The sequence below is a fragment of the Jaculus jaculus genome, chromosome 5 (assembly GCF_020740685.1).
Source record: "Jaculus jaculus isolate mJacJac1 chromosome 5, mJacJac1.mat.Y.cur, whole genome shotgun sequence".
Taxonomy (NCBI): Eukaryota; Metazoa; Chordata; class Mammalia; order Rodentia; family Dipodidae; genus Jaculus; species Jaculus jaculus.
Genome location: NC_059106.1, coordinates 68361988 through 68416187, shown reverse-complemented (window position 1 = coordinate 68416187; position 54200 = coordinate 68361988). Strand labels below are relative to the sequence as shown.

Here is a 54200-nt window from a genome sequence, read left to right as displayed (position 1 = left end):
CCCAGGCCAGGCCTGACTTGGCTTGAGGCCCTCACGTCAGCTGGTACCGACCAGGAGGATGAGGGAACCCACTCAAGAGAGCTGGGAAGTACGGCTACTTTGCAGAGGGGAGTCAGGAGAGCCTTACAGTTCCTCAGGCTCAGGCCACAGGGGAGGAAAAGGCTTTTAGGACTTTGGGGGGGGGGGTCCTCGGATGGGAGCAGGGGAGTTTCATAGCCAGGACCACCCACTTTGTAGCTGGGAGGGCCTCTAGCAGATTAGAGACCTGGGCAACTTCACAGGGCTGTAATTACCCCAGAGCAGTAGGGAAGACACCAACTCTAGGATGCAGGAGGAAAGGCTGCCTTCCCAGCCACCACCAGAAAAGAGAAAACGTAGATCTCTGAAGGGGGGGGGGGGCTCTCCATGTGACCCTCCATCAGGCTGCCGGACATCCCTCGAGTCGATTTTGTTTAAGGCTGGCGTGGAAGAAAGAGAATCTAAGACTTCAAAGCTGCCCGCTCAGTTCCTACGGCAGAGCCTGTAGGATCGCAGGGTGGGGAATGGGGGGGGGGATTCCCAACCCCGATCTCCCCACTCCCGCAGTCCCAGTGGCGGGTGAGTCACCCGAAGAGAGAGAGAGAGAGAGGGAGAGAGAGGGAGAGAGAGAGGGAGAGAGAGAGGGAGAGAGAGAGGGAGAGCTCCCTACATAGTCTTCTCGCGCGCGGCGCGTACCAACGCGCGTCCGCAGGGGGACTCAGCGCGGCGGGCGTCGGTCCCGGAGCCTCGGCCACCCACTTCAGCGCGGCCGTGGGAGGGTCACGGGGACAGGGTGTCCCCGCAGCACCGCGGGCCGGGGGCGGGGCGCTCGGGGCGGGTCCCAGGGGAGGCTGCGTGCCCCCGCGCTGCGGAGGATCACCCCCCGCGCCGCACTTGGTACGCGCCGGCGGCGGGGCCAGACCCAGCCGCCAGGGCGGTACAATAGGGTTGGGCCGAGGCCGGGGCTGTGGGCCGGCGCCGGGCTCAGTGCGAGATCGCGGCCCAGAGCCGCCGACACTCGGGCAGCCCATCAACTGCAAGCCCCGGAGAACGCCAGCCTCGACTCCCCCGCAACCCCTCACCCCCCGCTGAACTCTTGCCCAAGCCTTTTGAATCCGTTGCCCACCGAGGTGGGGGAGGCGGGTGAGGGCCGGGCCGTGATGCGCCGCGGGACCCCTGTCTTGGCCTCGGGCCGCCGCCGCCGCCGCCGCTGAAAGCAACCTTCAGCCCTCCCCATCCCCAACCCTCCACCCCCCCCCCCAAACCCTCTAGTGACGCCGCAGCCATGGAGAGCGGCCCGCATGCGAAGCTGGGTCCCGGTGCACCCTCAGGTATGCCGCGAGCCTTTGCAAGGGCGAGGTAGGTGGGAGGGAGAGAGGGAGGTCGAGGAGGAGTCGGGGGGCAGGCTGAGCTTGAGGCCTGCGGCCGGGCGGGGACCCTCGCCTCGCCCCCCCCCCCACGCCGCGCCCGCTGACCACTTGGAAGTTTAAAAATAAAAGACTGTGGCTGCGGCGACGGCTCCGGGTCACAGACGCATCTTCTGACAGCTGCCCCCTCCCCCCACCCCGGTGCCGGGACGCGCTGGGCGGCGAGATTCGCGGGGACCGGGGCTGGGGATTTCGTTGGGGCTGACCCTTTCGGCCGCAGCCCAGTGCCATCTCCGCTTCCCCGCCCCCACTCCCCTTCCCGATCCACCCCTGTCCCTGAAGATCCTCTTTTACAGAGCTGGGACTTCTGTCCTTCTCTCTCCATCCCCCCCCCTCCAACCTCCATGGGCACGTGTGACCCCCCCCCCACCCTCTGATGTGTGTATTGGGGGGGGAACCAGATTCTTTAGGCCCTGGAGCCCTGCATACCGATGCTCAGGCCCTAGTGCCCCCCACGCCCGGGCCCTGGCCCAGACCTCGCCCCCACCCCATCCGTCCAGCTGCCGCGCAAAGGGCCTGTTGCTGTTGCGGGCCGGCGGGGAGGGAGGGAGAGGAGGGGGAGGTCTCTAGCAGTGGCTGCCAAGTAACCCGCCGGATAAAGGCGAGGGGGAGGGGGAGGCGGCATTGTTTGGGGCGAGGGCGGGAGCTGGGGAGTGGGCCGCCTTCCCTGCAGCCAGGCCTACTCTGGAGCCCACCCAGTCCGATTTGGGAAGGAGGGAAACCGCAGTAGATCAGCTGGTCCTGTCTGCCCTTCTTCCCGGCTTCTCTGGGCCGGAGTCTCACTGTAGAATGAAGCGAGGGCTCAAGGCCGGCTCTCCTGACCTGCCACCCCGTAACCCAGGATGAGGCTTTGGATATCTCCTTCCTTACACATCCAACACCCACACTCGAACTCACACCCTCACGCTTCCACTCTCCAGGCCCCAGACCACCAAAGCTCTCCTCCCCGCCCCTCACCCAACCAACCACCAGGGCTCTGGACTTATGCAAATCCCATTCGATCTGGGAGCAGCTGATGAGGGGGTGGGGACCGGTTTCTGGTTGGGCCTGGGGTTGGAGGGAGGGCTCTTTTCCTGGAAGGGGAGGGGAAAACATGACTACTGAGGACCTAAGTCAGTTCCCACTGAGTCAGGGGGGAGGTGGCCCCATCCCCACACCCCCAAGGAGTCCCCAGACTAATCCTGTCACCTCCCTGCCTTCTGGGGCTGTAGGCCCAGGATGAAACAGTGTCTGTGGGTGCGGAGAGAGCCCAAGACAAGGTGGGGCCTTTCCACTGTGGGTGGGCTCCACCCCGTGTCAGAGTGGATGCTTGGAGGGGATCGTGTGGGTGTGGGAGCTAGGAGGAGAGGGATTGGTAGGTTTCTGGAGGTTTGAAGGCTGTTTTGGAAGCAAGGGTACGTAGGTCTGTCTTGGCACAGCGTAGCCTGAGAGGGGACACCCAGGGAGGTCCAGCCTGGTCCATCCATCTGCTTACTGGCATTCTACACCTGAGCACCCCTGGCACTGGGGTATATAATGGGGGCAGTGACATACAGGTCCTGAGTAGTGGCTAGTTTATAATTAGGGCACTTGGGCAGGAGGCCCAGAACGAGTATGAGAACAGGGGTGGGGTGTTTGGCTGTACTGGGGGCCTAGATGAGGGGGTGAGCTGCATACAGGGTCCTGGGCTGGGAAGACTCTACTCACTAGATGGAGTTATATGAGAACCTGGGTCAGGATAGTGGCTTGTCCCTATACAGAATTTGAAGGTGATGGAGTCAGTCCCCTGTGAGGCAAGGGCTTCCTGGGAGTAAATGACATGCCTACAGCATGCATGTGCTTTGGGAGAGTTGGAAGCAAGAGTCCGAGCCTGTGAATGCATGTGACATGACCCTGCTCCTTTTGGACGCTTGCACACTGAACCCTAACAACAAAGCAGCATGGGATAGGGAACAAGGATGTCACCTTGGGTCAGAAGATCTAGATGGAAACCCCATTTAGCTGTTTCCTAGCTACTGAACTGGAGCAAATGATCACCCCCTGGTGCCACAGTTTCTGCCTCTGGAAAACAGGGATCATGGTATTTGCCTCATAGGTTGATGTCAAGGTAGGCGATGATGAACTTAAAGGAACCTGGCACACAGGCACCAAGCACCCACAATAAAGTGTGATTACCATTGTTGTGGTTAGACTCATTAGAATTGGTGCCAGTAGGGAGGTATGAACTATGGGGGAGGGCGGGGAAGAACTGGGGAGCAGTTTGTTTGTTTATAGTATAGATTCTGGAATCAGTTTAAGTTCCACTTCACAACTTACCAACACTCAGACCTCCTGTAAGTCACTGGACATGAACCTCATTTTTCCGTGTATAAAATGAAAATAATGCTAGAAATTTTCTCATGAAGACATCAGGATCTTGAGAATGAGATGAATATATACAGTCTTTGCATAGCCCTTTGACAGAAGTTAGAGCTCAGGAAATGCCAGCCTAGATTTGGGTTTTGTTGATATCATTTCTTTTCTTATTAAAGGATACCTTTCTTTTTTCTTTCTTTTCTCTTTCTCTCTCTTTCTTTCTTCTTTCTTTCTTTCTTTCTTTCTTTCTTTCTTTCTTTCTTTCTTTCTTTCTTTCTTTTTGAGGTAGAGTCTCACTCTAGTCCAGGCTGACCTGGAATTCACTATATAGGCTTAGGGTGGCCTCGAACTGAAAGTGAACCTCCTACTTCTGCCTCCCAAGTGCTGGGATTAAAGGTGTGTGCCACCATGTCTGGCTCTTTTACAAATATTTATTTGCAGGCTGGAGAGATTGCTTACTGGTTAAGGCACTTGCCTGCAAAGCCAAAGGACCTCAGTTCAGTTCCCCAAGACCCACGTAAGCCAGATGCACAAGGTGGCGTATGCGTCTAGAGTTCGTTTGCAGTGGCTGGAGGCCCTGGCGTGTCCATTCTCTCTCTCTTTGTCAAATAAATAAAATAAAATTTTGCCAGGCATAGTGGTGCATGCCTGTAATCCCAGCACTTGGGAGGCAGAGGTAGGAGGATCGGTGTGAGTTCAAGGCCACCCTGAGACTACATAGTGAATTCCAGGTTAGCTTGAGCTATAGTGAGCCCCTACCTCAAAAAAACATAAATAAATAAATAAATAAATAAATAAAAATAATAAACTATTTATTTTCAAGGGCGAGGGAGAGAATATGAATGAATGAGTGCACCGGGCCTCCTGCCGCTACAAACTCTAGATGTATGTGTCACTTTGTGTATCTAGCTTTATGTGGGTAGTAGGGAATGGGTCATCAGGCTTTGTATACAAGTGCCTTTAATCACTGAGCCATCTCCCCAGCCCCTTTATTGATAACATTTGTAATTCCCTCGGAGGTCTGAGTATCAGAGATATGACCAATTAGAACTTCAGAGGGTAAAACAGGACAGAGGGCCAGGGGAGAGGACGTCTAGACAGATGTGAGCCAGCTGGGATATACCTATGGAAGATGAGCTCCTGTACATGACCCAGAGGCAGTGGCAGTAGGAGACAGGGCCCAAGAGGTAGATGCAACAGGTGTCCCACACACTGCCGTTGCCTCACCATGTGACAGCTGGGTGCTGGCTGTGTTGACAGCAGTGAGGGCATCTGAGTCCTACTGTAACCCAGTGGGGGAAGCAGAGATGTTTGCCTGCCAGTATAGTGATGCAGTGGGCGGCAAGTGGGCTCTGCTGGGGAAGGCCCCACTAAGGAGAAGGAGACATTTAAGGGGGATCTGAAAAGATGGGAAATTGGTGAGACTGGCACAGTGGACCACAGGTACACATACAGCAGTGGCTGACGCCTCCCACTGACAGCCCCAAGCCCCTGGGTTGGTATGCCCAGTAATGAGGCCTCTAATGAGCCCCTAATGTGCACTCACACATATGCAAATGAGGAGGAAGGGCACTAGGCCAGCTTAGCCCATCTTCCAGTAGTATGAGCTGCTGCTCTTGGTGTAGTAGAGGTGGGAGAAAGAGCAAGAAGCTGAAAGCATGGGTCTCAAACTAGCGTGGTGGCACCTAAGAGCTGTCAGAGCAGGTCTCTGGGTCTGATTGAGCTTGGAAGGGAGACCTTACAGCTAGAAACCATGTCCTTGGGTCCCCGCTGGGCCTCTGGGCCAGGGCGGGAGTCAAAGAGCCAGGCTTAGATAATGCAGCTTTGTTGGCTGGTGGTAGCTCTGCCTGGCACCCCGGAGCACAGCCTCTCAGCTGCAGCTCTGCCCTGATGGGAGCCGAGAGCCTGGTAGGGAACACAGTGTTGCTGGCCTTCGTTGGAGTTCCTTCCCAGATGTCAGAGGAAGAGATGTGGATCTGGGAAGGAAGTGGTTCTGTGGCTCGCCAAGCTTCTCCCAGTTACTGTCCCTCATTCCTATTTGAAAAGGGCCCTCACTGTTCCAGGCACTATGCCATGTGCATTGTCTCATTTGTTCCTTGTGACTGTCTCATGAGTAGAGAATAGCACTCTCCCCATTTTACAGATGAGATCCAGAACAGTGAAGTCACCAGCCTAAAGCCACACAGCTTGGAACTGGCAGAGGCAGGATTTAAATTCTAAAGTCTCAGTACCAAACCTCCATATTGAATAATCATGCCAAGCTAACCAGTGACAGACTTGGGTCCACTTCTATTCCATCATTGGTTTCGTGTGGACATCTTGGTCTTGGGGATCCCCTGATCTTTTCTCTTTGCAAGCACAGGTAGGGTCCCCTTTGAATCTTACCCGGGTGGAGACTGAATAACTTGGGCTAGAAGGAGGTTCAGGACCAAGGGGATGCATAGAGTCTAGGTAGCAGGCTATGCCCAGGGCTTGTCCTGGAGGTGAGAATCAGCCAGCAGCATCTGGACTCCAGTCTGGGTACCCTGCTGGGGCTGAGGCAGGGATGTGTGGTGGAGCTGGGGTCATTTCCTGCCGCCTAAAATAACAGGAAGTGGGTGCTCCTGATTGGAGGCCACAAACAATGGCCGCCAGCAGTGCCAGAGAGCTCCTTAAGATCCTCATTCTCAGTAGGGCTACAGACTTTTAAGTTTTCCCATTCATAGAAGCTTCAGGGTCCTGTACCCTATGGCCTTTTCCTTCTGACCTTCTGAACTTGGAAGACCAGGAGTAATGCTGCCCCTAAGAGTCCACTGTCCTGGGCCAGCAATCAGGTTATCTCCCAGGCTTTTTCCTTCCTACCCATCCCCCATTCTCAGCTCAGATCTCCCCAGAAGGAAGGGAACCCTAGGAGTCTTGTCTGTCTGGTAGCAGGCCAGTGGTAGATAGAGACAGCCACCCTGACTCTGCAAGTTCTACCCACCTTCACTCTACACCAGTGTGTGACTTAAGCAAGTGTCTTCATCTCTCTGAATCTGTTTCCTGATTTGCAAAGTGGGGTACTAATTAATATCTCCCTCATAGGGCTGTAGCAAAGATTCAATGAACTACTGAGTTTAAAATACTTAGCTAGGTCTGCTGCAAGTCTTAGCTTTTGCTGTTGTTACCCGGCTTTATCTGGCCCCAGGGAAAGAATGCCCTGAAGGGAGAGGGCAGAAGTGACCTGGACAAGTGTGGAGAAATACACTGGGCTCTGTGCTTGTGGGTTTCTGAGGCTTCACTTGTGTTTCAGAGGGAATGCCTGGCTCATGTGTGATCTCTCAGGATATGCGTGTGTGTAAAGAGAATTATAAATCCCAGTATGTCTGTTTCCTGTGTGTGAGAGCAAGACACAAAAGAATGTGTCTTGTCTCTCGCCATTCTGTGAGCCGGGGTGTCTCTGTTGTCTGGGGACTGGCCCTCACTAGGATGGGCGTACCTGTTCATCTCCCTGTCTTTGCGCTCAGCTTGCCTGCCTGTCTTTATCCTTCTGATCTAGTGTTGGCATCCTGGGGGCCACTGCAAGGGCCGCGGCGCTCTTGCAGGAAGTGCACATCTGTCGGTGCCCTGTGCCCTCTCCACAGCATGCCTCTGCCTCCCCCATGCTCCCGTGCTCACTCTGTCCACACACTGCTGCCCTCAGCTCTCACTTGGACACACCCTTGCACTGCCCTCCGCCTCCTGCTCTGGGACCTCACTTCCTGCCTCCTGGTGGCCAGCCTGGGCAGGAGCATGCCTTCCCTGCATTCCTGCCCTCTTAGCTCAGTGCCTGTTTGCTCCACCTGCACCCTTTGCTTTTGTGGGGGAATCACCGAGAATTACTTCCTTCTTCAGGGAACAGGCCGGAGCCTCAGGGAGGAATGACATGATTCCTGCCGGAAACAGTGTGACATACGATTTTGTCATCAGGCAACACTGGGTTCAAATCCTATCTTGACACTGACATGAACAATCCTTAATCTTTCGTCTGAGTAACAACACCTGTGAAGTGGGGGGCAGTGCGTGTGCTGTGGTACTTTCCTTCTAGGATAGTCATGAGAATCAAATGAGATAAGGCAAGTGGCTGGTCTACAACAGGACTTCCTAACTTAGCTTGTTTCCATTTTGGGGCTTAGGACCTGGCAGGGGACATACAGGATTCTGATATGATCATGACATTTAGGGTTTAGAGAGACATTTAGGTGTTGGAACACGTGGAGGTCTGACTGTGCACTATCTTTTGTTATTGTTTTGAGATAGGGTTTCATGTAGTCCAAGCTATCCTTGAACTTGTTATGTAGCCACAGATGACCTGGAACTCCAGATGTTCCTTCCTCTACTTCTCAAGTGCTAGGATTACAGGTGTGCAACGTCATACCTGGCTTGGCTATGCACTGCCTAGGTAGTTTTGCATATACCTCCACCCACCCATCTGTCCATCCATCTGTCCAAATGTTCACTAAGAAAACACAGGGCTTCTGTTCTGTGCCAGGCTTGTCCTATATGAGCTGAAGAAAGGACTAAGACCTGGTCTCTTAGTGAGCTCTCATACAGATGGTGAGAGGCAGAAAAAGAGACTGAATTATCAGTGTTGTGAAGGACTATTTGGCCTAGCAAGAGTTAGTTGTTGGCCAGGAAGAAAGGAGGGAGGGAAAAGAGAAGAAAAGAAAAGCTCCAGAGGGTGGAGTGAGGAGGTAGCACCCTGAGACATGCGACATGTAACAGACCCTCTTGAAGGACTTGGCCCCAATCTGTTTGTAGCCCCCAGGTACAGTCCTTCTGGGGGCTCTTGGAAAGACGGGGCCTTTTTAAAAAAATAAATTTTTTTAAAATTTTTTTTCGAGGTAGGGTCTCACTCTGACCTGGTTGACCTGGAATTCACTATGGAGTCTCAGGGTGGCCTCGAACTCACAGGGATCCTCCTACCTCTGCCTCCCAGTGCTGGTATTAAAGGCATGTGCCACCATGCCCGGCTTTATGTTTTATTTTTATTTATTTGTTAGACAAAGAGAGAGAGAAAAGGGGCATACCAGGGCCTGTAGCCACTGCAAAGGAACTCCAGACACATGCGCCACCTTTTGCATCTGGCTTATGTGGCTTCTGGGGTGTTAAACTTGGGTCCTTAGGCTTCTCAGGCAAGCGCCTTAACTACTAAGCCATCTCTTTGGCCCAAGACAGGGCCTTTTGACCACACCATGCATCCAGCTCCTGTCCTTTGCCCTGAAAATACTCTTTGTGCCAAGAAATAAATACAGGCTATCTGCCTTTTATCCAGTCCTTAGCAAATGCTTCTGGCGGCTATCAATATAGCAGAAGAAAGCTGGCAGAGGCCTCATAATCTGGCATAGTCCAAAATTAAAATCAGATTAAGTAACAAAAGGGTTACATCTGATGTGGTGGAATCAGGAGATCAACCATGCTGTATAGGTAACTAACCAGGAAATTAATTTGGCTTAATACCCGTTGTTCCAGATAACACTGTCCTGATGACATTTGACAGGGTTGGCATAATTCTGAGGGAATATTTGTATTCAGGGTCAATGGTCTTCCAGGGCACAAGAGGAGTTTCAAGAGTCCTGTTTGCCTCTTGAGAAGTTTTTCTTGTTTAGCTGCTGGAGTAAATATTTGTTATTATTTGTGTTAACTTCTACCTGAGTGCCTCTGTCCAGTGAGCTACCCAAACTCTACTGAGACGGTGTTCTGCTTCCCTTTAAGTGTTTAACCCATCATAATAAATCGTAATAAACCAGGTCTACTCTAGAGTAAAGATTTCCCTTCATGTACACCTGCTTTAGGCTAGGGTGTAGCACTTGATTGTCCTTCAAAATATATATATATATTGCTTTTTCGAGGTAGGGTTTCACTCTAGCCCAGGCTGACCTGGAATTCACTATGGAGTCTCAGGGTGGCCTCAAACTCAGGCAGTCCTCCTACCTTCCAAGTGCTGGGATTAAAGGTGTGTACCACCATGCCAAGCTACATTTAAAAATATTTTTACTGGGCTAGAGAATGACTTAGCAGTTAAGGCACTTGCTTGCCAAGCCAAAGGACCCAGGTTTGATTCCCCAGCCGGATGTACAAGGTGGCACATGTGCCTGGAGCTTGTTTGCAGCAGCTGGGTGCCATGGTGTGCCCATTCTCTCTCTTCCTCTCTCAAATAAAAATAAAACATTACAAATATTTTTATTTATTTATTTGAGAGAGAATGTGTGTGTATGGGTACACCAGGCCCTCTTGCTGCAGCAAATAGACTCCAGGTGCATGTGCCACTTTGTTATGTCTGCTTTATATGGGTACTGGAGAATTGAACACCCTGGTCAGCAAGCGCCTGTAACCGCTAAGCCATCTTCCCAGCCCTCAAAGCATTTTTGGACTGTCACTGGACTTGGTATGTGGTAGCTGTTTGTGATGCGGGGCTCAGCAATGCAGATGTGGCCTGGCCTGTGTTGCCCCCCTCACTGTCTGGGAGGAGACTGACAAGGAGAGAATCACATAAAGAAGCTTAAACAATTAGTAGTGACAGTGACCATGCTCTGGAAAGACACTCATAAAGCCACAACTGGGTATAATGGAGGAATTGTGCTGATCAGAGAAGCCAGGGAATGCCTCCCTGAGCAGATGATGACTAAACTAAGATCTGAAGGGTCCATAGGAGTTCATTAAGAGGGGAAAGAGCTTGCACAAAGGGCCCATGGCAGCAAGGAGCTTGGATAGTTATCAACATTTAAAGGAAGGTCGGTATAGCTAGAGGTCAGAAAGCAAGTGGGGAAGGTAAAGGGTAGAGATTTAAGCTGTATGGTGGTGGTTGGCAAGGATTTTAGACCATGCCAGACTGGTAGATTGAGTTCAGGCATCTTGCCTTCCTCTTCAGAGCAGTGAGTTTCAGGTGATGTGTAGAGAGCAGGATGCATGTGGTACAGCAGGACTTTGTGAAGTCCTCTGGGTAAGAGATGACAATGCTACCTGTCAGGGTAGGGTTCCTTCATTTCTTCATTCTCCAGATATTTACAGAATACCTATGGGCCAGGCTTTGTTGGTCCTAGACATAAAACTAACAAGATAGACAAAAAGTTATGCCCTCTTGGGGGTTACAGTCTAGCCATGGGAGACAGTTTAAAATGGGATTTATAAGCCAAGTGTGGTGGTGCACATCTACCAGCCTAGTTATTCAGGAGCCTGAGGTAGGAAGATGGCTGAAGCTCAGGAGGTTGAGACCAGCCTAGACAACATATCAAGACCTAAAAAAGAAAATGGACTTTCAGGGCTGAAGGACTGACTTAGTGGTTAAGGCATTTGCCTGCAAAGCCAAAGGACCCAGGTTCGATTCCCCAGGACCCACGTTAGCCAGATGCACAAGGGGGTGCACGCGTCTGGAGTTTATTTCCAGTGGCTGGAGGCCCTGGCACACCCATTCTCTCTCTCTCTCTCTCTCTCTCTCTCTCCCTCTTTCTGTCTCAAATAAATAAATAAATAAAAATAAAATATTTTTTTTTTAAAAGAAAGAAAATAGACCTTCAGTGACAACAGGCTTAGGAGGTCTTGCTCTGTCGTGGACATCAGATTGCATTGGTCTCTTCAGCCCCTCTCCACCCACAAGCCTCTGAATAAAATGATTTGACACCAGAATGGTTAAGCAATAAACAAACAAAGGAAAAAAGAAAACAGCCAAGTTTAGGGAGGCTAGGGCAGGAGGATCAAAAGTTCAAGGCAAGCCTAGGCTACAGGGTGAGTTCAGAGTCAGGCTTAGTGTGTCCCTCTTGAAATAAAAAGTGAACAAGGGAGCCGGCCACTTAGGAGTCAGAGATAGGAGGATTGCCGTGAGTTCGAGGTCAGCCTGAGACTCCATAGTAAATTCCAGGTCACTCTGGGCTAGAGTGAGACCCTACCTTGGAAAGCCAAAAAAAAAAAAAAAAAGAACAAGGGCTGGAGATATAAGTGGAAGAGTGTTTGCCTAGCATGTGAGAGGCACTCAGTTCAATCTGTAATACTTAAAAAAAATGAATACGCAAACAAAATATGAAGTTAATGGTTAAGGAGAAAGAGTGGGAAAGAAAAAATGAAGATGTGGGAGAGGAAAGGGAGACTTTCATTGCAGTCTGTAGTTTAAAATCAGGGGTCAGAGCAAGCTTCATTGAGAAGTGATGCTGGAGTAGAGACTTGAAAGAGGTGAGGGAATGAAGGACAGCAGAATTCGGGTACCAAGAGTTCCCCACCGAGAGGGCTACAAGTGTCCTGCCAAAGGCAGAACTGCATAAGGCACAGTAGTTGGAGGAAAATGCCCAAGAAGGCTACATGTCGGAGCCAGTAGAAGGATCCTGTAGAGCCTTGTAGGCCACTGCGGCTACTTTGAATCCTCAGTCCCTCCCCACCCCCTGCCAGATGGGGCCTCTCTGAAAGATCTGACTTAAACAGAATCACTCTGCTGCTATGTTGAGAAAAGACCAAAGGGGAACAAGTAATACAGGTGGAGAGTCTGTCATAAAGATGATAGTGGCTAGGTCAAGGTGATGCTTGTTAAAGTGAAGATGGTAAAAAGTGATTGGATTTGGGGTACATTTTGAAGATTCAGCGCAAAGGAATTGCTAAATGTAGACATGGGGCTTAAGGTCAGAAAAGGAGTCTAACATGACTCCAAGGCTGGGAGGATCAGGTTGTCATTAGCTGAGCTGTGGAGAGCTGGAGGAGTTAAACTTGGGGTGTCTGTGAGACATCAAGGTGTCAAGCAGGGAGTTGCATGAGCGAAACTGGTCATCCAGGGAGAGGCTTGGGCTGGTTGCTGTCAGCAGAGGGATGGTTTTTAAAGCCCAGTGTCTGGGTGAGATCACCAGGAAAGCGTGGGGACAGAGAGGAGGTAAGCTGACAGCCTTGGGGCACGCAGCAGCATGGAGAGGTTAGGAAGTCAGGGAGTGGCCTGCAGACGAGATGCAAGTCACAGCCAGCGAGGGCAGGAGGGAAGCCCAACCCAGAGTGTCTGAAGCCGAGCGTGGCAAGTGTTTCTAGAAGCACCACAGGCCCCGCTGTGTCAGATGTGGCTGACAGGCCACGTAAGACAAGGCCAAATAGCCAGCTACTTTGTTTAGCAGCTCAGAGGTCACTGGTGACCTTGAAAGCAATGGGGTGAAGGCCTGACTAAGAAGTATTTTTAATGGCCCAACGTGGTGGCACACTTTTAATCCCAGCACTTGGGAGGTAGAGGTAGAAGGATTGTTATGAGTTCCAAGTCAGCCTGGACTAAAACGAGACCCTACCTCAAAAACCCCAAAAATTAAATGTAAAAAAAAAGAGTATTTTTAACAGAGGTGAGAAGCAGATAGATTCTTCAAGGTGGGTGCTACTTAATAAGGCCAGCGATGATGTCCCTACTCACCATCTGTACAAATAACTGGGTGAGGAAACTGAGGCTCAGGCAGGCTCAGAGTTTCCATACACAGCCAGGATTCCCTACTTGGACTTGTCAACTCCCCCGCGTGACATCCGATGCCTCCCAGCTTCCCTTTACCTCACTGGCTAGTAGGTCCCTGCTTAGGGACTGTCATACCTGGTGGGTGTGACTTGCCTGGGTGTAGACAAGCAGCTGCCTACCAGTTTTCCTTGCAACACCTGTACTATGCAAAGGTGCTTGGGGAAGGTCAACACCCCAGCCTTTAAGCTAAGATTTACACACCCAGACTTTGGCCCCAGGTAGTACTGGGTTCAAATACTGACTCCATCACTTAGCCATTTTATGAGCTCTGGCAAATCTCCTTGTAGGGCAAGCAGTGCTTGCCTCATCTGTGAATGGGGTAAGTCTCTGCATCCCTCAGTCAATAGTAAACCCTCACTAATGGTTGCCACTAGTTTTGTTGCCTAATGGAGTTAGTTAAGGGATTTGCCTGTCTGGGAAGTAAATTGACAGTGACTATGCAAATGTCTGTAATTGGATTGAAGAGCTGAGTGGCCTGTCATGGAGCATGGGTTTGGCAGAGTTGAGGGGGTCACTAGGGAGACAGGGCCATTTTCAGGGCTCTTGCCTAGAACCCAGGAAACTGAAAGGGAAAGAATGAGGGGGAAAGTGGGAGCTACAAGTAGTGTCCCTAACATTTTGTCCCTCCCAGTGCCTTACACAGATGCAGAAGGTTGTGGAGAAGGGCCTGGGTTCTGCTGACAACATTGTATTCAAGTCCAGGCTGCACTGCTTACCAGCCAGGTGATCTCAGTACTGTACCTAAGCAGGGCATGGCGGCACACACCTGGAATCCCCACACTAGAGAGGAGGCAAGGGGATCATGAGGTGGAGACCCTGTCTCAACAAAAACAAAAGGGGGCTGGATGGGCTGGAGAGATGGTTTAGCGGTTACGGTGCATGCCTATGAAGCTTAAGGACCCAGGTTTGATTCTCTAGGTCCCACATAAGCCAGTTGCACATGGTGGCTCATGCATCTGGAGTTCATTTGCAGTGCCTAGAGGCCCTGGCGTGCCATTCTCACACTCTATCTCTTTCTCCCTCTCTCTGTGTCTCTAATAAATAAATAAAAATAAGTCTTTTTTTTTTAAAGGGGGAGCTGGAGAGATGGCTTAGCAGTTAAGGTGCTGGCTTGCAAAGCCAAAGGATGGGTTTGATTTCCCAGAATCCATGTAAGCCAGATGCACAAGGTGGTACATGAGTCTGGAGTTCATTTGCAGCCACTAAAGGACCTGGCATGCCCATTCTCTCTGTGCCTCTTTCTCTCAAATAAATAAAATTTAAAAAGAGGGCTGTCCCTACCCTCTCTGTTTAAAAGAGATGGTCAGTGTCAACTTTAAAAATAGTTACTGGGGGCCTGGAAAGATGGCTTTAGCAGTTAAGGCGCTTGCCTGCAAAGCCAAAGGACCCAGGGTCAACTCCCCAGGACCCTTGTGCCAGATGCACAAGGGATCGCATGCATCTGGAGTTTGTTTGCAGTGACTAGAGACCGTGGCACACTCATTTTCTCTGTCCCACATATTTCTGAATCTCTCTCTCCCTCTCAAATTATTAAATAAGAATAAAGTATTAAAAAAAGAGTTCTAGTCAGGTGTGGTAGTACACACCTTTAATCCCAGCACTTGGGATGCAGAGGTAGAAGGATTGCCAAGAGTTTAAAGCCACCCTGAGACTATGTAGTGAATTCCAGGTCAGCCTGAACTAGTGTGAGACCCTACCTCAGAAAACCAAAAAAAAAAAAAAGAAAGAAAGAAAGAAAAAGAGTTCTAGCAGTTTAAAAAATAGTACGGACTGAAGAGATGGCTCAGTGGTTAAGGCATTTGGCTGCAAAGCCTAACTGACCTAGGTTTGATTCTCCACTACCTATGTAAAGCCAGATGCACAAAGTAGCAAATGCATCTGGAGTTTGCAGCTAGAGGCCCTGGCATTCTCATTCTTTCTCTCTTTTTCTCTCCCTCCCTCTTTCTCTCTGCTCATAACTATAAGTAAAGTTAAAAACTTAAAAAATAAGTTTAATGCCAGGTATGGTGGGGCAGGCCTTTAATCCCAGCACTTAAGAGGCAGAGGTAGGAGGATTGCCATGAGTTTGAGGCCACCCTGAGACTACATAGTGAATTCCAGGTCAGCCTGGGCTAGAGTGAGACCCTACCTTGAAAAATCAAAAACAAAAATGAATAAGTAAAAATAAGTTTAAACAATAGTGAGGATTAGAACCAGCATGCGCATAATGCTTTGCACATGAGAAGCAAAAATATAAACGTCAGTTGCCATGATAACCAATGCTTGCTAAGGTACTGAGATGTAGGTACTATCTGTGTACAGAAGAGAGGCTGTGATGCAGAGTGGTCTGCATCTGTCCAAGATCACGACATAAGTGGGGAAACCAGAACCCACATCACATGGTCTGCCTTCGGGGCCAACCCAGCCATTTGATTCCTCCCTCCCAGAAGAAGACATCTAGAATACCAAAACTAACTCTTTAGGGGTGTCCCCTCCTTGCACATTGTATCACACACATACACCTCCCCCCACTCCAGATGAGGAGTTTTTCATACCCTGAGAGAGCCAGAGTTCCCAGAACAGAGCACTTAGTATGGCAGAGACCTGCAGTGAAAGTGAAAACAGCTTCCAACAGACAGTGCCTGCTTCCAAAGCCCATGTCAGCGCTCTGTCCCCATGAATCCCCTCAGTGGCCAGAGGGTAGCTGCAAAGAGCACAAGGACTCAGCATACAGAGAACTCTCTGGGAGGCCTGGAGTTGTCATAAGACCTACAGGGAAAGGGAAGTGTTAAAGAACCGTACAGGCATCCCTACATAGGCTGAATGGCATGCCTCCCTTCCTGTCTTGAGGTGGCCAAATAAGAATTGAGCCCTCAACTCACTGCCTCTGAAGCCTGTCTTTCACCTGTCCTTTGGAGTATATGTGTACACGTGTTTGCATACATGTGTATTTAACAAGCTATGTGCTCTACTTACTTGGTATTTTAACATCTTTTGGTTTTCATATTTTCAAAAATATTTTATTAATTTATTTGAGCAAGAGAGAGAGAGGGGCAGAGGCAGATGGAGAGAGAATGGATGCTCCAGGGCCTCCTAGTCACTGCAAACTAACTCCAGATGCATGTGTCACCTTGTGCATCTGGCTTTACATGGGCACTGGGGAATTGAACCTGGGTCCTTTGGCTTTGCCAGCAAGCACCTTAAATGCTAAGCCATCTCTCTAACCCTGCTTTGTTTTGTTCTGAGATAGAGTCTTGTTCTAGCTCAGGCTGACCTGGAATTTACTATGTAGTCTCAGGATGGCCTTGAACTCATGGCAATCCTCCTACCTCTGCCTCCCAAGTGCTGGGATTAAAGGCATGAAGCAACATGCCTGACCTGGTTTTTACATTTTATTTATTTATTTGCAGAAAAAGAGGGAGGGAAAAAGAGAATGAGAGAATGGGCATGCCAGGGCCTCTTGCCACTGCAAATGAAACTCCCCAGGCATGCACCACCTTTGGCAACTGGCTTTACATGGATGCTGGGGAATCAAACCCAGGCTGGCAGACTTGGTAAGCAAGTGCCTTTAACTGTTGAGCCATTTCCTAAATTCTGCTTGTCTTTTTTTTTTTTTTTTTGGTTTTGGTTTTTGGTTTTTGGTTTTTGGAGGTAGGGTCTCGCTGTAGCCCAGGGTGATGTGGAATTCACTATGTAGTCTCAGGGTGATCTTGAACTCATGGTGTTCCTTCTACCTCTGTCTTCTGAGTCCTAGGATTAAATGCATGTGCCACCACACCCAGCTGGTCTTTTCTTTCTTTAAAAAAAAATATATATATATGTATATCTCCATACATATATATATTTGAGAGAGCATGAGAGAGAAAAAGGCAGACAGAGAGGGAGGGAGAGAGAAAGAATGGGCACAACAGGGCCTCCAGCCACTGAAAATGAACTCCAGATGCATGTGCCACCTTGTGCATCTGGCTTACTTGGGTCCTGGGGAATTGAACTGAGGTCCTTTGGCTTTGCAGGCAAACAAACACCTTAACTGCTAAGCCATCTCTACAGTCCCCTCTTTTTTTTTAAATTATTTATTTATTTATTTATTTGAGAGCGACAGACACAGAGAGAAAGACAGATAGAGGGAGAGAGAGAATGGGCGCGCCAGGGCTTCCAGCCTCTGCAAACGAACTCCAGACATGTGCGCCCCCTTGTGCATCTGGCTAACGTGGGACCTGGGGAACCGAGCCTTGAACCAGGGTCCTTAGGCTTCACAGGCAAGTGCTTAACCGCTAAGCCATCTCTCCAGCCCCCCTCTTTTTTTAATGTATAATTTTATTATTGACAGTTTCTATCCTTCCAGATAATAAACTATGATAATTCCCTCCCCTCCCCCACTTTTCCCTGCACAACTCCACTCTCCATCATATCCCCCCCCCCATTACTCTATCTTCTATTTTGATGTCATCATCTTTTTCTCCTATTATGAGGGTCTTGTGAAGGTATTGCTAGGCACTGCGAGGTCATGGATATCAAGGCCAATTTCTGTCTGGACAGTTGCATTGTAAGGAGTCCTACCCTTCCTTTGGCTCTTACCTTCTTTCTGCCACCTCTTCTGCAATGGACCCTGAGCCTTGGGGGGTGTGATAGAGATGTTTCAGTGCTGGACACTCCTCCATCACTTCTTCTCAGGACTATGTTGCCTTTTGGGTCATCCCAGTGTTACCACTATCTGAAAATAGAAACTTCTCTCACCAAAAGTAAGAGTAGCATTAATATATGAAAGTTTAGTGCTTACTGGGTAGTTTGTTGAGCATAATATATGTGTTTAACGAGACAAGAGCAGGCTTTATACCCTTAAGGCTCATGACCTCCCCTGCCATAGGCTTTTGGTTAGGTTTTCAGTACGCATGTATTCCCTCCCATAGAGCAGGTCTCCAGTCCAATTAGAGAGCAGTTGGTTTTCCCTAGAGCAGACATGCCACTATTGCACCTGTTCAGACATTTGGCCTGTCTGGCCAAGCCTAAGGCTGCCAATGTCCACTGTTTTCACTGTTGATGACTTCTGTCTCCCATAGGACTGCATGCAGTGTGGCTTTTTCTAGCTTTCAGTCAGCTGGTCTACAGGGAGAAGGTTCTCAGCTCAGCCCCAGTGACCTTGCCACCTAGGCATGTGAAGTCTTCAGCATTATGGTCTTAGTATCTGTTTCTTGTGGGAAACCAAGGGTCTTGGCAATAGCCTGTAATGTTTTGGAGGTAACAGAGACCTCCCTGGCCAACAACTCACTGGAAGGTATACCACCCCTGGCACTGAAAATTTTCTAGTAACAACCTATGGCTTCTGGATGTGCCATTATCCAAAAAAGTAGGTTTTCATATGTCTTATTCAGAATATCTTGAATTTTGATTGACCCTTCCTCCCCACCACCACCACCCTTCTTTTACTCAGTCTCTTCCCCTGGCCTCACTTAGGCCATTCCACTCCCTGTAATCTGTTCTTCTACTTAAACACATATACAATACCATCCCCTTAAGTCCTTCCCTCCCTTATAGTCTCTTTCTAGCTTACTGACCTCTGCTACCGATTTTTGGTTCCAGTCACACACAAGTCTACACATTTGTAGCTAGGATCCACATATGAAAGAGAACACGCAACGTTTGGCTTTCTGGGCCTGGGTTACCTCACTTAGTGTAATCCTTTCCAGATACATACATTTCCCTGCAAATTTCATTTTTCTTTACCATTGAATAAATGTACCACATCTTTATTATGCATTCATCTGTTGAGGGACATCTAGGCTGGTCTCATTTCTTAGCTGTTGTAAATACAGCAGCAATAAACATGATTGAGCAAGTATCTCTAAGGTAGTGAGAAGAGTCATTAGGATATATGCCTAGGGGTTCTATAGCTGGATAATATGGTAAATCTATTTTTAGCTGTCTCAAGAACCTCCACACTGGGGCTGGAGAGATGGCTTAGCAGTTAAGTGCTTGCCTATGAAGCCTAAGGACCCCAGTTCGAGGCTTGATTCCCCAGGACCCACGTTAGCCAGATGCACAGGGGGTGCACGCATCCAGAGTTCGTTTGCAGTGGCTGGAAGCCCTGGCACGTCCATTCTCTCTTTCTCTCTGCCCGTTTCTCTCTCTATCTGTCATTCTCAACTGAATAAGAATTTAAAAAAAAGAACCTCCACACTGATTTCCACATGGCTGTACCAGACTGCATTCCCACCAACAGTGTAGAAGGGCGCCCCTTTTCCCACATCCTTGCTAACATTTATCATCATTTGTTTTCTTGATGGTAGCCTTTCTGACAGGAGTGAGATGGAATCTCAAAGTCGTCTTAATTTGCATTTCCCTGATGGCGGTCTTTTCTTTTTTTCATCTCTGTCTTGTTTTTTTTCCCCCTGGGTGTGTTGGCATACGCCTTTATGAGAGAGAGAATTGGCACACCAGGGCCTTAGCCACTGCAGTCAGCTCCAGATGCATGTGCCATCTTGTGAGCACGTGCAACCACATGTGTCACCTGTGCGTCTGGCTTACGTGGGACCTGGAGCGTAGAACATGGGTCCTTAAGCTTCACAGACAAGCACCTTAACTACTAAGCCATCTCTCCAGCCCTTTACTTCTTTTTTGAGGCAGGGTCTCACTCTAGCCCAGGCTGACCTGGAACTCATTCTATAACCCATACTGACTTTAAACTCACAGCAATCCTCCTACCTCTGCCTTCCAGGCACTGGGATTAAAGGCGTGCACCACCACACACAGCATCCCACATGTGCCACACTGAAGTCCTTCCTCTTGGGCCGGTCCTGTGTGACCAGCACTGACCACCTATGTGAATCAGACATGAGGCAGAGCGGAAGGGAGGCAGATACACAAACCAACAATTACCATTTGGTGCTACAAATGCCTCCATTTTTCCAGTACACTGCTCTGCTGCCCCTTTACAAGGGCTTTTCTCTGCCAGAGCCCACTCCTCTTGCTTCAGCAGCTGCTGCCCATCCTTCAGATCACACCTGGTTGGCGTTTCTTCTTCTCATGCAGGTTACCCACCACTGTGGTGCTGCACCCAGGGGGTACCTCCTCTCTCCTGCCATTTGTCTGTCTGTCTGCCCCTGGTGGCTGAGCTCCACAGAGGCAACAGTCCTGGCAATCTTCTCACCATTATGTGACTAATGTCTGAAACATGCTGGGCCTGGCACATGGAAAAGACATACGTGAATGAATTAATGAATAAATAAATGTAAAGGTCCACTGGTCAAGGAAGAGAATTGTTTTGGTCTAATGACACACATACAGTCTGATCTTCCCCTCTCTCTTAATGTTGATCTTTTAGCTGTGGAAGCCAGGATTCCCCCAGAGCCAAGACCTTCTCCAGAAGGGGACCCTTCCCCACCACCGCCGCCACCACCAATGTCAGCCTTGGTCCCTGACACTCCACCGGACACCCCTCCTGCCATGAAGAATACCACTAGCCCTAAGCAGCTTCCACTGGAACCAGAGAGTCCTCCAGGGCCAGTAGAGCCTATGCCAGCTCCCCAACAAGAAGACTCCCCATTCTCAGATGCAAAGAACAGGGGACCCACTCCACCAGCCACAGGCCAACGAGATGCCAGGCCTCCTCGAAGGAGTAGTCAACCATCCCCAACGGCAGTGCCAGCCTCTGACAGCCCTTCCACCAAGCAAGGTATGTGTGATATGCCTTAGGTGGTGCCTTATGACGGGTCACCTTTGTCCTGGAAACGGAGACAAAAAGAGGGGGTAAGGCTGGCTGGAGGGAAAGCCTGAGGCTAACTGCTTCTTGGTGGGCAGACCTTTTGATACACTCGTGGTTGTTCCCTCTGCTCAGATGTAAAGAAGGCAGGAGAAAGACACAAGCTGGCCAAGGAGCGCCGAGAAGAACGGGCCAAGTACCTGGGTGAGTGGGTAGCAGTGTCATCATCTTCATCATCACCTTCACTACCAGCCTCCTTTAAATAGCCCAGACCCTTCTGGAACACTGCATGTGCACTATGCTAAAAGTACCTCATGCATGAGCTCATTTAATTCTCTCAGCTCCTTTTGAGAAGAAAATAGGTTTGGGGAGATGACATCACTTGTCTCAGAGCTAGTGGAGTAGCTGAGATGCAGACACAGGTGCTGCATCACCCCAAATCCATGCTCGTTACCACATGCTATGGAAATCTGTCTAGGAGGACCCTAAATCATACTGGGCCTCACACTGCGAAACTCACTTGAGTCCTTCAGTGTGAGAAATGGAAAGCCAAGTGAGGGAAAACAATCCTCCTGTCTTCAGGAAGCCCGTGAATATGAAGGAGACATACAGGGGAGGAGACTGGGGGGGGGGGGCGGGAGGGGGCCTGGCAGAAAAGGGACCCCTGGGAGGAGCTGCACTGGGCCAGGGACTGCCACCTGTCACACCTCTCCTCTTCACCCCACCCCAGCGGCCAAGAAGGCAGTGTGGCTGGAGAAGGAGGAGAAGGCCAAGGCGCTGCGGGAGAAGCAGCTCCAGGAGCGCAGGCGGCGTCTGGAGGAGCAGCGGCTTAAAGCCGAGCAGCGCCGAGCAGCCCTGGAGGAGCGGCAGAGGCAGAAGCTAGAGAAAAACAAGGTGCCTTCTTCATGACCCCGACGAGGTCCACATGGACCTGCAAGTCTTCACACACATGCCCGCCCCTGTGTGTTGGTGAAGTGCGTGGGCACGTTGACACTTAAGCCTCAGTGCGGTCTGTGCCTGTGTGGCCCCACGAGCATTCACACCTGCAAGTGTGTCCCTGTCCTGTGCCATGCAGAACATTTGCTCTGTATGCGCCACTATATCCAGTCCTCAGGACTGCACCCGTGTGCCCATGTGCCTGTCTGCACACGTCTGCGTAAATGTAGTTCCTTCACATGGGTAGCGCCTGGCTTGAACACTGACTGGTGAGGCAGTGAAAGAAATGATGGCCTGGCCCTGCCTACCCGGTGTCCTCAGCCTAAAGAAGAAAAAAGTCCCAAGATCAGGACCCTCAGTGCCAGGCAGACATGGCCTTGCCCAGGAACCCCAGGCAGAGAGAATCCCACCCATCCTCAGAAGCAGCTCATACCCAGGAAGTGACTTGGGCCCAGTGGAAGCTCTCCAAGAACAGTGGCCAGGGCTAGATCGTACACAGGCCTGAATCACAGCAAGGAGCCGATAGCTTTGGTTGCCTGCAGTGTGAGTCAGTAAGAGCTGTGCAGGAGGAGGCCCTTCCCCCAGGTATGGTGGCTGATTCTGAGCCCAGATCTCTCTTCTCCCCTCCTGCCCCCAGGAACGCTATGAAGCAGCCATCCAGAGGTCAGTGAAGAAGACCTGGGCTGAAATCCGGCAGCAGCGCTGGTCCTGGGCAGGGGCCCTGCACCACAGCTCCCCCGGACATAAGACCAGTGAGTGGCTTGGAAAGGCTGGTAGGTGGGTGGGCCGGGCCGGGCCTGGTGAAGGGGGACAGCTTACATACAAGGAGCTAGCTGCTTCCTATGGCATGTGTCTTGCTTTATGTGACTGACTTGTATCTTCTGCAACGGTCTTTGAACCAAATCGTCCCTTCCCAAGGACTTCCACTATCAAATCAGAGGTGATCTCCACTTGGTTTGCTCTTCAAACCTCTGTCGTTTTAGGAGTAGCCTTCTTTGCTCCTATTAATCAGTGTTAGTGGATGAGACATAAAAAGAGGACTTTAATGCTCTTCAGACCTTGGATATTTAAAGAAAACTGTCACCTTCCCCCCTCCCCTCCATGTTATGGAAGGTAGATTTTTGTCTTTGAGTTTCCTTCATGTAGGTACACCATGGATTTTGGTCTGATTCTTTGCTGGCATGTATGTACCACTGTGTTTGGATGTCTTTATGCTCTGACAAGGTTCCATATTTCTGGCTGCACATCCTTGGTGTATGTGCCGTGTCGTATAGCTTCCTGTGTCTGTGATGGAATGTTTATGGCCTTGTGTATCTCAGTGATGGTTCCTAAATCAGACCTGGGTGTGCACTCTGACACTTGGGGGTATGACCTTTAACTACTTGACCTCTCACTTCCTTCATCTGTAAAATGGGGATAACAGCACTACTTGCCTCCAGGGTAGATGTTTGGAGGAGCAAGTCAGGTAACATGGATTTAGTGCCCAACACAGTGCCTGGCTCATGGTAAGCATCAACAAATGTTAGGTGTTATGAATATTGTTAGGTTGCTTCAATGTGTTTGTGCCTGTGTGCATCTCAGTCTGTGTTTCTCTGTGTGTGCATGTCTGCACACGCATATGCATGCAAAAGTATCGACCACTCTCTCTGCCTGTGTCTGCATGTCTCTGTCTTTGTGTGTCTGGATGAAAATGTGGATTTGTGCAAGCGACTGTGAACTGTGTGTGTCTTCTGTTTAGGACCGTCTTTGCATTGTTCCAGTACGTGGGTGTTGTATCCACAGTGCCTTGGCTGGGCAATGTCAGCAAGTGCCAAGGCTGGGTGATGGTGGGGAGGGATGCAGCATCCAGCCCTAGGGAACGGCTTCCTTCTGGTCTGGCCAGGAAGGCTGTAGTTCTAGTTTTCCACCATCTCCTTCCTCTACTCCTTTTTCGTCGGCTCCCCCAGTCCAGGTCGTTTCTGATCACCTACCTTTCATCCTTCCTCTCCCAGGCCCAAGTTGGCCTCTTCCTCCCCATCCTAGCCTGCCCACTCCTCCCTCTTCCACCCTGCCCTTGGAGCATCCTGCATGGAAGGCCTCAGTGCCCCCCCTGGCTCCCGTGTGGCGGCCCTAATGCCGTGTCTTTTCCCCTCCAGGTGGGAGCAGGTGCTCCGTGTCGGCAGTAAACCTGCCCAAACACGTGGACTCTATAATCAACAAGCGGCTCTCAAAGTCCTCTGCCACACTCTGGAACTCCCCCAGTAGAAGTAAGAGAAGGCCCAGCCTTCCCCCTTCCAGAGCCCCTTGTAGCTCCTGGAAACCCCCCCCCCCAAAGCCTCCTCCAGAGCTCAGCAACAACACCAGTATTGGAGCCCTCACATACTCCAGGTCCCCATCCCCACTCTACCCCATCTTTGGCTCTGTGCCCTTTGGGGGAGCCGGCATTGGGTCTGGACCCTGAGAACATAGTTGTGCCCTGAAGGAGAGAACAGAGACCAAAGACTAGGGTCCAGAAGGCAGAAAGCCTGGCAGAGGCCTCAAGAGCAACTTGGGTAGAGGCTGGCTGGTGGTGGAAATGGGCAGGCAGCCTTATGTCCAACCACAACCAGCTGGCGTGGGCCAACCTTAGACAGGTGGCCGTGCCCCCATGTGTCCGACTGGCCTGGGTGCTGGGGTGGGCTGTTCTGGCTCCACCCTGGAGAGCCACGCAGTCCTGTCCTCTCTGCCTTCAGAGCCCCAGCAGTGGCCTTGGCTGGGTCCAAAGTTGTGACCAACCAGGATGGCAGAGTTCCTGCGTTCCCACCATGCCCTGGTGCTTACATATGAAAGACTCATGGTTGGAGTTATTTATAAGTTTCTCGAGCTTTTATTTGGTTGCAGTGTTGCCTGGCAACCAAATCAGCTGCTACACTAACCCCACCTGACTGAAGCTTAAAAATAACCCAGCAGCTGAGGGGACAGAGCCTGGTGGCCTTGAGCAGCCAGTCCCTTTAGCAGCTTCTTCCTGGCACAGGACTCCTAAAGACTGGCCTTAAGGTGCACAAGGACCCTCACTGTCCCAATTCCAGGAAGCATGCCTCCCCCAGGCCAGCGCTGTGAGGGCAGGAGAGGCAGGATCCTAAAGGCGGGACCTGGGAGAGGGCAGTTGGGTCTTCCCCCAGTCCCATATGGCTCCTTCCTTTTGCTCAGTGAGCCCTCTCACCTGGGGAGACTGGTAGGAAGAAATCCCCGAAGTGATGCAGAGCCTTGTCCTGGGAAAGTTTTGGGAGGGTGCAGTATTGGGAATCGAATTTACCTAGGGCCTCCAGCATGCTAGGCAAAAGCATTACCACTGAGCGCCTTAGCCCCTGGCAAGTGTTTTGTTGCTTGTGTCTGCGAATGGAGTTCCAGATATAAGTGTGGCCCCGCGTGACTGAACTGGGGGATGAGGGGCAGTCCTCCTGAATGAGAATCCTTGGGTTCGCCACGGGGTCAGTTACCTGGTCTCCACCGCCTATGCCTCTGCCTGCGGTGACCTGCATTGCCTGGTGTTCTCCGCCCCCAGATCGCAGCCTGCAGCTGAGCGCATGGGAGAGCAGCATTGTGGATCGTCTGATGACGCCCACCCTCTCCTTCCTGGCTCGGAGTCGCAGCGCGGTCACACTGCCCCGCAACGGCCGCGACCAGGGTAGGGGCAGCGGCCTTGGGAGACGCCTCGCGAGGGCCCGGGCAGGGACCGGTCTCGTGCCCGGACCACACCCCGACCGCACTCATCCCTCCGCAGCCGTGCCCGTGTGCCCGCGCTCGGCCTCCGCCAGCCCCCTGACGCCTTGCAGCGCCCCCCGGAGTGCGCACCGCTGCGCCCCGGCCGGGGAGCGCCCCGAGCGGCGCAAGCCCAGCGCCGGTGGCGGCAGCCCCTCTCTGGTGCGCCGCCGGCCCGAAGCCTCGCCGGTGAGTGGCTGCTGCGCAGGTGGGGACCGGCAGCTCGAGGCCGGGGCATGGGCTGACCGCTCCCTCCTCCCCACTCCCCCGCCCCAGGTGCAGAAAAAAGAGAAGAAGGACAAGGAGCGAGAAAACGAGAAGGAAAAGAGTGCCCTGGCCCGGGAGCGCAACCTCAAGAAGCGCCAGTCGCTGCCGGCGTCCGTGCGACCGCGCCTCTCCTCGGGCACCGCCTCTGAGCTCAGGTGGGCGGAGCCCTGCACCTCACCTGGCTCTGCGGCCTTGGTCATTCATTCCCAAACACCTGCTGTGCACTCAGTCTAGGGTGAAATTTCCCAGAGGACAGGGTCTTTGTTTTGTTTTGTTTTTGTTTTTCCGAGGTAGGGTTTCACTCCAGCTCAGGCTGACCTGGAATTCACTATGTAGTCTCACGATGGCGTTGAACTCACAAGGATCTTCCTACCTCTGCCTCCCAAGTGCTGGCATTAAAGGTGTGCACCACCAAGCCCGGTTTGTTTTTTTTTTTTTTAATTTTTTTTTTATACCAGGATGCTTTCCAAGGCACTGCCCTCTCTCTTGGGGCAAACCCATTCCAGGGCACCCTGCCCTTCACAAAGAAAAGAGAACTCTCTCCCAGGCGCCCACCAGCTTCTCCCAGATTGGTCACGTTACTGCACTGGACACATTTTCATTTTTTCCCCCTTTCTTTTCCTTACTTCCTTCACCCCTTCTCTTTTCTTTCTCTTTTACTTTTTTTTTTTTTTTTGAGACAAAGTTTCATGTAGCCCAGGCTGGCCTCAAATTCACTGTGTAGCTAAGGGTGATCTTGAACTTCTGATCTTCCTGCCTTCCACTTCCCAAGTGCTGAGATTATAGGCATATGCCACCATGTCCAGTTTATGCAGCGCTGGGGATTGAACCCAGGGCTTCATGCATGCTAACTGAACATTCTACCAACTGAGCCTACATCTCTAGCCTCTCACGTTTTGATTGTGGAAGCCCCCAACTCCTAAAACTGTAGCCCCTGATAAGCACTCCATACATACTTAATCAGTGAATGATCTTCTAGGTAGGTTCTGAGGACCCTTTGGTAAGCTAAAACAGACCTGCAGTTTGCCTGAGTGTGCATGCTGTCAGAGGCAGACATTAAGCAGACTCTCACAAATGAGTATGTAATTGCAAACTAGGATGTATGTAAGAGGAAATGATACATGTTCAGAGTGAATAGGTGGGGGATGCTGACCAAGCCTGTAGGAGGGACACTTCCGGGAGGAAGTGACATGCTCAGCATGTGTGTGGAGGAGGGGGTGCCTACTACAGTGCTCTGAGCCTCCAGGTCTAAACTAATCCTTCCCTTCTCTCTTAAGCCCCAAGTCCAAGGCCCGGCCATCTTCTCCCTCTACAACTTGGCACAGACCTGCCTCCCCGTGCCCCAGCCCAGGGCCAGGCCATGCCCTGCCTCCAAAACCACCATCTCCCCGAGGCACCACTGCGTCCCCCAAGGTGCGGGCTCGAAGGAAGGAGGAGGCAAAGGACAGCCCCAGCTCAGCAGGGACGGAGGACAAGAGCCAGAGCAAGGGCAAGACCAGCGAGGAAAAGGAGCCAGCGGCCCCTGCCTCGCCAGCGTCCTCACCAGTGCCCTCACCCACCCCAACCCAGCCTCAGAAGGAGCAGCCCGCCACTGAGACCCCTGCAGGTGCACATGGAGAGAGGGCGTAGGATGGTGGACTTGATAAGTGAGAAACATCTGTCAGGTAGTGTTTTGAGTGTGGACCAGGATAGATGATTGAGTATTGATGTTGGGAACAAATAGAGGGGCTCTAAGGAGGAGGGGGTATGATGGAGAGTGGAGTTATGAAGGGAAAGTGAGGGGGAGAGAAGGAATTATCATGGTTTATTGTCTATAATTATGGAAGTTGTCAATAATAAAAAAAGGGGGGCTCTAGAGCCAGGCATGGTGGCTCACACCTCTAATCCCAGCACTAGGAAGGCAGAGGTAGGAGTATTGCCTTGAGTTCATGGCCATCCTGAGACTACACAGTGAATTCCAGGTCAGCCTAGAATAGAGCAAGACTACCTTGGAAAACTTAAAAAAAAAAAAAATGGGGGGTAGGCTCTTGCTCATGATAGGACCAAGTCTCGAACACAGGCCACTCAGGATGATGGCAATAGTTGAGTGGGTAGGTCAGGAAGCACAAGGGTGTGATGACTAACTCCTGATGTCGTATCTTCCCCCAGATAGAGCTGTCCCGCCCTCACCCCCAGCCCCTGCGCCCACTCCCGCCCCGGCGGTGACCCCTAGCAAGCCCATGGCTGGCACCACGGACCGAGAAGAAGCTACCCGGCTCCTGGCGGAGAAGCGGCGCCAGGCCCGGGAGCAGCGGGAGCGTGAGGAACAGGAGCGGAAGCTGCAAGCCGAGCGGGACAAGTGAGTGCGTCCTCGGGGTGGGGGTGCGGGACTGGAGAATCGGGGCGCGGGGCCTGAGCTTCCCTGCTCCTCCAGGCGGATGCGGGAGGAGCAGCTGGCGCGGGAGGCCAAAGCCCGAGCCGAACAGGAGGCCGAGGCCCGGCGGCGGGAGGAGCAGGAGGCCCGGGAGAAGGCGCAGGCCGAGCAGGAGGAGCAGGAGCGGCTGCAGAAGCAGGTGCCCATGCGCGCGCCCGTGGGCTCTCCTGACTGCCCGGCGCGGGGGAGGGCTGGGGTTAGGGACCCAGATCTCACGGAGGTCTCCCGGCAGAAAGAGGAGGCCGAAGCCCGGTCCAGGGAAGAAGCGGAGCGCCAGCGTCTGGAGCGGGAAAAGCACTTCCAGAGGGAGGAGCAGGAGCGGCAAGAGCGCAGGAAGGTGCGCAGGCGGGGCGGCGTCCGGGGTCCAGCCTTGGGCACGTAGGGGGAGTGTTGCAGCTGATGCCCGTTCTGGTCTGGAAAGCGCGGGAGGTGGAGGGTTGGGCCTGGTCCCGGGTTCGGGCCTCACTGATGTGCGGCCTCCACACAGCGTCTGGAGGAGATCATGAAGCGCACTCGGAAGTCGGAAGCTGCTGAAACCAAGGTCAGGATTCGCTGGTTGGGAGTGGGTGTTGCAGTGAGGAAAGGAGGCTCCCTAAAGGCCTTCAGAGTCGTGGGGGAAAGCACCCAGGATCTCTGAGCTGAGAGGGATAAGAGTTCAGTACAGCAGAAGGGTGGGTGGTCCACGTAGCCCTTGAACCTGACCATTCTTTCTCTTCAAAGCAGAAGCAGGATGGAAAAGAGGCCACGGCCAACAATTCCAGCCCAGGTAAAGCCGAACCTCCCTTTATCTCTGTCCTCTTTGCTATACACACCTCCAGCTCCAGTCCCGCCCCGCCCCCCCACCAGCCCCTAACCAATGTCCATCCTTCACCGTGATAGACCCTGTGAAAGTCATAGAGACCCGGCCCTCTGGGTTGCAGAAGGAGGCTGTGCAGAAAGAGGAGCTGCCCGCCCAGGAGACTCAGTGGAGGTAAACAGCTCCCACGCCCTGGGACCCTGAGCACGTGGGCAGCTGCAGATGAGAAAGCTGTAGGCTGGTCTGGGCTTCCTGGGGAGCTGAAATGCTGACAATGGGCTGCATCCACAGCCTGCCAAGCAAGGAGCTACCAGGGTCTCTGGTGAATGGCCTGCAGCCTCTCCCAGCACACCAGGAGAATGGCTTCTCCCCCAAGGCACCTTCTGGGGACAAGAGTCTGGGCCGAACACCAGAGGCCATCCTGCCCTTTGCAGAGGCAGAAGCCTTCCTCAAGAAAGCCGTGGTGCAGCCCCCACAGGTCACAGGTAGGAAGTCCTGGTCCTTGGGCCCAGCTGCTTCCCTCACAGGCCTACCCAGAGTCCCCAGCCCTGCCCTGCCCGCTCCTGCGCCTCCGTGAAGACCCTGAAGATCTGGGTTTGGATGCAGGCTTCGCTCTGACTATTCTCCTTTTCTTTCCCTAGAAGTTCTTTAAGCAGTTGCCTTGGACCCTGGCGCAGCTATGAGGGCTCCTCTTCATCATCTGTGATGTCTGGAGGAGAGACAGAGCAAAGATGGACTTGGCCTGGGCCCCTGGGGGTGGGGCCTCTCTTATTTTTAATCTGCACCTTATAGACTGATGTGTCTTTGGCTGGAGCCAGACTCTGCCCCTCAGTGCATTCGTGTGCTCACACACGCGGACATGCCCTCTCCCTCATACACACATACACTCACAGCCTCTCTGGCCTTTCCTCTGGGGAAGGACCACCTGTAGTATTTGCCTTGGATTGGTGGGGTACAGTGGATGTGAATACTGTAAATAGCTTGAGCTCAGATGCCTCTGTGTGGAGGGGGCGGGTGCAGAAGGTAGACCCTCCTCCCAGGGCTCCCTGGGGAGATCTTCCTCTCTCTATTTAACTGTAACTGAGGGGAAGCCCAGGTCTGGGAATGGGGGGGCACCTTGGGCCACAAGATACTGGTTGCTTTGGGGGTAATGCCCCCTGACCTCGCCTGGAATCAGTGTTAATTGCATCTGATCAAACTTCTCCAGAAATAAAGTGAGAATAATTCTGCCAACCCTGTGTATCCTTGCAGCTAGGGGTGAGGGTGAGAATAGGTGGTCTGAGTTATAAGAATTTAAGGAGCCTAGAGCTTAGTGCTGTTGAACTGTACCTGGTGATATCAGTCCTGGTCCCCCTGCCCTGTGGTCTGTTTTCCAGTGTATTCCTGAATTTATTCATTATTCATGCAACACACACTGCTGCATCTACCCAACATAGCACTGGGCTGCACACTGGGTGTAGGAGCAGGGACCTAGCCTTTGTCCTGGAGTTTCTAGCCGAGCAGAGCATCACAGACATTGTGTGCTGCTCTTCCTCATTCTAGACAGAACCTGATCCTGCTGGTAGCTGGCTGCCTCCTAGCACTACCCTGTGCTTCGGGAGATGTGGGTCCATCCACAGGGGCAGGGAATCATGATCGTGAGGAGCCAAAAATGATGGCCCCAAATGGATTGTGAGAGATTGGATTAGGCATGAACTTGTGACACAGCTGTAGCCAATAAAGAAGACGAGAGGGCCTCTTGGAAGCTTCTGGGGAAGGCTACCTCACTTTTGAAAAGAAACACTGTGGCAGCTATCCTCTAAGATGACCTCCCCATGTCCTCTAGAATTCACACTCTCGTATAGTCTCTTGTGTTATACCAGGGTTGGGCTAAGTGACCAACAGAATACAGCAGAAAGGATGGCGTGCCAGTCTGTCCTGGTTGACTGCCCACTCTGAAGGTAGTGGCTGGGATATGAAGGAGTACCCTTAAAAGAGGCCCATGTACCCAAAACATGAACTGCCTGTAACTTAACATACCAATAAGCTCTGAAGCAGCTTCGCCAGCCCCAGTCCAGCCTTCAGATGACTTTCGCCCTGGCTGACAGTGTATCTGTCGCCTCGGGAGATACAGAACTAGAACCAGCCATTTTATCCACCCCTGGGGTTCTAATGCTCAGAAACAATATATTTTAAATCGCTAAGTTTTGTGATGGCTTGTCACATTGCAAGATTGATTAATGCACATGATAAGGAGAAGACCCTGCCTGAATAATGTGAAGTCCCACCATGACGCTGGCAGTGGCCGCACTGTCCTCACCAGCCTGTAGACAAGCTAACATCAAGGACAACACCAAGCCTCAACCTAGATCCCCTGAATGCAATCATGTCTATGTGTTTCTGAAGGTTAAACCTAGGGCCTCCTGCATGCTAAGTCAATTCTCAACCACTGAGCTCCATGCCTAGAGCCTGGTCTTTGAGAGTATCACTGAATTAACAAATCCTAAAACAGGCCCATCTCTAGCTACTTCCCTTCCTGTTTAGGCCAATGCAAGTTGGAATTTCTGTTTTATGCAGCCCAGAGCTTCTAACTTAATTGGGAATTCAAACCATAAACAAATGTATTTCTTTTGTGAGAAACAGAAATGAGAGCCAAGCACAGTGGATCATGCCTTTGATTCCAACACTTGGGAGGCTGAGGTAAAAGGATCACCATGAGTTTGAGATCCTTGTGGGCTAGAGTGAATTCAGGTCAGCCTGGATTAAAGTGAGACTCTGCCTCAAAAAAAAAAACAAAAAAAAAAAAAACAGGGGTGGGGGGAGGCTGGAGAGATTACTCAGTAGTTAAGGCATTTATATGTAAAGCCTGACAGCTTGGGTTCAATTCTGAGCATAAAGTCACATGCACTGGAGTTCATCTGCAATGGCAAGAGGCTCTGGTGTGCCCATTCATTCATTCATATTCTCTCTCCCCCTGCCTTACAAATAAAAAAAAAAAAATTAAAAATAGGAAGAGGCTGGAGAGATGGTTTAGTGGTTAAGGTGTTTGCCTGCAAAGCCAAAGGGTCTCAGTCAGATTCTCCATGACCCACGTAAGCCAGATACCAAGATGGGCACATGCATCTGGAATTTGTTTGCAGTGGCTGGAGGCCCTGGCACTCCCATTCTTTCTCTCTTTTCCCCCCCTTTCTCTCAAATAAATAAATAAAATATATTAAAGAGAGAGAGACCCTACCTTGAAAAACCAAAAATAACAAGCAGCAGCAGCATTTAAACTTGACCTGAAGGCTGGGGGAGAGGCTGATGAAACAAGGAAAGGAGTTTCAGGTGGGAGTCAGCGTCTGGAGAGGGCCTTGGGCTCAAGCAGGGGCTGGGTTGCTGGATGCTGTGAGCGACACGCTAAAGAATAGTTACGTGAGGCTGGACAGGGGCCCAGTCACGGGCAGGTCTGGGACGGGAATTTTAGGCAGAGGTGAACCTCACTGGGCCCTCTCCCTTGTGAGGGCTCCTTAGCACCCCTCTGCCAGCTCACTCGCTCAGCACCAGCTCGTGTCACATGCGGGCACAGGCACTGCCTCTCTGAAGGTCACTACCCTCTGAGTGCTCGTGGGAAAGCATTTACTCACTCATTTGTTCAGTCAATAAATTGTGGAGCTCATGCTAAGTGCCAGAGGGATACGGTGGTAAGCAGAAACCGACGTGGGATGCTCTTGAGCTTCCTGGAGGGAACGATGGGCATTAATCAGACAACCGCACTGACAAATATGAAAATAGAACATGTGGTAAGGCAGAACAGCAGGAGCAACAGCAGGGTGAGAGCTGGGCTCGGGTGGGATAAGGTGTCCGTGAAGAAACGCTGTTTCAGCTGATCCCTGATGGGCAGACTGGGCAAGGTCAGGAAGGTGGGAAGGAGAGAGAATCAATTTCCAGGCAAGAGAGAAGACTATGGGAAGGAGCTGTATCCATAAGACGCTGGATGCAGATTTTTTTTTTAATTAAAAATTTTTATTAACATTTTCCATGATTATAAAATATATCCCATGGTAATTCCCTCCCTCCCCACCCCCACACTTTCCCATTTGAAATCTGGATGCAGATTTTAAGGAATCTATTTTTTGTTTTATTTGTGTATATGTGTGTGTGCACACATACATACTAAAACACGTGGGTGGAAGTTGGAGGACAACTTTGAGGTGTCTGCTTGATTTCTTTCCCCTCTTTTTTTAGGTAGGATCTCACTCTAGCCCAGGCTGACCTGGAATTCACTATGTAGTCTCAGGATGGCCTCGAACTCACAGTGATCCTCCTATCTGCCTCCTGAGTGCTGGAATTAAAGGCGTATGCCACCATGCCTGGCTTGTGCTCCATTTTCTTTAAGCCAGGGTCTCTTGCCACTGCAAATGATCTAGCAGACTGCAGACAAACATCAGACAGCTGGCCTGTGAGCTCTGGATTCTCCTGGCTCTCCCTTTGTCACAGATGTATTGGGATCACAGATGCATGCAGCACTTTGCTTTACATGGCTGCTGGGGAAATAAACCCAAGCTGGTAGGCTTTGCAAGCAGGTTCCTTTTAACTGTTGAGCCATCTCCCCAGCCCCAGAGTCTGTTTATGTTCATGAAAACCGTTCTCAGTGCCTGGTAAAACAAGCATTCACCATTTCTTGCTTTGATGTTCTCTTTTAAACATTTTTAAAAAATTTTATTGATTTATTTGAGACAGAAAGAAAGAGGGAGGTAGACAGAGAGAGAATGGGTACACAAATGCCTCCAGCCACTGCAACTGACTCCAGACACATGTGCCACCTTGTGCATCTGGCTTATGTAGATCTTGGGGAATGGAACCTGCATCCTTTGGCTTTTTAGGCAAGCACTTTAACTGACCCATTCACTATTTTTTTTAACTTTTTTTTTTTTTGACGTACGGTCTCACTCTGGCCCAGGCTGACCTGGGATTCACTATGTAGTTTCAGGGTGGCCTCAAACTCACAGTGATCCTCCTACCTCTGTATCCCAAATGCTGAGATTAAATGCATGCACAACCACGCCCAGCAACTTTTTGTTTTTTGACAACTTCCATAATTATACACAATAACCCATGGCAATTCCCTCCCTCCCCCCACTTTCCCCTTTGCAACTCTAATCTCCATCATACATTTTCCCCTCTCAATAAGTCTCTCTTTTAATTTGGTATCATCATCTTTTCCTCATATTAACTATGATGGTCTTTTGTAGGTAGTGTCAGGCACTGCGAGGTCATGGATATCCAGACCATTCTGTGTCTGGAAGAGCATGTTGTAAGGAGTCCTACCCTTCCTTTGGCTCTTATATTCTTTGCACCATCTCTTCTGCAAAAGCCATTCACTATTTCTTGAATTACAAAAAGTCCAGTGGTCCAGGTGTGGTGGCAGAAGTAGGAGGATCACCGTGAGTTTGAGGCCAGATTGAGACTACATAGTGAACTCCAGGTCAGCCTGGGCTAGAGTAAGATTCTACCTCAAAAAAATTAAAATTAAAAAATAGACAAAGTAAAATTTTAAAAAGTCCATTGGGCTGGAGAGATGGCTTAGCAGTTAAGGTACTTGCCTGCAGTTAAGGACTCAGGTTCAATTCCCCAGGATCTACATAAGCCAGATGTACAAGGTACTGCATGCATCTGGAGTTTGTTTACAGTGACTGGAGGCCTTGGCATGCCCATCTTCTCTATCTGCTTCTCCCCTGCTCTTCCTCTCTCTCAAATAAAATATTTAAAAAAAAAAAGAAAGAAAGAAAGGAAGGAAGGAAGGAAGGAAGGAAAGGAGGAAGGAAGAAAGAGCTAGAGAGATGGCTTAGCAGTTAAGGCGCTTGCCTGCGAAGCCTAAGGACCCATGTTCAACTTTCCAGATCCCATGTAAGCCAGATGCACAAAGGTGAGGCAAGCACAAGGTGGTATATGCCCATTAGGTGGCAAAAGCATCTGGAGTTAGACTGCAGTGGCTGAGGCCCTGGCACACCAATTCTCTCCCTCTCTTTCTCTATGTCTCTCTTTCTCTCTCTCTCTCTCAAATAAAAAATAAAGAAGCCCAGCATGGTGGCAAGCACCTTTAATCCCAGCACTTAGGAGGAGGCAGAGGTAGAAGGATCACTATGAGTTCAAGGCCACCCTGAGACTATGTAGTGAATTCTAGGTCAGCCTGGAATTCCGTGAAAAACCAAAATAAAATAAAGAAAGAAAGAGAGGAAAAGCCCACTGAGTTGGAGCTTGGCATGAGGGGAGCCAGACCAAGCAAGGCCTTGTGAGGCTGTGGTCAAGAGCTTGGGTTTATATTCCAGGGCCCTGAAAGCTGCTGAAGATTATTAAACAGGGTAGAGAATATGACATGATCAGATGGGCAATTTCATTAGAACACTGATTTTTTTTTTTTTTTTTTCTGAGATAGTGTCTTGCTCTAGCCCAGGCTGACCTGGAATTCACTATGTATAGCTGTCTTAGGCTGACCTTGAACTCATGGCGATCCTCCTACCTCAGCCTCCCAAGTTCTGGGACTAAAGGCATGCATCACCACACCCAGCCCCTTTCTGACTTCTGAGTGGGAAAGGAAGCTCACTGATAGAGATTCTATTATAAACCAAGAGGCAAGAAGCGGTTGCCAAAGTCCAGACAAGAGAAGGTAGGACTCTCTGGCACACCATCACCCCCTACTCAGCCATCAGTGGACATGCTTCAGGGTAAGCATGCTGGTAAGATGGGCTTGAGGACAGTGCCCACAGGTGTGTATGGAATGTGTGGATGACTGCAGCCATTCCATCACCTGAAATGTGAAAGGGCCTGTGCCAGAAGAAGGCACACTTACTTTTGGAGTCAGAGAGAGGTTCAGAGGCAGCGATGAATTTGCTGTTGCATCCTAGATAGCCACCAGTAAGCCCATGGGATGACCTTTGACTCAAACGTAACATTCATACTGTTTTTTATTTACTTGAGAGAGAATGGCCATGCCAGGGCTTCCAGCCATTGCAAACGAACTGCAGACGCATGCACCACCTTGTGCATCAGGCTTACGTGGGTTCTGGGGAATCGAACTGAGGTCCTTTAGCTCTGCAGGCAAGCGCCTTAACCACTAAGCCATTTCACCCTGTTTTTGTTTGTTTGTTTGTTTGTTTGTTTTGTTTTTTAAGAGGGTCCAGATAGATGGTTCAGTGAATAAGAGAGCTTTCTGTACAAGAATGAGGGCCTGAGACTGCCTGAGTTCAATTCCTGCCCCCACACAAACAACTGGACATGGTGGCCACGCACGTTGGTAGCCCCAGTCCGCAGGGAGGATGGAATCACTGGGGGTGTGCTAACTGAAAATGGCAGTTCCAGTTGAGGGAGAGAACCCCCATCTCAAGGAAGTATTCAAGTCAGCAATAGAGAAGGGCACTCACAGTTATTCTCTGGCCTCATGTGCATTTGCACACACATGTGTGTACTGCACATCACAGACCACACACTCTACATGCACAGAGAGAGACTAAAGCTCTAGCCTTGGGTAATAGAAATGGAGAGAAAGGTGGATAACAAATTATTTTTTTAATATTTTATTTATTTATGAGACAGAACGAGAGAATGGGCATGCCAGGGCCTCTAGCCACTGCGTACAATCTCCAGACACATGTGTCCCCTTGTGCATCTGGCTTATGTGGGTCCTAGGGAATCGAACCCAGGTCCTTAGGCTTCTCAGGCAAATGCCATAACCGCTAAGCCATTTCCCCAGGCCGATAACAGATTACTTAGTCATTGAGGAAACAGTTACTGCCAGGCACGGTGGCAAACGCGTTTAATCCCAGCACTCGGGAGGCAGAGGTAGGAGGATCACTGAGAGTTTGAGGCCACCCTTGAATGGGTGTGGTGGCACACACTTTTAGTTCCAGCACTTGGGAGGCAGAGATAGGATTGCCATGAGTTCAAGGCCACCCTGATACTACATGGTAAATTCCAGGCCAGCCTGGACTAGAGTGAGACCCTACCTCAAATTAAAAAAAAAAAAAAAAAACTTCCAAAAGATGTCCAGTACCTCTGTTTCTCACACACTAAGTGCTCAGTAACTGTTTCTTTTCCTTCCATTATTTTATTTATTTATTTGGATTTTTTTTGTTTTTGCTTTTGTTTTTCAAGGTAGGGACTCACTGTGGTCCAGGCTGACCTGGAATTAACCATGTAGTCTCAGGGTGGCCTTGAATTCAGGGCAATCCTAGCTCTGCCTCCCAAGTGCTGGAACTAAAAGTGTGTGCCACCACACCCAGTCTTTGGAGCTTAAAAACAAAAACAAAAATACTCACATGGTCCTTACCCTAATGGTTGTTTACTCATTAACTAGTGCTGTGAACACACATAATTAAACCAGGCGTGGTGGCTCATGTCTTTACTCCCAGCACTCAGGAGGCAAAGGTAGGAGGATCGCCATGAGTTCAAGGCCATGCTGAGACTACATAATGAGTTTTAGGTCAGCCTGGGCTAGTGTGAAACCCTACCTCAAAAAACAAACAACAACAACAAAAGTAAATCGTCACGCATGGTGGCACATGCCTTTAATCCCAGCACTTGTGAGGCAGAGGTAGGAGGATTGCCTTGAGTTCAAGGCCACCCTGAGACTACAAAGTGAATTCCAGGTCAGCCTGGGCTACAGTGACACCCTACCTCAAAAAAAAAAAAAAAGCAAACACATAATTAAAACTAGGTCAAACCATGAGTGGCTAAGTAGTGGTATTAGAAAGTGAGTGACAGAGGATTGTCCCCAATCAGTGAGCTGAAGAAGGTGTCCCTGGGAGGGAGCAACGCTGGAGCTGGGATCTCCAGTCTTAAGGGCTAAGGAGTGGGAGTCCATAGAGAGGACCTGGGGTGCTGAACCCTGCATACAGAGTGAGGGGAGCATGGTGTCCCAAAAGCAGGCAGGACCACGCTGCACAGGAAATGTGCCTTCCCAGAGTCTGGCGACTGTGGCACGTGCATTGGGAACTCTATGTGGCGCACACCTACAGTCCCACAATCTCATTCTCACCCAGGATGATCATGAATTTGAGGCTAGCCTCAGCTTTGTAGCAAGACCCTGTCTCCAAAAGCAGAAGCAGGGCTGATTGTGGTGGTGTGCGCCTTTAATCCCAGCACTCGAGGCAGAGGTAGGAGGATTGCTGTGAGTTCAAGGCCACCCTCAGACTACATAGTGAAATACAGGCAAGCCTGCACCAGAGTGAGATCCTACCTCTGGTACAGGGGCTAAGAGATGGCTCAGCAGTTAAGGCACTTGCCTTCAAAGCCTAAGGACCGGGGCTTGATTCCTCAGTACCCAAGAAAAAGCCAGATGCACAAGGTGGCCAAGTATCTGGAGTTTGTTTGCAGTGGCAGTCCATTCTCTCTCTCTGCCTCTCTCACTGGTAAATAAATATTTTACGAACGCAGAAACACCTGGGCATGGTGGCACATGCCTTTAATGCCAGCACTTGGGAAGCAGTGGTAGGAGGATCGCCATGAGTTTCGAGGTCACCCTGAGACTACATAGTGAATTCCAGGTCAGGTTAGGCTAGAGGGAGACTCTACCTCAGAAAAAGAAAAAAATAGCGAAAAGAAGGATAAATAACAAAATGTCACAAACAAAAATTACTAGGAAGCTATTGAAAAGTTTCAGTAGGTGGGGACATGACCAGATTATCAGGACTGCCACCTGGAAAGGGACTGGGTGATTGACTTTGGAACTCCAGACAGTGACAGCAATCCTTGGTGACAGAGGACGGGCATTCAGTCCAGTGAGTGGTGGAAACCAGCAGGTGGACAGAGGCCGTGAAAAAGCTCAAAGGACCCGGGAGTGAGGAAGGAGGAGGGGCCAGGGGTGACTCCAGATCCAAAAGCCAGACTGAGGGAACTGTGGAAGAGCCAGTTTAGGGGTACAGACCGTGAGTGTGCCCTGGTACAAAACCTGTGCTCAGAGGAGGAGGTCTGACTCCGCATCCCAGAAGGAGGAACAAGAGGGGGCAGCTGTCAAGAGCCAGGGGGCAGCTCCGCAGGCAGGCACCGCAGGGTTCTTCCTGGAAGTTCTGAGCCAGGGACCAGCTTTGCAAGAACTAGCCCCGGCTGCAGGGAGATCGGTCTCCAGATCTGATTTCCCGATTTCCTTGCCAGAGACTTAGGAATGTCCGGTCCCTTCCAGACCCGGAGCTTTTCTGGAGAGCCCTCCCTTTCCCTAGCTCTGCCCTTTTCCCCCAACCAGGCCAGACAGGGCCAAAAAGGAGGTCACAAAATATACCCTTGGCTCCTCCTCCTCCCCTGGAGCCGCCAACGCTCCTCAACTCTGACCCTCTTGCAACACGTTTCCCTCCTCAGCTCCCCCTCCCGCCCCCCCCTGCTCACTCTCTGCACCAGGACTTCCCAGGCTCGCTCGAGTGTCCCCATTAGGCCTACAGGGCGGCTCTCCAAAGAACATTCCCCTGCAACCCTAAGCCTGTACCCAGCCTCCTATGAACGGGCATCTGGCTCCCCCTGGCGGTCAAGACAATATATACTGTGTCCCACAAATGGAAGCTGTTGTTCTAGGGGTTGTCCGGAAATGTGCGTTGCCCTGCGGTTTGGCCAATAGCTCATCCTATATCTTTAGACTATTTCTCTGGCCTTAGTGAGCTTCAGTTTCCTCGCCTGTAAATTTGGGCTCGTAATGGGGTGAGGTACATCTTGAGTAACACATAGAAGTCTTTTTCAGCTCACTGCAGTAGCACACACCTGTAATGCCAGATAATCAGAAGTTCAAGGTCATCTTCAGCTACATAGCGGGTCTGAGGCCAGCTTGAACTACATGAGACTCTGGTTTCAAAACAGAAAAAGAAGAAAAAAGCCGGGTATGGTGGCATACACCTTTACTCCCAGCACTTGGAAGGCAGAGGTAGGAGAATCACCATGAGTTCGAGATCACCCCAAGACAAACAGTGAATTCCAGGTCAGTCTGGACTAGAGTGAAACCCTACCTCGAAAAAACAAACAAAAAGTCTTGGGGACTGGAGAGATGGCTTAGCGGTTAAGGCGCTTGCCTGCAAAGCCTAAGAACTTCTGTTTGAATCTCCAGGTCCCATGTAAGCCAGCCACACAGTGACACAAGTGTGCAATGGTGCACATGCATACAAGGGGGCACATGCATCTGGAGTTTGTTCCCAGTGGCTAGAGGCCCTGGCATGCCCATTCTCTCTCTCTCTTTATCTTTCTCTCTTTCAAATAAATAAATAACAAACATTTTTTAAGGTTGGAGAGATGGCTTAGCCATTAAGGCACTTGCCTGCAAAGCCAAAAGACCCAGGTTCGGTTCCCCAGTACTCACATAAAGCCTGATACACAAGGTGACACATGCACCTGGAGTTTGTTTGCAGTGGCTAGCAGCCCTGGTATGCCCATTCTGTCTCTCTCTTTTCTCTCTCTCTCTCAAATACATTAAAAATAGATATGTTTTTTACATAGGGGGACTAGAGAGATGGTTTAACAGTTAAGGGCTCTTGCTTGCCAAGCCTGATGACTGGAGTTTGATTCCCCAGTGTCCAAGTAAATTCAGATGCACAAGGTAGTGCATGCATCTGGAATTTGTTTGCAGTGACTACAGGCCCTGTTACTCATTCTCTCTCTCTCTGTCTTTCTCTCTTTCTCCATCTTTCACATGTAAATAAATAAAATATTTATTTTAAAGTCTTATTAGGGCTGGAGAGATGTCTTAGCAGTTAAAGTGCTTGCTTGCAAAGCCAAAGGACCCAGGTTCAAATCCTCAGGGCCCATGTAAGCCAGATGTACAAGATGGCACATGTGTCTGGAGTTTGTTTGCAACAGCTAGAGGCCATGGCATGCCATTCTTTCTCTTTGATTCTCTCTCTCAGTAGAGTTTCACTCTTGTCCAGGCTGACCTAGAATTCACTGTGTAGTCTCAGGGTGGTCTTGAACTCATTCAAACTCATGGTGATTCTCCTACATCTGCCCCCCAGTGTTAGATTGAAGGTGTGCTGCCACAACCAGCTTTTTTGTTGGTTTGTTTTGTTTTTTTGTTTCTTCAAGGTAGAGTCTTGCTCTAGCCCAGGCTGACCTAGAATCATTCTGTAGTCTCAGGGTGGCCTCAAACTCATAGCAATCCCAACTGGGCCTCCCAAATGCCAAAATTAAAGACATGCACCACCACACCCAGTCCTTTTTTTCTGTTTCTCAGATGAATAAATAAATGAAATACTTTTTAAACAGGTTTTATTAGTAGCAAGGACCCTTCCATCTGCCATCCTCAGTAGTCCCTCTCTGTACTACCTGCTTACCCCCCAAACCACTCCACTTTGAGAAAGTCATCCAGACATCTTCGGCTTAGCCAGAACCTTGAGCATGGATTGATCATCAGCAGGAACAAACGCTTGCCTTCAAGTGATCTACCTAGAAGTGGAAGGAAATGTATTATTATCCTAAGATGTGACAGGTCAGTGAGAGAACTGGGCACAGGTGCTTGGGAATATAAAGGAAAAGTTTTCATCCAGATTCAATCAGGGAGACTATCAAGGGAATAGGTTCAGAAGGTACTTTGAACTAAGAGCTGAGGGCTTGAATGCCAGCCAGGACGCAGCTCTGGTCACTCAGTTCTGCTCTCCAGTTGCCAGGCCAGCTGGATTCTATATTGCTAGCAGGCACCTTGCAAGGGTAGGATGTGAGCAAGGTCATCTCCAGGTATGTGCAATAAAAGCACCTCATTACGCCAGGCGTGGTGGCGCACGCCTTTAATCCCAGCACTCGGGAGGCAGAGGTAAGAGGATCTCTGTGAGTCCGAGGCCACCCTGAGACTCCATAGTGAATTCCAGGTAAGCCTGGGCTAGAGTGAGACCCTATCTCAAAAAGACAAAAATATATATATTTTTTAAAGTACCTCATTTGTAAGAATTGATTTATTTATTAAGCACATGTGTGTATATGTGTGTGTGTGTGTGGATACGTGTGTGTGCACTATGAATGGAGGCTACTGGAGGCTGGAGGCTGACATTCATTGACTCCTCAAACTCGCTCCACCTTAATATTTTTTAATTTTTACTTATTTGCAAGGAGAGAGAGAGAGAGAGAGAGATTGAAAAAAGAGAGAGAGAATGTGCTTGCCAGGCCCTTTAGCCACTGCAAACGAACTCCAGATGCATGTGCCACACAGTGTATCTGGCTTAAAGTAGGCACTGGGGAACTGAATCTGGGTCTTTAGGCTTTGCAGGCAAGTGCCTTAACTGCTGAGCAATCTCTCCAACCCTCCACCTTCATTTTTTTTTTTTTTCAGTGAGAGAGAGCAAGAGAGAGACAGATAGAGAGAGGAGAGATAGAGAATGGGCACACCAGGGCCTCGGCCATTGCAATCAAACTCCAGACACTTACTTGCACCACCTACCGGATATGTGCAACCTTGTGCTTGCTTCACCTTTGTGTGTCTGGCTAACATGGGATCTGGAGAGTCAAACATGGGTCCTTAGGCTTTGCAGGCAAGCACCTTAACCGCTAAGCAATCTTTCCAGACCTCCATCTCTCACTGAATCCAAAGCTCAACAGTTCAGCTAAATTAGTAACCAGTAAACCCCAGAGATCTCCTGTCCTCTGCCTCCCCAGTGCTGGGATTATAGCACACAGCATGATGCCCAGCATTTACTTGGGTGCTAGGGATTTAATTTTTTTTTTAATATTTTTTTTGTTCATTATTTATTTATTTATTTGAGAGCAACAGACACAGAGAGAAAGACAGATAGAGGGAGAGGGAGAGAATGGGCGCGCCAGGGCTTCCAGCCACTGCAAACGAACTCCAGACACGTGCGCCCCCTTGTGCATCTGGCTAACGTGGGACCTGGGGAACCGAGCCTCGAACCGGGGTTCTTAGGCTTCACAGGCAAGCGCTTAACCGCTAAGCCATCTCTCCAGCCCTGGGGATTTAATTTAAGTCTTTACTCTTGCTCAATAAACACTTTACCAACTGAACAATTTCTTCAGCTCCTATTTGTGAGAATTTAAGAACTCAAATATTTGGTCCCTTGATGAATTTTACACCCTCCTGGCTCTCATGGGCCAGAGCTCTTCATACTTTCTCCTCTCTCCTTCCCCCCGCCCCCCCCCCCTCTCTCTGTCTTTTGGTTTTCCAAGGTAGGGTCTCACTCTAGCTCAGGCTGACCTGGAATTCACTATGTAGTTTCAGGCTGGCCTTGAACTCACTGCGATCCTCCTACCTCTGCCTCCCGAGGGCTGGGATTAAAGCCGTGCCCCACCACACTGGGCCTCTCTCTTTCTTTATAAAAAAAAAATTATTTATTTGACAGAAAGAGGTACACAGAGAGAGAGAATGGGTGTGCCAGGACCTCCAGTGACTTCAAACGAACTCCAGATGCATGTGCCACCTTGGGCAACTGGCTAACGTGAGTCCTGGGGAATTAAACCTGGGTCCTTTGGCTTTGCAGACAAATGCCTTAACTGCTAAGCCATCCCTCCAGCCACCCCACCCCCCCTTTTTGTTTTGTTTTGTTTTTATTTATTTCTTTGAGAGTGACAGACAGAGAGGAAGAGGCAGATAGAGAATGGGCACACCAGAGCCTCCAGCCACTGCAAATGAACTCCAGATGCGTGCGCCCCCTTGTGCATCTGGATAACATGGGTCCTGGGGAATCGAGCCTCGAACCAGGGTCCTTAGGCTTCACAGGCAAGTGCTTAACAGCTAAGCCATCTCTCCAGCCCTTGTTTTGTTTTTTAAGGTTGGGTCTCGAGTGGTGGTGCATGCCTTTAATCTCAGTACTCAGGAGGCAGAGGTAGGGGGATCACCATGAGTTTGAGACTACCCTGAGACTACATAGTGAAATCCAGGTCAGCCTGAGCTAGAGTGAGACCTTACCTCAAAAACAAAACAAAACAACAATGGGAAAAAAAAAAAAGAAAAAAAAAAAAAACAGGGCTGGAAGAAGAATGGCTTAGCTGTTAAGGTGTTTGCCCACAAAGCCAAAGGACCCAGGTTTGATTCCCCAGGACCCACATTAGCCAGATGCGTAAGGGGGCACACATATCTGGAGTTCATTTGCAGTGGCTGGAGGTCCTGGTATGCCCATTCTCTCTCTCTCTTTCTCCCTCACTCTTTCTTTCTCTGTCAAATAAATAAATAAAAACAAAATTTAAAAACACAAAAACAGGGCTGGAGAGATGGCTTAGCGGTTAAGCGCTTGCCTGTGAAGCCTAAGGACCCCGGTTCAAGGCTCGATTCCCCAGGACCCACGTTAGCCAGATGCACAAGGGGATGCACGCGTCTGGAGTTCGTTCGCAGGGGCTGGAGGCCCTGGCGCCCCCATTCTCTCCCTCTTTCTCTATCTGCCTCTTTCTCTCTCTCTGACGCTCTGAAATAACTAAATAAAAATAAACAAAAATTAAAAAAAAATAAATAAAAACACAAAAACAAAAACATTCAACAGCTGGGTATGGTGGCACACGCCTTTAATCCCAGCCCTTGGGAGGCAGAGGTAAGAGGATGGCTGTGAGTTCAAGACCACTCTGAGACTTGAATTCCAGTTCAGCCTGAGCTAGAATGAGACCCTACCTTGAAACAAAAAATTCAGGGGCTTTATCCCCTCTTACCTTCCACATGGCGGGAGCTCTCTCTACTTCCTTCTCTTAATCTAATAAAGTCTCTCTAAACCTTAAAAAAAAAAAGAGCTCAAATAAAAATGATTAAAAGAGCCAGGTGTGGTGGCACACACCTCTGATCCTAGCACTTGGGAGGCAGAGGTAGGAGGATCCCTGTGAGTTCAATGCCAGCCTGAGACTCCATAGTGAGTTCCAGGTCAGCCTGGGCTGGAGCAAGACCCTACCTTGAAAAACAAAAACAAAATGACTAAGAGTCTGGAGTGGTGGCTCATACCTATAATCCCAGCACTCAGGAGATAGAGGTAGGAGGAATGCCATGAGTTCAAAACCAATCTGGGCTACAGAATGAGTTCCAGGCCAGCCTGGACTAGAGTGAAACCCTACCACAAAAAAAGGTGAAGTTACCTGGAGAGATGGCTCAGTGGTCAAGGCACTGGCCTGCAAAGTCTAAAAGTCTGGTGGATGCATCTGGAGTTTGCAACAGCAGAGACCCTGGTGCAGCCTCTCTCCCCCTTCATCCCTCCCCTTTCTCCTTTCCTTCTCTCTCTCTTTCTCTCTCTTCGCTCTCTCTCTCTCTCTCTCTCTCTCTCTCTCTCTCACACACACACACACACACAGAAAATTTAAAAAATAAAAGGCATTCATTTAATTCCTAGATGTCTTTTAAAAAAATGGGACTAGGGCTGGAAAGATGGCTTAGCAGTTAAGACATTTGCCTGTAAAGCCTAATGACTCATGTTGGATTCTGTAGGTTCCATGTAAGCCACATGCACAGTGACGCAAGCACACAATGTCACATATGAGTACAAGGGAGTACACGCATCTGGAGTTCAATTGCACTGACTGGAGGCCAATTCTCTCCCTCTCTCTTTCTCTCTCTCCCTCTCTCTCTCTCTCCCTCTGTCTCACATAAGAAAAGACCAGTTGTTGGGCTTGCCTCAAAAAAAAAAAAAAAATAGGGCTGAAGAGATAGCTTAGTGGTTAAAGCACTTGCTTGAGAAGCCTAAGGACCCAGATTTGACTCCCCAGAACCCATGTAAGCCAGATGCACATGGTGGCACATGTGTCTGGAGTTCGTTTGTAGTGGCTAGAGGCCCTGGTGAACACACTCTCTCTATTAAATAAATACATAAATTTAAATACTTTTTAAAGATGACAGGACTGGAGAGATGGCTCAAGGGTTAAAGGCACTTGCTTGCAAAGCCTGACAGCCCAGCTTCATTTCCTGAGTGCCCACTTAAAGCTGGACCCACAATGTGACATGTGAGTCATTTGTAGCAGCAGAAGACCCTGGCATACCCATCCTCCCTCTCTTTCTCTCTCCTCTGTCAAATAAAATAAATAGCCAGCCATGATGGTGCAAACCTTTAATCCCAGCACTTGGGAGGCAGAGGTAGGAGGATCATCATGAATTCGAGGCCACCCTGAGACTACATAGTGAATTCCAGGTCAACCTGGACTAAAGTGAAACCCTGCCTCCAAAAACCAAAAAATAAACTAATAAATAAACATGTTTAAAATTATTTGTAATTAATTAATTTGAGAGACAGAGAGAAAGAGGCAGATAGAGGTAGAAAGTGGGCCTCTATCCAGTGCAAACAAACTCCAGACTCATGCGCCATCTTGTGCATCTTGCTTACATAGGTACTAAGGAATTGAATGTTGTGGTCCTTGGGTTTTGCGGACAAGTGTCTTAATTGCTAAGCCATTTCTCCAGCCCAATATATTTTTTTTTAAATGACCAAAAGGGACTGTCTTTCTCTGCCTTTTTCTCTTTCTCAAATGAATAAGTTAAATTAGATATAAAATATTTAAGGACCTAGGTTTGAATACCCAGAACTCACATAAGCCAGGTGCACATGATGGCATATGCATCTGGAGATCATTTGCAGTAGACAGAGGCCCTGACATGCCCACTCTCTCTCCTTCTCCCTCTCCCTGTCTTTCTCTTTAATAAATAAATAATTTTTATAAGTAACAAGCTCATTCACTTACTAATATTTGTTAGGCATGAAAATAAGTCTGTACCAGTCAACATAAAAAATGAAAGTAAGGCTGGGCATGGTAGCTCACGCCTTTAATCCCAGCATTTGGGAGGAAGAGGTAAGAGGATCACTGTGAGTTCAAGGCCACCCTGCTGAGACTACATAGTGAATTCCAGGTCAGCCTGGACTAGAGTAAAAATTCTACCTTGAAAAACCAAAAAATAAAATTAAATAAAAAATGAAAGTGAGGGCTGGAGGGACGACTTAGCAGTTAAGGCATTTGCCTGAAAAGCCAAGGGACCCAGGTTAGATTCCCCAGGACCCACATTAGCCAGATGTAAAAGGGGGATCATGCATCTGGAGTTCGTTTGCAGTACTTGGTGTGCCCACTCTCTCTCTCTCTCTCTCTCTCTCCCTTCCCCCCTTTCTTCGTAAAATAAATTAGTAATTTTTTTTTTTAAATAGGGCTGGAGAGATGGCTTAGCGGTTAAGCACTTGCCTGTGAAGCCTAAGGACCCCAGTTCAAGGCTCAATTCCCCAGGACCCACATTAGCCAGATGCACAAGGGGGCGCACACTTCTGGAGTTCGTCTGCAGTGGCTGGAGGCCCTGGCATGCCCATTTTCTGTCTCTCTCTATCTGGCTCTTTCTTTCTCTGCCACTCTCAAATAATTTTTTTTAAAGGAGTTTAAAAATATATATATATAAAAAAATAAAAGTGAGAGCCAGGCGTGGTGGCACACACATTTAATTCCAGCATTTGGGAGGCAGAGGTAGGAGGATTGCCATGAGTTTGAGGCCACCCTTAGACTACATAGTGAATTCCAGGTCACTGTAGGCTAGACCTTAAAAAAAAAAAAGAAAGAAAGAAAATGAAGGCTGTAGAGATGGCTTAGCAGTTAAGGCACTTGTCTGCAAAGCCTAAGAATGCATGTTCAAATCTCCAGGTCCCACTTAGCCAGATGCATGGTGATGCAAGCATTTGTGCCACAAGGGGGTGCACGTCCAAATCTTGAGTTCGTGCTCAGATGGCTTTAGGTCCTGGTGCACCCATTCTGTCTGTCCCTTTCTCTCAAAAATAAATAAATAAAATGAAAACGACAACTTTATGGAAAAAAGCAGATAATTATTTTTTTAAAGTTAATTTATTTATTTATTAGAGAGACAGAAAGAGGCAGACATGATCTGGAGAGACGGCTTAGCTGTTAAGGTGTTTGCCTGCACAGCCAAAGGACCCAGCTTCAATTCCCCAGGACCTATGTTAGCCAGATGCACAGGGGATGCGTCTGGAGTTCATTTGCAGTGGCTGAAGGCCCTGGCACACCCATGCTCATGCTCTCTCTCTTTCTCTCTCTCTCTGTCATAAAAAAAAGAAAAGAAAAGAAAAGAAAAGAAAAGAAAAGAAAAGAAAAGAAAAGAAAAGAAAAGAAAAGAAAGGAAAGGAAAGGAAAGGAAAGGAAAGGAAAGGAAAGGAAAAGAAAAGAAAAGAAAAGAAAAGAAAAGAAAAGAAAAGAAAAGAAAAGAAAAGAAAAGAAAAGAAAAGAAAAGAAAAGAAAAGAAAAGAAAAAAGAAACAGGCAGACACAAAGAGGATGAGCAGGGGAGTGCCAGGGCCTCCTGCAGTACAAACAAACTCTAGATTCATGAGCCACTTTGTGCATCTGGTGTTTCAATGGGCACAGGGGAATTTAACCCAGACCATAGGCTCTACAAGCAAATGCCTATAACAGTTGAGGCATTTCCCCAGGTCTCTTCCCTCCCTCTTTTTCTCTCCTTCCTTCTCCCTTTTCCTTCCCTCTCCTTTGGCAAAGTCTTTCCTTGGCCCAGGTTAACCTGGAACTCACAGCTGACTTCCAACGTTAGCCTTGAGTGTTGGGAATTCAGGTGTGAACCACTACTTCAGAGCTGGTATCTACTTCCCGCTGTTACCCTGACCTTTGGCTCAGATGCTACACTTGCCTTGGCCTCCTAAGTAGCGGGATTTACCTTGACCCGCTGTAAGGAAGATGCCCCTGGAAACCGTGCCGGCTTCACTTTTCCTCCATCACTTAATTTAGTGCTTGGGGCTGAAGACGAGGAATGGGAAGATTGTCTGAGGGAGAGATCACGAACAAGGGATTTTGAGATTTGTGGGCCCTCTTTAGCCAGACTAACCTTGCAGGTTTCTAGAATGTGTGGTACTGTACATCCTATTATCCTAGCACGGCGGTGGGGGGACGCTGAGGCAGGAGGATCACAGGGCTTCCAGTAAGGTTGTTTTTATAGCAAAAGGGCAGTAGCTCTGCTCCTCTCCTTGGCTAGTCATCAGATCCTCATGACCGCCAGAGTCACCCAAGAGGGGAGAAAAGACAATGTCTAACATTATTATTACCTCTGTCTCAGCCCAGACCTCTGAACTACCTTGCCCATATTTCATTGAATTACATCTAATCCTCCAGCAGAATAAATGACTCCAGTTGGGTAAAAGAGGTAATTATTACACCAATTGAATGTGCAATGTGGTATTCTCTCTATGTGTAATTACAAATAGTTTCAACTGACAGTTTTCAAATTATTTTTGAAATACCTTGTTGTTCTAATAAAGTGCTACCTTACCCAGAGATAGCTATATTTTTATTTATCCCTTTTATTTATTTTATTTTTTTTTAATTTATTTATTTGAAAGCGACAGAGAGAGAGAAAGAGGCAGAGACAGAGAGAAAGAATGGGCGCACCAGGGCCTCCAGCCACTGCAAACGAACTCCAGACGTGTGCGCCCCTTTGTGCATCTGGCTAACGTGGGTCCTGAGGAACTGAGCCTCGAACCAGGGTCCTTAGGCTTCACAGGCAAGCGCTTAACCGCTAAGTCATCTCTCCAGCCCATCCCTTTTATTTTTTATTTTATTTATTTATTTTATTTAATTAATTAATTTATTTATTTATTTTTGGTTTTTCAAGGTAGGGTCTCACTCTATCCAGGCTGACCTGGAACTCACTATGTATTCTCAGAGCACCCTTAAACTCATGGCCATCCTACCTCTGCCTCCAGAGTGCTGGGATTAAAGGTGTGTGCCACCACATCTGGCTATTCACTCCCTCCCCTTTTCAAATTTTATTTATTTATTTGAGAGAGAGAAACATGTGAGGCAGGGGGGAGAGAATGGGTACACCAGGGCTTCCAGTCACTGCAAATGAACTCCAGATGCATGAGTCACTTTGTGACTCTGGCTTACGTGGGTCCTGGGGATTTGAACTGAGGTCTTTTGGCTTTGCAGGCAAGTGCCTTAACCACTAAATCATATCTGCAGCCCTACCCATTCCTTTTAAAGGAGAGGACTTTTTAAAAAAATTATTTTTGGCAGCACCCGGGAGGCAGAGGTAGGAGGATCGCCGTGAGTTCAAGGCCACCCTGAGACTACAGAGTTAATTCCAGGTCAGCCTGGACCAGAGTGAGACCCTACCTCGAAAAAAAAAAAAAAACAAAATACAACAAAAAAAAAGTATTTTTGGAAAAAAAATTTTTTTGGCCAAAAGATACAAGCTCTGAACCTGACTATGAATGCCATTTAAATAGTATCAGCACGTTTGTTTCTTATATCTTCAGCTGTGTGAAGAAGTTTGAGGGGCTGGAGAGATGCCTTGGCGGTTAAGGTGCTTGCCTACAAAGTCCCATGTTTGCAGTGGCTAGTGGCCTTGATGCACCCATTCTCTCTCATTCTCTGTGTCTCTAATAAGTAAATTTTAAAAAAACTGAAGAGAAAAAAATGAAATGTTTGTACTTGAAAACTGGGATATGCTTACTTTTTCCGTAGATGTGCTTATTGGTATATACATAAATGTAAATAGTGAAGCATAATGAAACATAGTAAGTCCTAATCTTAACTGCCACTGAGCAAAGAACACAATTCCCGAAATTTAAGCCTAAATATTTTCCCATAAAATCAACTGATGTAATGCCTTTCTGCTAACCAAGAATAAGCTGACAGTTTGAAAACCTTTTTAAATATATTTTTATTTTTATTTATTTATCTGAGAGAGAGAAAGAGGCAGAAGGGAGGAGAGGGAGGAAGGAATGGGCACGCCAGGGCATCCAGCCATTGCAAATGAACTCCAGACTCATGCACCACTTTGTGTATCTGGCTTATGTGGGTCTTGGGTAATCGAACCTGGTTCCTTTGGCTTTGTGGGCAAGCACCTTAACTGCTAAGCCATCTCTCCATCCCTTGAACAACTTTAATTTTTTTAAATTTTATTTATTTACTTGCAAGCAGACAGAGAGTGAGAGAGATAGACAGAAGAGAGGCAGATAGAGAGAGAATGGGCATACCAGGGCCTCTAGCCACTGCAAATGAACTCCAGACACATGCGTACCTTGTGCATCTGGCTTCTGTGGGTCCTGGGGAATTGAACCTAGGTCCTTTGGCTTAGCAGGCAAATGCCTTAAAAACTAAGCCATCTCTCCAAACCCCTTGAACAACTTTTGCAGTATAAAATTAAAGTACATGGCAAAAATAAATAAATAAATAAAAGAGAATTTCCTGCCATTTTAAGGCTTTTTTGTTTTTGTTGTTCAAGGTAGGGCCTCACTCTAGCCCAGGCTGACCTTGAACTCTGTAGTTACAGGCTGGCCTCAAACTCACAAAGATCGTCCTACCTCTACCTGTGCCTCTGGAGTGCTGGGATCAAAGGCCGCCACATTAACCCATTCCTCTATTGGCAGGCTTCCGTGAATAATATCACTATGAACAGGGTATGCAAGTCTGTTTGAGTCCTTGGTTTTCATACCTCCAAAAGTGGACTATGACTAAGTCATATAGTCATTCTATTTTTAATTTATTGAGGGACTGCCATCTCATTTTTCCATAGCAGCTGCACCATTTTACCTCCCCACCAGCAGTGCACAGAGGTTCCAAGAGCTCCACACCTTTGACAGACAACACATGAGAGTCATCCTAATGAGTGAACAAGTAACACTTCTTTTTTGTCCAAGGTAGAGTCTCACTCTTGTCCAGGCTGAATGGAATTCACCATGTAGTCTCAGGCTGGACTCGAACTCACAATTGTCCTTCTACATCTGCCTCTGAGTGCTACCATATCTGGCAAAATGGCAGAGTTTTGTTTTGCTTTGTTTTTAGAGGTAAGGTAATACATTGCATGTGTGTGTGTTTCCTTTACTATGGTTTTGATTTGTGTTTAGTGATATTAGCATCTATTCATGTACATGTGGACCACTATACAATGTTTTTGGGGAATTGTCTAGTCAAGTCCTTTTCTTGTTTTATTTTATTTATTTTTTCAAGATAAGATCTCACTCTACCTCAAGTTGACCTGGAATCCACTATGTAGGCTCAAGCTGGCCTCAAACTCACGGTGACCCTTCTACCTCTGCCTCCCAAATGCTGGGATTAAAGGCGTGTGCCACCACACCATCTTATTTTTTATTTATTTTTATTTTGTATTATTATTTTGGGGGAGTTTTCTGATGTAGGGTCTCATGCTAGCTCAGGCTGACCTGGATTTCACTATGTAGTCTCAGGGTAGCCTCGAACTCTTTGCGATCTTCCTACTTCTGCCTCCCAAGTGCTGGAATTAAAGGCATGCATCACTACACCTGGCTTTTAAATTTTTTATTAATTTTTTTATTGACAACTTTCATAATTCCATAATTGTAGACAGGAACCCATGGTAATTCCAACCCTCCCCCCACTTTCCCCTTTGAAACTCCACTCTCTATCATATCCCCTCCCTCTCTCAATCAGTCTCTCTTTTATTTTGATATCATGATCTTTTCCTCCTATTATGATGGTCTTGTTTAAGTAGAGTCAGGAAATGTGAGGTCATGGATATCCAGGCAATTTTATGTCTGGAGGAGCACATTGTAAGGAGTCTTACCCTTCCTTTGGCTCTTAAATTCTTTCTACCACCTCTTCTGCAATGGACCCTGAGCCATGGAAGGTGTGATAGAGACATTTCAGTGCTGAGCACTCCTCTGTCACTTCTTCACAGCACTAGGGTGTCTTCTGAATGATCCCAAGGTCACTGCCACCTGAAAAAGAGAAGCTTCTCTAATCAAAAGTGGGAGTAGCATTAATATAAGGGTATGAACATTAAGAGAAGTGCTTACTGGGCAGTTTGGTGAGCATAGTGTATACATTTAGCCAGACAGCAGCAGATGTTATGCCCCGAGGGCTCATGACTACCCCTGTTGTAGGTTTTCAGTATCAGGGATGTATTCCCTCCCATGGAGCAGGCCTCCAGTCCAATTAGAGTGTGCTTGGTTTCTCCTATAACATACATGCCACTATTGCACCTGTTAGCTTATTTGACCTGGCTGAATAAATTTAAGGCTTGCAGTGTCCACTGTTGAGTATCTTCACTGGTGATTTTTCTCTCCCATTGAACTACATGCAGCATAGCTCTTGCCAGCATTCTGTCAGCTGGTCTACATGGAGGAGGTTTTCAGCTCAGTTCCAGCAGGATTTCTCAGTGACCTTGCAGCCCAAGTATGCGGAGTCTTCAGCAATAGGTCTTACCCTCTATTCCTGGTGGGAAACCAAGAGCCTTAGCAATGACCTGTAATGTTTTGGGGGTGTCAGTGACCTCCCTGGCCAACAACTCACTGAAGGTATCCCATCCTTGTCAGTGAAAAATTTCTAGTAACAATCTATGGCTTCTGAGTGTTCCATTGCCCAGAAAAGTAGGTTTCCATATGACTTATTTATATCATCTTAGATTTTGATTAGACCTCCCTCCACCTTTCCTTTACTCCAGGCTTATTTTATTTTATTTTTGTTGTTGTTGCTTTGTTTGTTTGTTTTTAGAGGTGGGTCTTGCTGTAGCCTAGGCTGACCTGGAATTCACTATGTAGTATCAGGATGGCCTTGAACTCACAGCGATCCTCCTACCTCTGCCTCCCAAGTGCTGGGATTAAAGGCATGTGCCACCATACCAGGCTCAGTTTTTGTTTTTTTTGAGGTAGGCTCTCTGGCCCAGGCTGACCTGGAACTCACTCTGTAGCATAGGATGGCCTCAAACCCACAGTAATCCACCTATTTTGCCCTCCCAAGTACTAGGATTAAATGGGTGAGCTGCCAATCCCATGAGAGAGAGAGAGAGAGAGAGAGAGAGGGGGGGGGGAGGGAGAAAGAAAGAATACGGGCATGTTAGTGCTTCCTGCCCCTACAAACAAACTTCAGGTGTATATGCCACTTTGTGCATCTGGCTTTATGTGGGCACTGGGCACTGGGTCCTTGCCTGTCTTTCTTTCAGTATTTTATTTTTATTTATTTGACAGAGAAAGAGGGAGGGAGAGAGAGAGAAAGAGAAAGAATAGGTGCCAGGGCCTTCAGCCACTGCAAATGAACTCCAGATGCATGTGTCCCCTTTTGCATCTGGCTAATGTGGGTCCTGGAGAGTTGAACCTGGGTCCTTGAGCTTTGCAGGCAAATGCCTTAACCGTTAAGCCATCCCTCCAGCCCTCTTCCTTCCTTCCTTCCTTCCTCCCTCTGGCCCTCCTTTGTTCAGTTTTGAATTAATTTCTCATTGTTGAGGGTTTTTGTGTTTGTTTGTTTCATTTTAGTTTTGTTTTGGTTTTGGTTTTTCGAGGTAGGGTC

General features: G+C 49.0%; 1 protein-coding gene across 8 annotated transcripts; it reads left to right on the top strand.

The window, feature by feature from the left end:
- Window positions 1–951: 951 nt before the first annotated feature.
- Window positions 952–30282, top strand: Map7d1 (MAP7 domain containing 1). Of its 8 annotated transcripts, none has more exons than XM_045149790.1 (18): window positions 952–1349; window positions 20540–20890; window positions 21053–21121; window positions 21648–21811; window positions 22491–22605; window positions 23989–24099; window positions 25377–25499; window positions 25596–25762; window positions 25850–25995; window positions 27118–27446; window positions 27989–28178; window positions 28254–28392; window positions 28486–28590; window positions 28741–28794; window positions 28977–29019; window positions 29133–29223; window positions 29341–29534; window positions 29691–30282. In XM_045149790.1, exons 1-18 carry the CDS (start codon window positions 1304–1306, stop codon window positions 29699–29701), a joined length of 2448 nt encoding a protein of 815 aa, XP_045005725.1. In that variant the 5' UTR covers window positions 952–1303; the 3' UTR covers window positions 29702–30282. The 8 variants fall into 8 exon arrangements, with proteins under 8 accessions (XP_045005725.1, XP_045005724.1, XP_045005730.1 ...); XM_045149789.1 differs by having other exon boundaries at window positions 28974–29019; XM_045149795.1 differs by lacking the exon at window positions 23989–24099.
- The last annotated feature ends 23918 nt before the right edge of the window (window positions 30283–54200 follow it).

What these genes read in the sequence shown, in the direction of transcription:
- Map7d1 (XM_045149787.1), top strand. Translation starts at nt 1,304, where the DNA reads ATGGAGAGCGGCCCGCATGCGAAGCTGGGTCCCGGTGCACCCTCAG. An exon ending in AGAACGGGCCAAGTACCTGG is followed by an intron (nt 21,122 to 21,647) that starts GTGAGTGGGTAG and finishes ACCCCACCCCAG; the next exon opens with CGGCCAAGAAGGCAGTGTGG. An exon ending in AGCGGCAAGAGCGCAGGAAG is followed by an intron (nt 28,591 to 28,740) that starts GTGCGCAGGCGG and finishes GCCTCCACACAG; the next exon opens with CGTCTGGAGGAGATCATGAA.